Here is a 72089-nt window from a genome sequence, read left to right on the forward strand (position 1 = left end):
TAGGAGTAAGAAACAAACTAGCACCTGTTTTATTTTGGTTTATGTTACTATTTATTTTGGATTTAGTAGCTTGTGTTTTAAAGTTTTTATCACTATTATTTGTCAAATTTATCCAGAAATCATTAAAACTATTTGCTATATCTTTAGCATTAGTAATTTTATTGTTATTTACTGATATTGATTCTACACATGTGTCATTGTTGTAACTTTTTGTCTCATTATTAATAATTTTCCAAGTGGCATAACATATATTTTTACTGTTTGCTATATATTTAGAATTAGTCAATTTTCTTGCCGTAGTGATACAATATTTTAATGTTTTCGCATAATTAGTATACTTACTCTTAATGCTGTCGTCATTTTTTCTAAAAGTTAAATATCTTAATGCTCTTTTTTTCTTACAGCTTATTCGAATCCCTAAGCCAGGATGTTTGTCTACGGCCAGGTCTAATTGCCTTTTATCTTGCCCTGTATTAGAAAGTCTTAGTGTGTATAAACGGACTTGGTTTTAAGGCAAGTTTAGTCACACATCCTATTTTAGGGTTGGTAAACGGAATAAGAGAGGAGACCCGTGCTCCGTAGTGAGCCGGCAACGGGTTGATCATGATGATGATGAAACGGAATAAGTCTACACTCATAATATTATAAGTTCCTCAACACAGTAAGTACTTACGAGTACATAACATAAACCGAAGTTCTCGGCGCCATCGTCGCACCGCATGTCTGATGTTTTTTATGCGTTTTCCTTTTCGTTTATTGCACCTCGGTGTTGCCGTGCCACTGTTGTATCACATTCCTTCACGTTTTATGTGAATCTCTATCGTGAACTGTATTCGAACGCAGCAAAGACACGCAAAGACAATATTCAGTAAGTTCAATGAAAATGGATATCTAGCAGGGGCATTAGCGTAACCGCCGACATTATGTTATGTAGATGACACGCTTGCCTATCAAAAACCTAATGATTGTGTATATCTATTTCCTCTGTGTTATTTACCCCTCAATTTATATTTTCTTCAAGCTACTGACATTCTAGGTTACATTTTATCAACAAGCCACTTTACCATGCAAAATGTTACCAGACGCAGCGCGCACTTTCTTGATTTACAATCATAGAGAAAGTACCTACTTTCTACGCTTTCTAGTATGCTTACTCACAGGTATATATATGTATCTACCTATATTACATTTCATTGGTATATCTGTGATCAATGACGATATTATGTCAGCGCATTAGTCAAAAATAATTAGTAGTCAAGCGCAAATTCGTTCAATACATTTTACAATTGTGACAAAAACTGTGATAGCCTAGTGATTAGAACGTCCGCCTCCTAATCGGAGGTCGGGGGTTTGATCCCGGGCACGCACCACTAACTTTTCAGTTATGTGCGTTTAAAGCAATTAAATATCACTTGCTTTCCCGGTGAAAGAAAACATCCCGAGGAAACCTTGTGGAAACCTGCATGCTTGAGAGTTGTCTGCCAATTGGGCCAGCGTGGCAGACTATGGCCTAAACCCTTCTCATTTTGAGAGGAGACTCGTACTCAGTAGTGGGGCGGAAATGGGTTGATCATGATGATGATGATATTTTACAATGCACAAATACTACTTATTGTGCTTTACGGAATTTATGAAGTCCCGAGGTGCCGTCGCCGTCGCGACGCGTGTCTATTGTTTTTATGCGTTCCCCTTTATGTTTATTGCGCCTTGCTATGTCCGTGTTATATCACATGCGTTCACGTTTTATGTGAAACCCCTTCATGAAAATGATTTGTGTAATATTTACGAAAAACGAAAAACCATTAAAATTCTGAGCAAGATGATCTGTAGTCGTTAGTGAGGATTCATCACTCCTACCGCCAAGCATCAAGAGTTCTTTAGTTTGCGTTCACTTTGCGTTCTGTTCTGATATCGGACCAATCAAACACAAAAACATTTATGTAATAAAACAGTTGAATACATCAAATTAGTACCTAGGCGATAGTTAAATTGGTGGCAGTCTTTTTAAATAACCACTCAAACTCAGCTTTATTTGATTTAATGTAAAACACAGAGGACACAATTCAAGCACGCCATCACTTTGCCAAATTAAATAAAGGATAGTTTGAGTTATTACCTAAAAATACGTTGCACCTTGTTTCCACTCCACTCTGTAGGTGTGCGATGCGTCTAAAACATTGCGCTTAGGGCGGAAATACACTACGAACATGTACAGTTCCATATTATAAAACTGCGCTTGCCGATTTTTTGTCGGCCAGATAAAATTTTCTTGACCGTAGTGTAGGTAGATACAGTAAACGTAGATACTACATTGAACCTAAGACCTTTGGCCGTGTTAACTTATATCAGTCTTGTAAAGCAAAATTCGATTTGTCCTATCTGTACGGGTTCTTAATAAAACGAAAAGAAAATAATATATTGTACGTTATATAATAATCGATTCATAACAAAAATACTAGCACACTAACCTAAATACAATTTTATCAGTTTTCTTAAATACATATAAATGCTTTACATTGTTGCTAGTTTCATCCTATTACAAAAATCAAAGAGTGAAACTGAGTTGGCAAAGATCACAAATCTTTTAATCATTACTACAAGTGTAAATTAAAAATTTTCAACACCCCCGACAAATCATTTTCAAATAAATAATTATGTATATCTAGGCAACGTCCATCTTGACAGCTTGACATTTGTCAATTGACATAATATTATGAACCTAACGGTTATGTAACCTTCTTTTCTACAAGAAAACTAGAAAAGAGCTGATAACTCTTAAACGGCTGAACCAATTTTTTTGGATTATAGCTAATAGCTAGATTATAGCTTATTAAAATCGGTTCATTCGTTTAGGCGCTACGATGCCACAGACAGATACACAGATACACAGATACACAGATACACACGTCAAACTTATAACACCCCTCTTTTTGGGTCGGGGGTTAAAAATAACGATACAGCCAGAAAATAGATATCAGTCTCCAAAAAAAAAACAATTCCGTGTTTTCAAAATCATAAACTCAGTGAAAGATTAACATTCATTTGCCAAGAAGCCTATAATAATTTATTGCTCAAAATATTGTTTCACATAATCACCCCTCAAATAGGTATGGAGTAATTTATATCAAGCAGATGTGAAACAATTTCACACATACAGTAGTTACGCAAAATGTAGGTAATCATAAAAATCAACGTACGAATTTTTGCGGCTGAAGTCTTCAAAGGTATATTTGAAAAACCAAATACTGATCTTAGTTCTAAAATTATTTAACAATCAAAATATTTCGATTCACTAATGCCTCTTAGCTTCAATTTGCTTAGATATAAAATTAAAAATTACATTTTAATTTATTAAGAAAATTCAAAAGGCAATCGTATCAAAATCTTTAATGCATGGAATATCTCACTTGTTAAAAGTGTAAGTATATAGTTTATATTCAAAGGTAATAAAATAATGTATCGATACAAATAAATGTAATATGTGGAATATTATTTAACTAAACAAATTATGAACGAAAAAGTGTCTGTGTCTGAAAAAGTGTGATCTGCAATTTTTATCTTAAGTGTACGTAAGTAGTAAGTACATGATTTATGCAAGTAGATGCAATTTTGCTAAGTACTTAGATAGCGTGAGAAGATTATATAATATTTAATTTAATTCTGTAGTATTTGTGGTTTTTTAAGTTAAGATTTTTGAATACTTTTACGAAATTATGCCTAATGGAAAACAATGCCCTCAGCATTGTTTTGCATGTCTTCTACGATGAAACGCGCTTATCTAGAAAATACATAGTTACTCTTGGCTTAAAGTTACTGAAATAAACTACATAGAATAAGTACAGAGTAAAACAGATGCATCTATTAAGGGGGCTCTCTACGTCACTCGTTTCATACAAACGTAGTTCCAATTTCATTTGAATATTAAGCCAAAGTCCATGAAATTTTGCAGACATATTCTAGAAACTAATATCTATGTCTGTGGTTTTCCAGATTTCTGTTAAAATATTCGGTTTCAAAGTTACGCGGTCTTAAAAATTTACATACAAATCTTTGAACTCCTATAATTTTAAAACTACATATTTTTAGAAAATTCTAAAACACCACAGACAGATATTAGTTTCAAGAATATGTCTGCAAAATTACATGGACTTTGGTTGCTTAATATTTAAATGAAATTGGAACTACGATTGTATGAAACGAGTGACGGAGAGAGCCCTGTTAAAGATGCTATGGCATAAATACTCAAATGATTAAATCACCTTCAAATGAATAAAACCATAAAAAAATTACGATAAGCCTGTGTAAAAAGATAATGTTTTGAAAAGGTTATAAACATCCTAAAACGACATTTAAAAATATAAAATTTTTTCAGCATTTATTTCTACAGACGCCCTTGTATAACTTTTCATGTAGATATTTATATTAACGTGACTAGCAGGTCAGTGGAAACTGGAAATTTGTTATTTAGCATGGACGGGCAAATGTTCTTTGGAGTTAAGTAGATTAATGCAACTACCATAATATCACGTTTTTAGCTTAAAAATTACAACTAGGGGCTGTAACTTAACGGCTTACGACCTTTAAATTCGGTTTCTTTAAATGGCCTCAGTTAATTATTTAATAATTTGTAATTATTATTGCGTGATTTTCATTAAAAGGCACAGCAAGAAATTCTTATTGTAATCACATTTGAACTTAAGCGATAATAATAATGGATAAATCTAAAAAACATTAATATAAATAATGTTTTTAGAGCTAAATGATATTCAATGTTTAAATATTATTAACGCTATCCCTGATAAGTCCCGAGGTAGGCGTTACAACTAGGACAGTAGTGATCGGCGTTTTGGCAAGAATCCATGCAGTAAGGAACGCAAACACAAGGCCAGCATCTGAAAAGAAAAATCATCTAAGTATTCTATAAATACATTGTAATAGCTATAGTTACATAGCAACCTGAATATTGCCAACACATGAACAAGAAAAAGGCACGTCGAATCGACATGCTTTGAATTAAGTACATTATTCACAATACCACCATCATCATACCATCTTATCACATAGTAAGTACCTGCGATTATAGCTAGGGATGTATATTAGACCAACTACCCGCCCGGGGTACTGTTCACTGGGGTACAATTTCTGCAAAAATTGATTGGGATTACAGGACGTTATGCCTACCTCAATCTAAATCCTGAAGTACATAGGTATATACAACAGTGCTGCACATTAATATGTCAGTCTATCACTTTACCTGTAGTATCTATTCGAACTTAGGTAGGTATAGTATCGCAAAACAAGTAGTCCAACTCCAATCTGAGGACATGGCGCATTGACTGCGCAGTAGGTATAAGTACATTGTTTTATACCGTCTTAACTCTTAACTCTGATGCGGTTAGGTGTTAAGACTACACAGATCTCCGCGGAATTGCGTCCTTGGCTGTGCCTTCGTCGCGTCGTGCACAGACCATCATGTTGCTACTTCAGATTGGACTAATTAGGTAGGTACCTTCATGTTTTGCGATTACTATAGGACATTTGAGTCATGTCAGTATGGCACATGACTCATCAGTCATGAGTTCATGACACATCCCTAATTACCTACGTAATTAAAACCTAAAAAACGTAAGCATAGGAAAACTCAGGGACACAATCTTTAGAAGCAATTAGGTCACTTTCCCATTGAACTTTACGCTTATTATTATTTTATTTTAAAAACAAATATACCTACCTACATAAAAAAATACAATGATGAAATGACCATTCCGGTGCATCATAAACCGTCAGGTTTACCTGTGCACCGACCATTATTTAATTAACCAATTAATGAGTATTCCATCGAGTTTAAGTTGTAAGACCTGTTTTTGATGTCTATATTAATATTTATGATTGCAAACAGACGCCCAGTGCGTGTTCGCGTAATAGAAACATGGCGAAAATCGCCAAGGCCGCGCGGCCGTATACCTACCTACCTACCAAACCAGCCGGCAGGTTTGCCTTGACTTGTCATGCATAACTTGTTACACTGTTGAATCTCTTTATGCAAAATTCGCATTTTTTTTTACACACTATAGGCAAGCGCTTGACCACAATCACACCTGATGGAAAGTGATGATGTGGTCTAAGATGGGACGCGTTTACCTAGAAGATGCCTAATCACCCTGGTTTTAAAAATTCTCGGATTGTAATTTTGAATCTCCGTAATTCAAGGTAAGAATCTAAAATTGGTTTGGTCATAGTCTACCATTTGAAAACATTATGGAAAATTCTCAGGCAGATGCCTTCTTTACGCCTCAACCAACTACTCAACAGATATAATCTATGTACAGAGATAGGATACTTTTCATCCCAGAAAAAGCAAATAATTCCTGGGGGATTTAAATTATTCCCGTGGAATTTAAAAACAAGCTTGTAACAACGCGGATGAAGTTGCACAAGCTATAAAATTCATATTTTATTATTTTTGTATGTTTCGATGCATTAAAATGCAATTAAATAGCATTTGATTGCAGTCGTAAATATAAAGGAAACTGAATCGTTATCGATAGGTGCTTACGTCATTCTAAGAAAATATAGCTGCAGGGAAATACCTAGGTATAATTGAGGGCATAGAATAGGTAGGTATAGATAACTTTATGAGCACTTTGATAATGTGGATAATTAATATCTCAATTTTATCCTTGTGGTGGAATAAGTACCTAATAGGTAAAACTAACTAATAAAATCGTAAACAGTGACAAACAAGTTATCAGATGATTTTATCAGGGAAATAACTAAGTGCATTCTAATATGAAAAAGCTAAGGCACGTCAAATTGTGTTCACCAGTTTATAATAATATGACTACGAATTAAAATAAACCAATCTAAATAAAAATTGGAAAAGGTCACTTACTGACTGGCTGACTGACTGACTGATCTATCAACGCACAGCTAAAACTACTGGACGGATCAGACTGTTTGGGACAGTCTTACCTACCATACCTCATGTTTAAGCTATAATACCAGTTACCTATACCTAAGCTTTGCATTATGGGATATAAAATATTATATTAAAGTTCGGTCAAAATAGGCATTCAAGGTTACAATACAAATTGTTCTTCCACTTACACCAACAATCTCTTACACTAACAATCACCATTCCTGAGATATTGTGATTTTAAAACTTGAAGAAAACTTTTACAATTGTAATATCTCGGGAATGGTGATTCTTACAAAAAAAAAATTATAAATAATTTTATGATCTACAATTTATGTCTTATCCAATTTATGATAAAACTTACCGTTTAGCTTGAAAATGCAAAACACCCATTTTTTTGAACTTTGACCTTGAATATATTTTCATTTGTACAATTCATTTAAATTGGTGTTCCCAACATTCATACCAATTTTTAGCTCTATGCGAATTACTGTATCCTTAAATGTCTATTTTGACTGGGCTATAATATAATTTATAGTATACATATATATTTGGAGTACTGTGTTTATATCCCATAGTGAAAAATTAACTTTATACGGTGTAAATGTTTGTATACAGACGTCATTTGGCACCGTTGTTGTACCGACTACATATAACATATTCTGAGCCATTGTTAATAACGAGACAATGCCAACGAAATAATGACAAATGATAATATTCAGAGCTATTACATGATACAAATGTCAATACGAAGTAATATTTACAGGTTTCAGCATTATGCAACCATTGTGTAAAATTCACTTGAATCGGATACGGAACCTTAAAATATATAATTTTTAGGGTTCCGTATGTACAATACCAAAACAGATATATACTTACAGGAATAGGCACAGGACTAGAGCTATTATGTGTGTTTTAGTTGTAGCTTTGTGTTCTACTCTAGTGACCACGTTGGCTCTGCATGACGGGCAGACCAGGCTGGAAGCTTTAGGACCTACTGCTGCGATGTTCATTTTTGCTGAAAAAAGAAAAAAGTTGTATTAACGCACCATTGTTTGCCTGAAAGGAACTGCTATGCAGCAGTGTCTGCCAAATTCCTAACTTATTTTCCCCAACTTGTTCTGCTAGATTCCCATTGCTTTCCGATAGATACCTATTAGATCATTAGTTGCATATCAGGTGTTAACCGTTACGTTAGGTTGAACGTTGAACTCATAATCATCATCATCATCATGATCAACCCATTTCCGCCCCACTACTAAGTACGGGTCTCCTCTCAGAATGAGAAGGGTTTAGGCCATAGTCTGCCACGCTGGCCCAATGCGGATTGGCAGACTTCACACACCTTTGAGAACTCTCAGGCATGCAGGTTTCCTCACGATGTTTTCCTTCACCGTTAAAGCAAGTGATATTTAATTGCTTAAAACGCACATAACTGAAAAGTTAGTGGTGCGTGCCCGGGATCGAACCCCCGACCTCCGATTAGGAGGTGGACGTTCTAACCACTAGGCTATCACAGCTTAACTCATAATAATATAAGCAAAATATGTTGTATAATGTACCTATTTTGGTTCAAAGTTCACTTTTGTCTCATTAAATTATGGAGATAATAACATGAATACTGACTTTTACAAACCACATTTCATTTTGCTAGTCAAAGTTAAACCACTACTTTATAGTTAAACGGAAGGTAACCATAACAAACTTTAACCGTCTGATGTGCAATTGGTTCTTACTAAAATAAATGAATATCGCAGTCAGTTGCTAACTACTTGTTGAACGAATACGGAACGTACCTACAAATAAAGATAAAAACTTTATAATGTAGTACAGCTGTTATATTATAGTCTCTTAACAACCAGTCGCCTTCAGGATGATGTCATGATTTTTTACGGTAATACATGAATAGGATCAAGGTCAGATAGTCATGATAGCTCTGGCCCAGAAAATAAGCATGGCTGAGTATTATTTTGATGTGCTCACTCTATGAACTCACTAGCAGTTTTGTGAGCAGTCCTGGATTCGATTCCCGACTGGATTAAATTAGGAATTGGCGATTTACTAGATGATACCCGCAACTTTATCCACGTGGGTTTATACTTTATAGGTACCTTTTTCCTTAAAAATCCCGTGAGAAGTCTTTTATTTACCGAGACGTCTCCAAGATGCAAACAAGCTACTCGTATCTCTGTACCATATAGAGCTATCTTCTGTACTAAATTTCATCAAAATCGGTTAAACGCATAGGCCGTGAAAAACTAACTGACAAACTTCCGCATCATTATTAGTATAGATATGGGACAGATCTAAGCAAAGATCCCACACTAGTCTGAGGCTTCGGTCATGCGATACCAAGTGATTAAGCGTAGGTACTGGTGCATGCCACGCAAAACCAATTAGGTATATTGTGGGTAAGTGCTAAGTAGGTAGGCATGGGTTCAATAAAATAATATTCACCTTTCAAGTTAGCGGTTCCATCGATATCAACCTCTGGATCTCTTACCACTAGATGAGATCGCAGTTAAGGGACAAATTATCAGATAAAAAAATTAAAAAGAAAACCTAACTATTAAAAATTATCAAAAGTACCTTTTCCAATTAAACTCTTGCGAATACTACCGACTATATTTTACTAGTAGATGACGTTGGATTCGACCTTCATATTTAATTTCGTGTCTACGATAAAACACTCCCGAAATTCTTTTAATAGGTTTACGGGACAGCTACGTGCCTCGTTAAGTGCCCATTACAAAAAAGTTTTTTTTTGTTTCGCTCAGTAGTAACGAACAAAAATACTAATAAGAAATTAGGTACCTCTATTAGATAAATGAATTATTCAGGTTAAAGTACCTACCTACATATTTAGTTATTAGTATTGCTTTAGTGGTCACAGGTAAATTTTCCTATAGTCCTAATTCCTGAAGATGAGGTTACTGTTGCCTACAAATACTGTGGTTAAAATATGCGCCGGCGCAAGTATCAGAGAGATCGCCAGTTGTAGCACATTGACCGAATTCCTATATTTGCTCGACAAGCAAGTTGTGTTGGGAGATCCATGTTTGTCTCGGTACACATTAATTGCTACACTCGAGCAAGACTTTGGTCTTTTACAGATTTTATCATTTTATTTCGCATATCCTTTGCATCACAATAATATTATACTTAATTTTGTACTTATCGAAATTCTATTAGAGACTCGATACCAAAGTGTAATAATTATAAGTCACTACGTACATTATGTACCCGCCTCAAGAAAGTTGACACCTAAAGGCAACGGTTCGGTACAAGCAAACCACTTTCCATCTTTACAAACAAAACTTCATACGAAATTAAATTCTAGGTTTCAGGTTTCATCATAATGTGATTCTTTTCACTTTGACAAACAAAACAAAAAAGATTGAAATTAAAGGAAATAATTACCTGGTTTGAGGCGTAACTAATTAAAAAGTGGGAAAAACACCGAACACAAACTCCAATAACAACACAAGCGACCACACTGAATGAAAGTAACAGACTAGTGATTACTAAATAATAGTGGTGTTGAAGCCTTCACAGTTCAAATAGACATTTGCTCATTCTACAATCTACATATTATAAGTGTTATCGGCCCAAGCCCCATAAAAATAAAGTAATAATAAATTAATCATTTATCTAAACCATTAATGTCTTTTCTAATCAAATAAGTAATAAAATAAAATAAACTTATAAGTACTTACTTTGTTTTTGTGTTTCGTACAGCTCACGGACAAACTTCTTAGCTTGAAGCGTGAATCAAACTGCAACTGGACAATAATTTATGTAGGTTTACATTAAATATGTTTTGAAAATTTTAATCGTAGGAAGCCAAAGACTGCTTTGGCACAGAAATCATTGTAGGAAACATTATTATCAACTTAGACTCCAAACAAACACTTTTTTTTTGAGTTTGTCTGTCTGTCTGTCTGTGCACACTTTACTTTGATTGGATTTGAATGTAACTTGGCACACTTAAGCTAATACTCCGGGTTAACATACTGGATAATCAATTTCATCCCAAAAAAATGGGATTTAGCTTCAGGATACGTGATCAAAATTTTTAACTATTTTACACCATAACTCCGTCAAAATTGAACCGATTTTCATATTTTTTTACTAAGTTTGTGCCTATTTGTATAGTAGAAGTTTATAAGTAGGGAGATTCTAAAATAATAGATTTATACCTATTTGTCTATGGAATAGTTACGCTGCCAACAATTATTTTCGTTAAAATTTAATGGCAGTAGTATCGGAGTAAACTGATGTTTTCGAGGGGACGCGCGGCGAAAGTCTAATTCAATACATTGAGCTAATGCACTGGTGACTGGACTACTCGTATAGCTGGGTTCATAGTAGTGATCATGCGATAGGTACATACAAAATGACACTGACCTATCAGATTGAATTCAATCTGATACCATTTTCAGTGTCATTTGGTATCGATCCAAGCATTATTAAAAATATAATATCACGCTTCACGTTGATTCAATCGAAATCCAAATATGATACAGTAAATGCTGCTACCTGAATCTCAAGTAGGCGTCTACTATCTACCTATATTTTCTTTTTTGTTTTTTCGCTTTTTGGCCAATTTTCATTTCGCCTATATCCGGTGGAGTGAAAGACCCAGAATAAGTCTGACAAAACTACCCGATGTCTGTCAGTGTGGTATTAAAAACCTATAACTTATATGGTAAATTTGAATATTATCATCTAATTCTAAGTAATAAGTACCTATGTGCTTAAGATTTCAAATTATCCTCGATTATAAGATTCAGATGGCCTAACAATTGGGAATTTTGCAACTGTCCATGCAATAGGGAACACAAGCAAATAGGAAGTTATAGACTTTTAATAAATTAAAGTATTCTCAATCATTCTAAATGTATTTTTTCGAACTAATTTTCATTTTTTTTTTTTTCACTAGATAGAGGTATCTGCCAAATTCGTTAACTACGGTGGTGTACAGAAAAACTCAACCGAGTTTATGCTAACACCATATATTTTGTAATAAAAGTTGAAAACATTTTTTGTGAACAATTAAGTAAATAAATTTAAAAAAATTAGCTGAGAAGTGAGTAGGTGATATTGAATTAGGTATGGGATAATATCGATATTTTTTTATCGAGAAGATTATTATCGTTACCACCATTTTAGACTCTGGCACAGGCAATATATATAATGATGGTACTGAATACTGACCATGTTTTTAAAAACCGCACTGCTACATCCGGGAGGATGTTTGTCCTCTGCCCTAGTAATTCACGCAATTATCTCACATGAGTCATCATTCCTGATTCGCTTGAAGGTCTGATAAGTTGTTTCGATATTCTGACATAAATATACTCACACTAAGCACGTAATGCATCATTTTCATTGTATTGTAAATTATTCTATAGCAGGTAGTAATTATTTAGTTCTGCACGAAGGACAAAATATCTTAACAGGCGTTGGACTTACGGGAGGCGTACGCGTTGCTAGGCTAGTGCCATAGGAGAAAATCTGCAACTTATAAACAAGCTTTTAACTCGCAAGATTAGCTAGGTTTTTACGACAGTAGTGTCATTATAGGTCATAGAAGTTATCAAGATGAAAGGCTTTACCATAGTTTTACAAATGACTTGTTTTTTCCGCTAATGGGTTGTAACTCATAACTGAAAATTTTTGGATAGTGCTTTTTTTGGTTTTCAGTACTGTATGATATTTTATGATGTTTAAAAAAAACAGTAAATGTTAAAGTAACAATTTTATTTAAGTTCAAAATGTTTGCAAAATACAATATAGTATCTACCTAAGTATACTTACTACATAGTAAAAATATTTAATGGAATACTATTATGAAATATGGATAAATTACTGAACATTGCCATACAAAATAAACCGTGTATAATAGAGAAAATCGTAAGTAAAGTTCAGATAGGTTTTAAAACCAACTTTTCACATTGCAAAGCTAGTAAAAACGCTAGTTTTCTTACAAATGTACTTAAAAATAAAGAAATATATCACAATAGAATTTAATAGAATCCTCTGACACCGGCGCGACGCAACGCCGTCGTTTCAATAAAATAAAAGGCTTTTTAAAAGCAACAAGCCTCATAAGTGACTGAGATGAAGATGTTACAGATATTGTGTCACGGATTTTAACAACTTCGAAAAAACTGTTTTTTCGAACCAGTTTTATTTTATTTTCTTCCACATAAAACATGTCATGCTAACTTTAGCCGCATGTAGACGCGTTTTACGGCACGACAACGCAGCATCTACAAGCGTCTTCCAATCGTCGCACTGACATTCGCCAGTGTGTTTAGACTCTAATATAAATGCATTATTAAAAGCCTGGTACTCATCTGTAAGCCGTAACGAAACTACTTATTGCAGGCATTCTATTATAGGCACGATGTTCATGACTATAATCGTAACCTATTACGTTTCGCAGTGCGAGCTTCTTTAGATTCGCGGTATAAACAGACTTTTGACGATATTCACTTGATTTTTTGACAATCTTGACCCTTGCATGACTCATATAGTTACAGCTCGTTAGTGAGTACCGGCTTTGGGTAGACATTACAAAATTATGCAGAGTATGAACCGATGTATGCACTGCAGTTAGGGCAGTAGTGTTCGGCGTTCTGGCAGGAGTCCACACAATAAGGAACGCATACGCAGGGCCAGCAACTGGAAAAAAATCATTGAAGAGTTATACATTGCCAAATCAATAAAATAGACCTTTTTAAGAGGGGTGTATTCGTAGCGCGCTCTAAATAAACGTACCTATTTTTGCTCTTATTTGATAGGTAACGATCCAACCAAGCTCAAGGAGTACCTACGTTCTAGGAACTAATATCTATGTCTGTGGTTTTATTCAGTTCCAAAGTTATGCATAAACTATACATTGTCTACAAAATTTACATACAAAATGTTTAAACACGTGTAACTTTGAAAACTGGTTATTTTTACGGAAATTTGGCAAGACACAATTTTTTTATTATTTTCTGGATTTAACTGGTTGGTTTGTAACTGGCTGGTTCTAAAACGTATCTATAAAATTACGTCGATATTCAAAAGAGAACCAAACAATGGAGTAAGTGACTGTCGTTAATTTTTAAATGTTTTAGCCGAAATATTTGCTGACTTCATTCTTTTGTTCACACTACATTACACTCCATAAGTGTAAATTAAAAATTTATAACACCCCCGACAAATGAAGGTTACAGTAACTAGAAAAGAGCTGATAACTTTCAAACGGCTGAACCAATTTTCTTAGATTATAGCTAAGAAAGAACACTCTCGATCAAGCCACCTTTCAAACAACAAAACTAAATTAAAATCCGTTGATTAGTTTAGGAGAGAGTCAGACAGACACACTGATACACAGATACACACGGCAAACTTATAACACCCGTCTTTTTGGGTCGGGGTATAAAAACTGCAGTATACATACCCTATGAGACAAAGCAGCGCAGCAAACAGATGTGTTCTCATAGAGGGGACCCTCTCCACCCTTGTAACTATTTGATGATTGCAAGACCTGCACACATATGAGGTAGGTCCTGGCGCCATACTGTTTGTAACAATGACGGTGGCTCCCACAATTCCTGTGTTTGGATGGATGACGGTTACTTGTGGTTGATTCATGGCTGGAGGATATCCAGGTTGGGCGGGGCCTGGAGCAAAGCCTGGGTATGGTGGCGGGTCCGGCCCTGGGTATGTATGAGGTTGAGCTGTCGCATTGCTGTCCATAGCTCCCATATCTCTCTCTGAAAACATAATTTTAGTACCTATTAGGTGTATTAATTTCGATTTTTTATAAATAGTTTTAGTTGGTTCAGTTTGCTAATCTATTTTATTTAAAAATTGTCTTTATGACGTCATCACTCGTCACTACCCATCACTACGTCACTACCTATACCTATCATCTGCGCAAAAGTGTTTATTTGTTGGTTTGTCCTTCAAGTAACGGAACAACTGATCAACGGGATATTTCGCATGGGTATAGTTGAAGACTGCTGTTAGTGACATGCTACTTTTTGTCCCGGAAAATCAAAGAGTTCCCACGGGATTTTAAGATTTGAATCCACGTGGATGAAGTCGAGGGTATCACCATGGCATCGTCCAATCATTAGTAATACATCAGAAAATAACTATTGCAACAGTTATTTATTACAAGTGCTGACAAATACCTCGGTACTAGCTGCTTAAAATAAAATTCTAATAGTTAAATAGGAACATTAACACAATACGATATGTCGTAGAAACTTTTTTTTAGAGACTTTACAAAATGAGGCGACCGTGACGTTTGGAAATCCCTACAAGACCCCTATGGGACGCCTTCCGAAAGTTGACGTCTTTCGGTTGGCGATGATGATGATGTCGAATCATTCCGATAAACAAAATTTTAATTATAAATAAATAATTTTATTGGTCCAGGCTTTATCTTATTTTTCTTTGTATTGCGTTCTTATCATTTATGATTTATGATTCATGTAAGTAGATAGATGACTGTAATCTACCTACCTATCGCGGAATCGTCGGACGTGAAAAATATATAATAATTACGTACAGTAGGTACCTAGTAAATTGTTTTTGAGAGAACGATAAATAATTGAACTTGTATATTAGTATTTTAGCTAAAGCTATAAAGGACATAATTTGGCTAATAAATAAAGTTTGCCTTTCGGAAAGTTGCCGTTTGGAAGCGTAAATATACGATCAAAATAAATTTTCCCTTTTTGAAGTCTTAGAAAAATTCGTTATCAATATAGCAAAATAAAACCACATACACACATACACACTTGTACACACGCATATATTCATCTGATATTGCAACTTCGTTGGAGCATAAAATATCCTAGAGTCGAGACCGCGTATAAGCAAGCGTAGTGTGGAGCTCTGCATCATGATGGACTGACGTCATTATAAAGAGGCTGGTGGGAAGTGGCTGGATGAAGAAGGCTGAGAACTGAGCGTGGTCGCGTTCTTTAGAGATGGCCAATATCCAACAGTGAATGTCCACAGGATGACGATGATGATGATAATGATAATTAAAGATTTAGTTTTTAAGTGGGCTACGCTAGAAGACACGCTCCGTCGCCCCTTCATTCAGCTTCAGGTTTTGCGCTTCACAAAACCACTCTAGGGGTAGGTAGACAAGACTGCGTGGTCAGATTTCGTTTTTGTTCTGAACTAGGCTAGTTAAGTTCGATCGAATGGCTGAATATCATTTAATATCATTCGGGCGCTAATTAAACGGCGCCGTTTAATAAAGAGGCTAGGCTGTTAATGGAACGGCTAATTAAGCTAGTTGACCGCGACGCGACATACACATATAATGCGTCAATTGCCAACGCATTCTGTCATCCAAAATCCAATGAAAATACTATAAAAATACTTAAATTGAATCAAAATATATTTCTAGCTATGACGTCACAACATAGCATTGAACTATTATGTACTCTATCTCTATGCATGGCAGATTTTTTCCCCTTTGTTCGTTCTGTTGCATTAAACAGTTATTTACACTACCCCAAGGTACACATACCACACCGCGTACCACGTAGTTTACACTACAGTGAAAATAGCCGCCAATAGAAACCGATAGAAACTATTTTCTTTCACGAAAAGAATCACTAGGTATAATTCAAGGTCATATGAAAAATAGCGGCGGGAATTGACGGCCATAGAGAGAAAAAATGTACAATAATATAGGAAGCGTTACTCACTTTTTGTTTCCATTTTTTATTAACCTTCAACACTGTTACAGAAGATTTAAATCACTGTAGTTTACCGTCCCACACAAAAGAATAAAGTTCTGTGCCAATATTTCTCTAGCTCCACTGATTCACTCGATATCAGATTAGGCCCTATCTGAATACCGATAACAGTAATTTCGTTTTATTTGAGCCAAAATTCGATTTTTCTTACTGTTTTAATTTTTTGAACATGTTTTAATGAAATACACGACTGGGCGATGCGAGTTTGAGCATTATAGTGAACCGACGTTCGTTGTCTTTTTAATCGAGGGAATTAGTTTTAGCGATACTGCACAATTATTAAGAGATCGAATGAAATGCCAAAATCACTTTGTTTAACAATAGTTAAATATAAAAAGAGAATCAAATGTTTGCCTTCTCAGTAAAAATTTGCCTCTAGTATCGATCCAGTTAACTTTTATTTCATCGCTCGCGTGAGAACCCCGTAGTAGGGTGCGGTCGCCCGCGCATCGATTATTTCCGCATTCCTAGCTTCAATTTTGACGGCCATTGGAGCTTATTCTGTTGTAGATACACAATAGCTTAACTAAATTATTGATAGGTCTAAACCTAAGACTAACCTTTTTCGCAGAGAGCTTTCGTATGAAAGGGATAGCAATACATCTAGATTTTAGACCGTTTTGAGGGTTCCATCCATTAATTTGGACAAATTATTTCTTTGTGACTTCATAATGAATACGTAAAAACGCATTCCATATTTATTATTTTGATTTTGGGGAAGGAACCCTAAAAATGTGACCACATTGATAAGCCCTATCAGTCCGATAAGGAGATAAAGTTAAACAACATGTTCTTATTAAAGAAATACATTTACATATTTTTGTATTTTGGGCAATGATAGTGATACACAAATACTTAGGGAAAACGTTATTTTTAGGGTTCTGTAGCAAAACAAGGAACTCTCATAGTTTCGTTCGGTCTGTGTCACAGAATAAACTATAAGAGGTGTAATATGAAGTACAGTTACAGAATAAAAACACATATAATGATAGAAATCTCTTTCATAGAGTCCAATTTGAATTTTGAAACAAGGTTTTTTTCAGAAAGACCTCCTGAACATGATATTTCCACTCTCGAGTGGTACCTACTTTGAGAAACAGGGGATTTCACAATATGGTTAATTCTGTTATAATGATTTAAGACAATTTATAAAAGAAAGCTACCGTTTAAGAAATAATAATTTATGCGTGTTCTGGACACGCACTTGAAGTTTTAGTAACAACTTAAATAAATCTTTACTGTATACTTTAACATGTATTACACAGCTGAAATTGGTATGGTGAAAACAAAACGCAGGAGGAAACGCAAATGGAGAGACTCAAAGACCCAAAAGAAATAAAATCAAATTTGAATCAACAAGAAAGACCTTGCGCCTCCGCTTCATTCCATTCTGCAGGTGTGCATTGCACCTTAATGTTAATACACCTTTGTACTATTAAAGGGCAGTTCAGCGCGCGGTATTCGCTGACAGATAAGCTAATCTTGATTGAAAGCCTATTTGGCTAATGCAAGCTCAACCACACCACATACCAATCTATCACTTAGCAAATACAAATGGTTTAGCCTGTGAAAATCCTACATGCATAACTCATAAAAAGTATGGATTAGGTAAGGAATAAATAATGGCTTTGAAATCGAAAATGAAATTGAGAAAAGTATTTGCACATCAACGCACCTTGTTATCAAAGTCTAATTAGATGGGTAAGTAAGTACCTAATTTAAACGATAAGATAGATGAAGAACAAAAAGCACTTATAAAATGTTTTTCATACATTCAAACATAATATTATATACTCTTGTTTAATTAACAGCTGATAAATGGAGATTGTACCGACCTAATTTAAAACGATCTTCATATATTTAACGTACGCAACTACAAGTTAATAGAATTAAATAAACCCACTAATAGAGTATGAAGAGTCATAACCTGATTGTTGTTATTTATCTTATCTTATCATAGGTTCACTTTTGTGCTATGAGTACCTATTAGTAATGACAGTGAGTACCTATTCTATGGTTGTGTTCTGAAAGTGACTCATAACTTGCACAAGACGAAATTTTATAATTAAGTACACTTCTGATCGAAATTCTTTTTTTTAATCCGGACGGACGAATGTAGGCTACTTTTTGAAAGGAAAATCAATGTTCCCATGTAATTTATAACAAAACCTATTTTCACGCGGACGAAATCGCCTAGCTATACCAATTTGACACAGCATACTTACATACATCATCTCATCAGAGTATTGGTTGGATTCAGACTCAATACGCATGGAAGGGCTTACACAAAGGCGTATTTGTCCTATAGCTTTGAGCAAGCAATCACTTAATTGAAGCGACGCGCCGCCCGCCCGCCCATTTCAAAGGTGTATGTTAGCTTATGACTATGAGCGAAGAGACAGTTGTTACAATTTGAGTAGGTAACTTAATTTTACGCACTAAATAGTGTGTAGAATAAAGTATCTAGCAAGAGTATTCTTTCTTTGATTACGTTCTAAATAGTTAAGTACGAATAGATTACAATATTACAAGATTAAAATGTTTTGTGTTAAATTACATGACTGCCCAAAAACATGAGTCTAATATTTTAAGGGTGTATATATGTGAGATTCTTTATCCTACTAAGTTATATAACATACAAATATTTTGTTAATTTAACACATGACAGAAACTCGTGCAATCTAGTTATTTTATCCAAAACCGTCCTCCGAAACTGAACATAGTAAAAGCTCTTTTGTTGTGAAAAAAGACAACTTTTACACTTACCAAACCCAACTGCGCTGAGCATTTTACTGTTTTATTACATGCATAAGCAAACTTCATTTTATGCGTTGGCTGTGGGTTGTTGGAACAGCGAAATTGAAAATAAACTGCAACAAACTATACAGAAAGTTTCCCGCCACGCTGCAAATGACCGTGAATTGCATAACTTCGCCATTTGGAATTACTCTTCTTTTTAACTCTTAGTAAAATTATGTACCTACTGGTAGATAGTTATAGTTACTGATACACTATATTCTTTGTTTATAATATTTTCAACTTGCTTATTGAATGGGTTTATTAATGGAAATAAATAATATTAATTGTTGTTAAGCAAAAATCAATAATAAATCAGCCTATTATTTTATAACTATCATTTATATGATAAATTAATTTATCGAATTGATAATTTTAAATGTTTAACTATTTTTATTAGTGTTTTCTTTAGAACATTAAAAATACTGAGGTAATTAGTTAGTAGGTACCTACCTACTTAAAATTACTCATAAATTAATAATGTTGTTATATAGAAAGAAATGCTATAGTGACATACGCTAGGTAAGAAAGTATGTCAACATAACCAAGTATCAATATAATTAGGTGTCTCCGATTTTCTGTCTGCATGTATATTACCTTTTCAGGGTCCATCCGCTTAAGCGATTTTGATGAAAAGTACAGATGTATGGACCTTGCATCCAGGGAGTCGGGGTCGGGGACGCACATAAGCTAGGTAGATATGCTCTAAACTCAATGAGATCCGATGGGATTTGATTTAAAACCCTAAATTCACGCAGATAAAGTCACGGACATCATTTAGTTCAAGAATAAGGTTTGTTTATAATTCCTGCCTATCTATACCCACAAGACAGAATACCAAATTAAACTGAATATTGCCACGCCATTCTCGCGTTTACAGTAGGTAAGTTTCTACAATTAGCAAGGGAAAATACCACACCTAAATAAACTTCAGATAGGTAGGTAATGTTTTGGCGTGCGATCACCTACCTCTGTATAACATGGATGAACCCTTAAACAAAAATCAACTAAGACTCAGTCGCATATGCAAATGATTTGCGAAGGGTGATTCTACCTGAAGCTCGACCCTGAGGAGTTAATGTTTTCATCCATTAACTCAACCGAGCACTTATGAAATTCGTGCCCGCGATCTGAACAAGATTACACGCTGGCTGACATCTCTTCATCGATAGGGCTGTCACTGTATACCTAGGTAATATGTAAATAAATCTTACTAATATTATAAACGTGAAAGTTTGTATGTATGGATGTTTGTTACTCTTTCATGCAAAAACTACTGGACGGATTAGGCTGTTGGAATGGCGATAGATTATACCCTGGATTAACACATAGGCTACTTTTTATCCCGGGAATTCCACGGGATTTTAATATTTGAAACCTATATCCAAGGGAACGAAGTCGCGGGCATCAGCTAGTAATTTAATAAAATGAGCAATTCTTTTTTTAAGAATATAATTGGTTTCTCGAAAACGGATCTAAATATTTGCATGAAATTTTATATTTGCATAATATTTTACTTTCCAAAATCTATAGATAGGTAGATGTATTCTCATGGAAAGTTATCACATTCTCACTGTACACTTTAAAGAAAGCAAGAAAAGCTTGTTGTTGATAAGTAACCTACTAGTATTTCATACACGACAAGCTCACCGGCGACACTTTTGTTTTACCATAGAAAGAAAATATTTTGCTGCGCTAAAAAGTAGCTTCTATCTCTCCTTACAAACTTTCTACCTACCTGTAAAGTCCCATCAATATCAGTTCAGCCAATTTGAAGATTAATCTGGACAAAGGGATAAAAAAATTCGAAGACTGGACGAGACTTTGCTAGTAGGTAATCTAAAAAAAAATTATGAAAGTTATTAAGAAGTCACATGCAAATAGGTACTACGGCTACGATCAGTATTAGATACTTCAAAAACTATTCACAAACTAGTAGATAACTTATGCAATACTGTTCTAGCATTCAACATCTGCCCAACATGTTACGTGTTTTCTTTACAAATTCAGTCTCTGAAAAATTTAGATTTTCCACATTTCTCAGTTTCTCCAACTACATAACTGATAACCACAAGATTCTAATACAACTAATGCTTATCATGCATTAATTGATTGTATTCGTAGAACCAATATTTAGCTATCTTTTAAAGAAAACGTAGAATTTCGTAACGATTTTCAGCCAACATCTGAAAATCGATGAAACTGATTGCAGGCAACCATAGATCGCAGCTCGTTATCTGGATGACAGTACCCGAGGCATTCGTAGCGTCTTCATGGCGTCCAGTATTATCAGACCTCTGATTACATATCAACCACCCTTAAATCATCCAATTATATCGGGCCAAGGAGGGGTGAGTGGGTCTACAAAAAATGGTAAATCACACAGCAGGTAAAAGCGTATTTGCTAATGGAATACGTATGTGAGGATTAACAATTTGCGGAGGTTTACCAAAATTCTGAAACGTCTCTATTTATTAACAACTTAATTAGGTTGGTATTACAAAACTATAGGTAGGTACCTACCCCCTAACTGTAAAGATTCTTGCCAACGGCTCTTCTTAGTAGATCTGCTTTCCAAAGTGGTAGGTAAATCTTGACACAAGGTGGCCCCTACATAAAAATGATGTGCTTACTTAATAAAATATATTTGAACTTAAATTTATTTTTCACAATTTCCTAATGATTAAGTCGAAGTAATATAATTATGTATTGATCGAGACATTTAATTCTTCATAATAAATACATATATATCTAATTTTCAATAACCTTAGAATTTAATAATTTGTTCTCGATCTTATTCGTAGCTTCTCGAAAGATACATTCTTAATAGTGAATTTTATATTGGTTTCTATTACAGACAGGGAAACATAGGTATATCGCTGGTTTCTATAATATTTTAGCAAAACTTATACCAACATTTCAGACTCTATCCTCTTTTTAAAACCCAGTTAGAAAGCCCCATAGATAACGCCATAAAGTTTTTACAAAACGGGCACAAAATTTCAAACTGTCCGGAACAAATCCGGGCATCGTTTGAAATATTTATGATATGTTGTGCAACCTTCATATCTCTGGCTTTCCACGCACTTCCACAACATTGAGCGGGACACGATAGAAAACTAATGGCGACGCGGAATGTACCAGTATAACTCACGCTTACACAATACATAATATACCCCTACGCAAGTTTAAAATAAGCTTGGTTAAGTGGGAGAGAAATAAGCTTTAAGGTAAAAGTTCCCTGTTTCAAAAAAGTCTCTATACTATACGAATATACTTATGGCAATTTTACTTAAATTTTCACAAATGGCATTATAGTTTGCGTTGATTATACAGTATACTTTACTAGAGGATGCCCGCGAGTTCGTCCGCGTGGATTTAGGTTTTTAAAGATCCATTGGGAACTGTTTGATTTTCGGGGATAAAAAGTTGCCATTGTCAATTACAGGGACGCAAGCTACCTCGGTACCAAACATACAAATCGCTAAATCGGATGGGTTTTTAGGAATCCCGTGGAACTCTTTGATTTTCCGGGATAAAAAGTAGCCTATGTCCGTCCCCGGGATATAAACTAACCCTGTACCAAATTTTGTCAGAATCAGTTAAACTGTTGGGCCGTGAAAAGATAGCAGACAGACAGACACATTTTCGCATTTATAATAATATGGATTTAAAAATTCTCATGAACTCAGGGAATACTTATGTAATTATTATATTTATGTAGTTAGATCAGATACATAAAGAGATACGAAAACAGAAGTGTAATCTATACATACATAGGTACATATATTATGATACATTTGGAACCTTTGTATTTTTGTAGCGGCATATCCCGTTTAAAATATGTCTCTAGGGGTTTTTGAAAGCATTGTATAACCTCGCCGTGTTGACCCGAATGGAATAAATAAAACATTCAGGCTTTTACAGCGTCAGGATTAAATACGCTGCTGTATAGTGCTGGTAAAATGGAAAAATATACCAAACACTACTTTCTACTAGCTGGATCGCTGGATCACTACTGCTGAATACGGGTTTTCTCTCAGAATGAAACGGGTTTGACCACAGTCCACCACGCTGGATAAGTGCGGATTGGTAGACTTTACACACCTTTGAAAACATCATGGAGAACTCGTAGGTATGCAGGTTTGCTCACGATGTTTTCCTTCACCGTTAAAGCAAGTGATATTTAATTGTTACTCCGAAAGTTAGAGCTGCGAGCGCAGGACCTAAGTATATTATCTACTATTTAAAGATTTGACTTTTTGACATTACATAATAATAATAATAGCTAATGTAGGACATTTATTTCATACCTAGCAATTAATAAGTAAGATTTTATGGCCGATTCACACCAATTGAGTGTGCAACACATACAGGTGACGCGTGCGTAGTGACGCGCGTGAACCCATAGACGTAACTGCACGCATTACGTCTACGTGAACGTTCACGCCATACTAGCGATATGCCATGTTTCATACAGTTCCATACATTACAACGCAATGGTACGCGCTACGTCTACGCTTACGCAATGCTTACGCAGCCTGTGTGAACGAGCTCTTAGTTGTATTTTCAGTTAGTATAATACCAAGTAACATTATAATAATTTTCCACCCAACCAATTCTTACACAAACGCTTTCCCAACCAATTCTTACACGAATGCTTTGTACAAATATTTACGTTTAATTACCAAGAATTGTTCAAAGTTCATAGCGCTGATCTTATAAAGTTAATTCAAGTTGATCCCAGGTGTTCAGCTTGGCTGTTTACTTATGGGGAGTGAACTGAGGGTCACTATACTCGAATTTGAAGGGTAGGTAACTGGAAAATGAAATGCATGGAGAATATTTATCTAAAAAATTGATTTCCAATTTCTTTCCCAATGCCAAAGGAATCTGTTATACTTAGGTACCTATTTTAATTTCAATTAGCGATCCGTCCGGCTAAGCACGGGTAAGGTAGTCAAGGTAGCCAAAGTAAATTTTCACCGTTTTTCAGATGTATTTTCAATTAAAAATTAATCGTGGTTATTGTGAATTAATTTCAAAAAATAGACTTGTAGCGTTGGGATCTAGGTTAGGATTTCCTAGATCCATGTATTTAAGATTTACACATTACGTTCAAGTATTTTGGACAATTCAAATACAAAGACATTCCGAACCAGTAGTAGATGCATTTGACGATTCAAAAGTACTTGCAAAAGTTTAATTTAATAAATAAAAAAGTATTTTCTATTTTTAGTAAGATGGAGCCTGATAATACAAAAATACAAATACAAAAATATTTATTTACTCTGACTTTGTTGTATTTTGACCGATGTTTTGACACTCGAATTCTATCAACTTTCTCGAGGTGTAAAATCTTAGACATAGTCATACTAACCCTACCGATTTATATAAAAAGAAGGTCTAAGAAACTACTCCATTCAATTCCATGTCCATGTTGGAAATTACGCTTGTCGAAGATTATCGCTGTCCGTGCCCTCCGGAAGCTGTACAATGTGGTTATTATCTGCCTGCAACGTCACTTCCGTTCTGTGCACCTCGGAAAATTCTGCTTCTGTTCCTGTTCCAAAATCCTCTACAGTTGCTGTTGCTTTTATTTAATACCATAGTTTCTGACATGTTTTGCTTGCAGTTTAGACTTGTCAAAATTAACAAGTTACAGAAGAGTTACTCATTTTTAATATTTTGAAGTAATTGGTTAAACACAAAATAATTGTTCACAAACGATGTATTAAAACGTTTTATTACATTCAAAGGGCGTTGAAAGGCATGCTGCCTGTATCCTATATAAATTCTAACAAAAGATAATTTCTCTCCTCTCCCTCTGGAAAATGAAGTCATAAATCAGAGGCACTCGCGTGACGTTCATCTTATTGGCGTTATTGTTGTTGTGACGTAATAAATGATTACAAGCGGGAATATAGCCTGTATTACGATAGAGATAGGCTTCATTTTCTTTTTTGCTCTTGCAGAGTAATTGTTGGTTCATGCTTTAGTACCTACTAACACTGATAACCAGGTCTTATTTATATTGTTCATTTCATTTGTGTTGAAGATTATTATTTTACAATTTTAAACTGATTTAATAAGAAAAATTATGAGAAAATTGTACTTAATCAAGGTATTTAAGTAAGTAGGTACCTACTTTTAAGTTAAACAATCAAAGACGTAATAAGCTAAGCGGATTCATATGGGAGTGAATTAGATATCTACGAAGCTATTTCTATCACCTAGCTCCATTCTGCCACTGAGTAAGGAACTGTGAACACTACTATAAGAAACTATTACTGTACTCTATCCATGGAGAGATGTGAGTACAGGGCCCACTCTGTTACTTAATCCCATATAAATGACAAAGACAAAAAGAGGGTGTTAACCATTTTGAGTGACCAGTCCATCACAGAAGAACCTACGTTTCCGAATTGAATTTCGATTGTTTTTTGAAAACATAGGTTCCAAGCCAATATATTGATTTTAAAAATAAATTCGTTATCGAGGAAATTCTTAGACATAATTGGTAGCGTCTCCTTCAGAACAGTTAATAGGCAAAATCGAGGAAAAGAGAAACATCGATAGAAGAAGAAAGATAAAGGTAAATATCCACCTAATAATATCAAGATTTCAAGTACGAAGTAACAGATAACCAAACATCTTAATGAATTTACCTATATCATGTCGCACATCTCATCAGTAAATCTTGCACGGCTGAATTATATAATAAGCACCCTCCACGATTTACATATCAAACTAACTCCTTTGGAATTATCCATGTTCATTCGCAGCTTACAAGAGAAGGAACCTGCACGTGATCCAGTTGAATTTAATGAAATGAAAGGAAATGAAATTCATTTATTTCATAAATATAGGGCATCATGTGCCACTTATAAATAAGTCAAGACTCTACCACCGGTTCGGAATGCAATTTCTACTGATAATAATAGATAGGTACCTACTTTAGAAAGTGTGTATAATATGAATTAATTAAATAGGTAAGTTAAAATCTAACTATAACTATAGGTATATACTCTAACTACCATATAAGTAACTATATTCATGCAAAAAATTTCGCCGTTCCCTTGTTCCGTTGCAGCGAAAATGAAGAACAAACCAACAGATATACACTTTCGCATTAATTATATAGGTATTGGTTAGTACCTAATACATATGATTATGTACTGTGTTTTGTTGCAATTAAACTTTATCTAAACTTAGTTACTACTACTTCCACCTCCTACTATATCGCTTTCTTATTACATCTACGTTACTATGTCTTTGTCACTACATATTAGATACAAAGTTTTTAACAGTGGTAGTTACTAATCAGAAATGATTTCGTTTTATATGAGGTACTCTTAAAATATTATGACATCTCTTTGTAGTAATCGGCAACAATGGGATCCTTTATTAGTTGCGAAAGTGGTCTACTAACATTACACTCGATATCCTTTTTAAAAGTAACATTATGAAAAGGAAAATTTTCTAAAGACTCTTAATATGAAGTTACCGGTCCATTATCAGCTATACCTATTATGCTATTGTTTCCTCGTTGAGAATACCTATTATAGCCTCTGTACTGTTGCTCATATTCTACAAAGTCACTTCCTTGTCATAGGTATATATTCTTATATTCTTCAAGTTAACATGGTGTGACATTTTCTTATATCTTCGTTGTTACCATTTTGTAACTTAAGAAAGATGTTTTAACGAATCAGGTGCAACACGCATCTTTTTAATGAAGAAAAGACGAGGTGCAGCTTCTTTTTCCTTTTTCCAAAATGGAGGAGGAGAGAGGAAACACGGAGGAGACCAAAAGAGCGCGCAGTTTTGAGACGGTCGCCGCTGTGCAAAAATATAAAGCTGAGTTTGTATTACCTATATCAAAAGTCCTTCTTAAAGTTAAAGTCTTATATTAATTGTTCTAACAAAAGGATCATGGTTTATCAGAATAATATTATAATACAGCTACAGTACAAGTACACTTCCGACCTGCAGTATAATATTATAATGGGGGATGTTGTCCACCCGTACCTGCCCAAGCGCTAATCAGTGGCATTAAGTTTGCTTCCCTCGTACTTCAGACGTTATCTATAGACATCGTCATAGGCATCGTCTGTGTTGTACAGAATTTATTGTTTGTATAGGGAACAGTACTTATACTTAAAAAGCTCTAATGTGAAGTGTCCTCTAGCAATAAAGGTGTAAAAAAAAATCTTACGTCAAAGTATAAAGTCAATTTTTTTTTTCTTCAAAATATCATTAGAAATCACGTCATGCATTGCCGGATACTTAGTATCGTGGCAACCCCCTTTTTTATACTTATACTTAACCAAATTAGACTTTACACTTTACGTAAGACTTTTCCCACCTATATTACCTGTTATCTCCCAAAGCCACCAAACTTCATAGTCGCTGATCGTTCCTCCCTGTATTGGCGGCAATACGCAGAGAAACTTTCAGCTTTTACGAAATAACGCAAGTTTAACACGCGCTGGCTCTCTCTCTATTAGAGGTCGTTGGGTAAACCAATAGAGTATCTGGCAAAGTACAATTGCTAGCATTTTAGTGCCGTTCTACATGCTACAGTAAATCAGGGAGCCACAGTTAGAGCTCGCTGTGCTACAAGCTTGACGTTTCCATTTTGCGGACGCGGCCGGAATTTAAAAGTGTCTAAGCAAGTAATTGTTCTGCCAGTTACCAGCTAAACCTCGTTTACTCAATTTGCTAGTAGATATAGTTAGAGTCAAATGTCTACCATGTTCTAAAAAAAGCTCTCTTGAACAAAAACTATAACTTCAAATATACCTTCAAATAGACCAAAAATAAAACCTGGTGGTAGGTAAACTACATGTACAGATAATATAAGTATGAATCCATTGCATGTAAATATGGTGCCGAGATATGAACAAGCTTCAATAGCAATGGTATAAAAAACCATCCATCTATGTCGTGATACGTAGAAGTTAAGATTTCAGCCTCCTATTCAGGAGGTCCGGGGTCCAGGCACGCATGTCTGAACTTTTTTGAGTTATGTGAGCTTTGAGAAATTAAATATCACTTGTTTTAAGGGTGAAGGAAATCATCCTAAGAAAACCTGCATGTCTGAGAGTTCTCCATAATATTCTCAAAGGTATGTATAGTCTACCAGTCGGCACTTGGCCAGCGATGTCCTATGACCTAAACCATTGTTATTCTGAGATTAGACCATTGCTACTGCTTGTTGCTTAGTAAGCTGGCGATGGGTTGAGTTTATGATTCTTCAATCAACATGTATGCGTCTAGAGCTCCATAAAAGCAGTAACCGTGTAGCAGTAAAGGTAAGTAAGTAATGTGATATCAATAATAATTTAGTCAAACTACAGTATAGGTAGGTAGGTAAACCCATTGAATGTGGCTCTACCCTTGCTACCCAAAAACAAAATAAGTTGTAAAGGGGTACAGTTGGTTCTATTAACGAAATGAACGAACAAATATTAACGCTCCCGTTTCAAAGCGAGGCCGATAAGCCTTTTAACACCACAAGCGCCAAATATACGAGCGCGAGTATGCATACAGATTACTACGATAGGTGTGCAACAAAATATTAGGTACTAGCTGATACCCGCGATTTCATCCATGTTGATTGAGACATTTTTGAAAATCTCGTGGGAACTCTTTGAGTTTCCGTTATTAAAAGCACCTATCTATGTCCGTCTCCAGGAGACAAAATACCTCTGCACCAAATTTCGTCAAAAGTAACACGGATGAGCCTTTAAAAATCTCGTGAATAATTAAATAGCCTATAATTATGTCCGACTCTGGGATGCACGTTATTTCTGTACAAAATTTTGTCAAAATCGGTTAAATGAGGGCTTTGAAAATCATTTGGATATTCGAAATGATTCGATTTGATGAATTTAATTTTTCGGGAATAAAGTACCTAACTTATGTCATTGTCGGTCTTTGACTTATTCATAGAAAAAAGCGCTTCGATCCATTGCTCTATTGTTCCATTGTTCCGTTATGGCGTGATTCAAGGGCAAACCAACAAACAAAAACATTCGCATTTATAATGTGTTTGTAGGTATTGATTATTTGCTTAACAACCATTGAAAAACACGATTAAAATTTCCCATTACGCTTATGCACTACATATCGACGCATGTGTATCTAATGAAACGTACCCCTTTGATGTACATACGACCAATGTTTGTCCACGCTAGTCTCAAAGCTGTATTTAATTGCTACCTCGTTATTTTCGGATTATTTACAGAAACCGTTTTGATCTGAAGGTTCCCTACGGACCGGCTTCAATTAAAACCATCAAACAATTTTTCCGCATGTGAAACAGTTATTTAATTGAGTCAAAACTTTTTGAAGTACGCAAATTGTTCTGCGCGTTCTGTTTTTTAAATATCTGAGCGTAATTTAAAGAAATTTAATGCTCTAATATGTATTTCATTCTGATAGGAGATCAGTGGTAAAGGGTTGGCGATTGTTAAAGTTAAAATTGATTGATGACGGTCATGATAATAGTGATGATGATTATAATGCTGAATCTGTATTTGTAAAACAAAAACTGATTACCGTAATTAACGAACAGCTCAAACCGCTAAAAAGTTGAGAATCCATACAAAACATGGATTGTTTTAGAACATAAGGGGAATTATTTTCAGAATTTCAATATGATTTGATAAAATTATTAATTGCAATCATGATGGCATGAAGTCACGTGTAAATGAAAAATGTGAAAGATAATGTCGAGTATACAAAACATAAGATAAAAATGGATTCCTAAAACGAAAACGAATCCTTTTGGTCAATTTTTGTATGTGGAACAAATTGACTTAAGATGAACAACATGTTACATTGTAACATCCGAGAACCTGAGAGAAGAACAAAGATAGATAGATTCATTATTGCCACAAAAACCATTACATACATTACGTAATCATTATGAGGAGAAAACTGTATAAATGCAGGTAAAAATCCGGAGTTATTTTTGAAATGCCTACGTTTGCCAAGCCAATAAATTAACTTCATAAATCATGTGAGATACCTCAGACTCGTGCTAGTATTTATATACGAATACATGAATTGGGGTAGTCCTATATGTAAAGCATACATGACGGGCGAATATGTCAACCCCGCCTGATATATGATAGGCTTCGCGGATAGCTGTTAACTTATGGAGTTCCTAGCAGTTTTAGTGGTGTGCAATATATTGACTAAAAAATAAGAATATCGATATCCGTAACTCCATCGCCAGCTTATTTACTTCATATTTTGCTTCCAAATAATATTATGATTTTCCCCGTGAAAAATCTCTCTAGATCTTAATGAAAATGAAAATGAACATAAGAATATTCCCTCGCAATATTCTAAGTAAGATCCTAACATTCCGGACTGTTAAAGTTCTCTCCAAATTATTGCGTGCCTAACTAAAAACATAATTGTAAAAGTTTCTTATCATAATTTTTAAATAGCTTGTTCCGCATCTTCCATTCCCTTTTCAAACATCCCGATAGAATTTCCCAAAATCAAGTCATAATAGGAGTCTACGTAAAGAATTAGATAGGTATTTACTTGAACCAGACTGTTTGAATTGTGCATTGGATCATCAATGAATTAGCATCTCGATTTATCTGCTTGTTATTTATCGATATCTGCTTGTATGGCCTGTGGTCTTGTAAGTTGGAGGTCCCGGGTACCGCTAAGCGATTTAGCGTTTGGCACGATGTCGTATAGAAACCGATACGGGTATGTGATATGGGTTTAATAAAACTGCCATACTCCTACCAAGTTAGCAGTTTAGACTGCAACATCACTTACCACCAGGTGAAAAAGTCTAATGAAATAAAACAAAAACATCAAGTCTGAATAATATTTTAATGTCGATATAAAGCCCCACACTAGATAACCACTTTACATTCAACGCCTCGCGCACGGCGGCAAAGGACTAATCTCTTGATATATCGACGCTCACCTTCCCTTATCTGAAGATCTACGAAAAAGTGCTCCTTTATTACGCTACTTGGATTACTGCACCCTACAAGCCTCAATAGCCTATAAAGCCTTCAGATCACCGCTACAATGAACCTCCCTTCATAGTGGCATGAGTGGAACTCTTGATTGCTCTTGCAATAATATTTCAATGTGGAACTTTTTATTCTTTCATATATACAATATTCTACCGAAGAACTTTTTTCTGTATGTTGCAATTAATATTGTTGTTGACCATGAAACTACGTTTAGGTTGAAATATACTTATTATTAGGTATATTAAAATAGAAGTAATGAAAGTAGAAGTAGTGTGGTTTTACTTCAGAATTCCTATATATTTTACGGACCTGTAGTACAAAACTACATTTTAAATTTTACTTGGTACCTAGTTTTTGTAAAAAATGTAAAAGTGTACCTACATGTGAATCTTTTTAAAAGTGTGTTTATCTTTCGTTATCTTTCCCCGTTTAACCGATTTTGACGAAATTTAGTAGATTTTGGACTATATCCGGACTTGCTTTGTATCCCAGGAAATCAAAGAATTGCAACAGAATTTTTAAAAACGCGTATAATTCCTACTAAATGATCCACGCGGACGAAGTCGCAGGCATCATCATGACCTTTTTAGATTACATTATATTCCACTTTCTACAGTAGGAGGTATACGTGTTAACCAACGTGGGATGTCACGCAGCCTCTATTGGATTTACATAACGAGAACGAGATTAGGGTGAAAAATGACATTTTATAATGTCCAGAATTAACTCGCACAAAACGAGACATAAATTTTTGTGCAACCATTCATTTTGTGGTACCTGCTTGAAAAAATTGTGATACTTAATCAAAAATTTATCATTATTAACATACCAGAAGTGAAATTGAATAAAAATATAAGAACAAACGAACTTACAAGGCTTGATACCCAACAAAATTAAGTTCGTAAAAAATTTCCCAACAGTTGTCACGTGGTTTCCGTTTCAAAATGGCGGCAAACACAAGTGCGATAACATCATACTATTTTTAAATGCTCTACTACATCTTTACCAAATTACAGGGTCTACTATGTAGTCATTTTTTAAACTCACAGTAAAAAGGTTTGAAAATTTGCATGGTCTAGGTGCCTAGTAACGAAGAGATAAAAGTTTACTGACACTGTATGCAAAAATTTATAGTAAAATATGCCTACACACAAGGAGGTAAGTATACACCACAAACAATGTAGGTGATTAGGTACCTATTCAAAATTAATACATAATATTATTGTAGCTATCTTTTTCAGAAGCTAACGCAACAACATACAACCAAAAACACATGCTCTATCATAGTAACACATTTACACAATTTACCTCTTAAACGGAACAACCTGTCTGCGTAGTTTTTCCTTTCTAATGTGTCTGCATCCCTTTATAATTTTGCAACCTTTGTCAGGGGATGAATTTTTATTGCACCTACCTGCAGTTGAAACTCCACGTCATGAGTTTTGTTTTATTTGACAATTTGGCTCCACCTCGCTAACAAATGATACAGGTTTCAATTTTCTATTAGTTAATTAAGAAAAGATATTTCAAGAATACCTAGAATAATATGTATAAACTGGTTCACTCATATTTAGTTTTAAATCTTTCCGAAATCCTATTGGCTCAGGTCTTATCACTAATTATCATGAAATTAGTGGAAACAATCATGCGAAATGGCGAAATGACACTATTGTTTTTCTTGTTATTAATTTTCGAATTCCAAGATAGTCACAAAAATTACTATCAGATAAGATCGTAGTCTAATACAAACAATTTTTATTTAAAGTGGTGATATTACGGCCTAAGATGAGTTGCGTTTACTTAGAAGATGCCTTGATAAAATGACACAATTTATAGAACTTTTATTTTGGTAAGCTCCTATAAATATGGTCTCTCTTTACAAAGTATAGTTTTTAGTACACGAAAAAAGTATACGAAAAATAATCATTATGATTACAATATGGAGTAAATGTACAACTGAAAATCAAAACAATGGGTGGTGTGGAAGGTGCACGAATCTCTAAGCCAATCGATGAGGGCCCGGGATGTTCCTTAAATTCTTAATACCTCACGTAACATTAGAGATTAGGGGGAGGGGAAACTGCACTTAACTTTTATAGAACCTCGAGTGTCGAGGCCACCGATCGATGATAATGGATTCATGGAGTTATCCTAGACGCATTGTTTACTAGCTTCAGTGCACTCTGAGGATAAGACATGACAACGTTGAAGTAGGAGATAGTAAAAACATGAGCTGAAACATCGCTGTATCTTACCGTGTTAACCCTATCCGTACCTACTAATAAAATAAAAGTGAAAGCATATCTGTCTGTTTGTCTAACTTTCTGTGTCTTTTCCATTTTATTGATTGATGAATGAATTGGTAGAGGAATAGGTTATATCCCAGAGACGGATAAAGGGTACTTTTTATAACCAAGGGATTTTTATAAAAACCTAAATAGCTAGTTTTATATTATATATACTTAACTATTAGCACTAATTAATGATATATTAATAGACAAGTTTTTTAATGAAATTTAAAAAAAACACGGTTGTGGCTCTATCAATGATACCAACACTTGCCCTGAACAATTGATGAGCTGAACCAAATTGGCAGTTCAAAACATCAAATTATTCAAACCAGCAAGAAAAAAAGACGGGGCATTTCAAGAACATAGAACTCTTTAATACCATTACTCATACGGTATTTCACCATTAATTATCTTGCATCCCGCACAGTATTTAATCCTGCTCAAGGGTTGCATCGTATGGGTAACTAAGCCGATTACAATATACTACGAACGCCCTAACAAAGAGCCACCGTCGACTTGTTAGCGACCAAGTTTGTCTTGTTAAAACTCACTCGCAGGACTTATGACATTTCAGACTGGCTAAAAAGCCTTTCAACTGTGCTTTGGGGGATTTTATCTGAATCTCTATGAATATGCAAAAGTTCTCCAGCTTCCTAATGGGACACTCGTTTCATATCTTCCTTATTATGCTTGTTTGTAATGGTCAAAGAAATATGCTATATACTTTTGTAACTTACACAAATGCATAAAGAAAAAGAAATACGACTGGATCGTAGAGAAGTTTTTCTTCGTCGCTAACAGGTCGCTTTTACCATTTCGATGATGAAATAAAAATGTAGATGTAACCCATACTAATATCACAAATGTGCAACAGTGTTTGTCTGTCTGCTAGCTTTTCGCGTCCCATCCGTTCAGCCGATTGTGACGACAGAGATGGTTTACATCACGCGGATGGGCATAGGTTACTTTTGGTCTCATAAAATCACAGGGTTTCTCTTCGGGATTTAAAAAAAAAAACCTAATTCCACATCGAAGTAGTCGTGGGCATCATACAGTATAAGTATTTTATAATAATGTGGTTGTCCTTAAAATATAAATGCATAAGAAAGTGTAAATAAATCATTAAAATCCATATCACAGCGCATTTTAGATATTATTTTCTATTTTTTTAAAGACTAATTCATGAAACTTAACAATATTAGACTACGCTAAGTAATAAGTTTGTTCTGTGAAAAGTTTGTTACAGAACTTCTGCATAGAATGACAAAGCAGGCTGACTTAAAGCTGTTTTAGCTATTTGAAGATAGGTACTGCATACATAATATAATACAAAGAAAGAACTTATTACTAAAGGAAAACAAGACCATTAAAGATTTACTCAATTGACACTTTAATTATTATTATTATTCCCGCTCGCCGCACCACTTTCGCCTGAGCTGATAGTAGGTGATAGGAAACCCACACTTTTGGAGTTCATTATTAGGTGGGAAACCAGTGTGTAACCAGATGCTAGCAAAAACGAAGACAGGTGATAAGTACTGATGATTACTGATGAGATACCATAAAAAAAACTACGATACATTTTTTTGAAGATTCTGTATTTTTTAAAAGTTCACAATACATTGCAAATAAAATATCTGGCTAACGCTAGAGGTCAACGACCGTTCCGTAAAATAGGCTACTCGAATTCAATGGCGCGTCGTAGATGGGGTATTGACCCGAGTTTTGCACGCTATACAATGCTGGTTTAAAAATACTAAATCACTAAAACTACAACATGAGGCAAATGGTTATTGGCATTGGATTTTATTAAGGTAGTATAAAGCTAAGTTTTTGCTGGTGTTCTGGTTACACCTGCATAATCTATCTACTTATTTGAAACGTTATAGGTATTGCAACTGAGTTTGTTGTTTGCTAGTTGCAAACCTGCCTGCTTACAGAGCTGCTCATTAATATTAGAGACGAACTCATAAGCGGATCGAAGCAGATTAATTAATGTACTCAGCTCGCTACATAGGTACCTATCTAAGAGCAAAGTTAAGCAACTTATTTTCCAGATAATAGGTAAGAAGGTGCATTTATGTATGTATGATAAATACCTTTTTTAATTATCCTACCTACTGTATGTGTCAGATCAACCCATCGTCGGCCCACTACTAAGAACAAGTATATCTACTCCTAGAATGAGAAAGGGTTGGGCTACAGAATTAGGAAAATGACACTTTTTATTAGGATTTCTGTGGGTTGGCCACAGTCCGCCACGCTGACCAAATGCGGATTGGCAGACCTCCCACACCTTTGAGAACATTATGCAAAACTCTCAACCACGCCGGTTTCCTTACGTAGGCAGCTAGAGTAGGTGTATCTCATGTCTAACTAATGAAAATAATTTGAAATAAGTAACTTTTCTAGTGCTTTGGAATCGTCATTTACTGATTATTTTATATACGGAATGCCTTTAATACTAAAAGCTATCATAAATGCTAAGGTGTGCCTGTCTGTCTATCTGTCAAACAGATAAATCGTTACATTCTCGACCATTCAACTGACTTTGATGTATGTAGTAACCTGGAGATGGGTATAAGATAGCTACTTTGGATCCCGGCAAATCAGTATTCCCACGGGATTTTTAAAATCCAAACGGACGAAGTTGCAGCATTGACTAGTTTACGGTAAAAAGTCGAATCTAGTACAAAACCATACAAAGATAATGAAATTATCTTCCGTATACTATCAATCATCATCGCGTGCCTTCTTCGAAACAAAGTTTGGCGATCATCATCCGAAAAGCTTCTCTATTAAAAGCCGCCTCTTTCAACTTCGGGTAACTAAGCCCTGTCCACCCCCTTATATCGTCCAACCATTTACGTCTTTGGCGACCTTGAGCTCTTTTGCCTGCAATTCTCCCTTCCAAAACTAATCTTGGGAATGAGAATTGTCCTCCTCTCTGTAAATGCCCAAAGAAAGCGAGCTTCCTTCGCATGATGGTGGACATGAGTTCTCTCTCTTTGTGGACCAATTCCAGTACCTTAGTGTTCGGTGTAAAACTGTTCCAGGTTATCTTGAGCATTTTCCTGTAGATCCACATTTCGAAAGCTTGTAGGCGGTTAGTTGCTTCCTTTTTGAGAACCCAAGTTTCACAACCATACAAGAGGGTGGACCAGACATAGCACTTTACAAGGCGGCATCTCAGCTCAAGCTGTATTTTGTTGCTGCAGAGGATTTTGGACATCTTGTGGAACATGGTTTTGGCTTGGCTAATACGGCACTTTATTTCTTGTAGGTGATCCAGATCCGAAGTGAAATACCTACCCAGGTACTTCATTTTCGGGACCACATCCACGCTCTGGCCCCTCAATTCCAGACGGAAGGGACTTTCAGGCCTCTTCGAAATCAACATTGCCTTCGTTTTACTGACATTAATTGATAAGCCCTTAGCTTCTCCCGCTCTTGATACTTCGGTAAGCAGCTGTTGCAGTCCGGTGGCAGAATTAGCAATCAGTACTGTATCGTCAGCATATCGGATGTTGTTTACGCATACTCCGTTTATATTAATTCCTTGTTGGATAGAACTTAGTAAATCTGTTAAGATCTCTTCAGAGTACAGATTGAAGAGTAATGGAGATAGTATACAGCCCTGTCGGACACCTCTGGTTATTGGCCGCCAGTCCGAGAGTTTACCCTCTATTTTCACTGCTGCTTCCTGGTTCCAATAGAGGTTTCCTATTAGTCGGAGATCTTTATCTTCCAAACCCTTCTTTCTGAGGACATCCATAAGAATTTGATGTTTGACCCGATCAAATGCCTTTTCATAATCTATGAAGCAGAGGTACACATTCTGTTGCATTTCGATGGCTCTCTCTGCTAAGACATTTAACGTGAATATGGCCTCCCGCGTTCCTACTCCCAATCTAAAGCCAAACTGTTGTTGACATATACTGTCTTGGCATTTCCCTATTATTCTATTATAAATTATTTTAAGGAAAACCTTTGTAGTATGGCTCATCAGACTAATTGTTCGATAGTCAGAGCATTTGGTCGCTCTAGGTTTTTTGGGGATAGTAACAAAAGTGGAACGAAGAAGATCTTTTGGGATATTTCCGGAGTCGTAAATCTTATTAAACAGTTGTAGCATACTATCAATATCTTTATGATATTATTATCTCTAACTCAAATACGCACGTTTTACAATCATAGCATGTAGAGCAAACGGAACATTCAAGTTGGTAGCCGTATAAACCCACTGAAATTTAAAAAGTAGTAAAGTGAGAAACCTGGCAATATCTCGAAACAAACACAAGTCGGTTATCTCTAAAGTCGCGCGGAGGAAGTTTGACAAAGCATTTATTGTTAGAAAAGAAGTCGCAGCGAATACTCCCCGAGCCGGCTTCTAACGATAACGAGTTCTAAAGTAGGTGGATCCTGACTGAAAAATACACTTATCGTTGGAATTGTTTTTAACCCCCAACCCAAAAAGAGGGGTGTTATAAGTTTGACGTGTGTGTCTGTGTATCTGTCTGTGATATAATATACTTATTTTAGATTCAGCATCTTTTTGAAGTGAAAACTTCTAAAGGCGCGGTGACAGATTTTGAGGTGAATAAAAACTTCAAGTTCGCGTCAGCGACATGCTAATGTTATCAGCTTTTAACCAAATTAATACAGTACACGCGTAGTAGTGTATTTAAATAATTACCAGTTCTCAGAAAGTTAGAAAGTGCTAAGAAACATACCTATAAGTAGCTAATTTAAACAATAGATAGCCTACTTATTTCATATTTGTAATACTTACCCATCTTTTTTTCTTGTATTGTACTTACTCGGTAAAGTCTTCGTCATCATTATCATCATCATTATCAACCGATACCTAAACGTCCACAGCTGGACAAAGGTCTCTTGTAGGGACTTCCACACGCTACGATCTTGCGCCACTTGAATCCAGCGCTGTCCAACGCTGTGCTTTCCTTCACGAGGTCACCATTCTAGCACCTTAGAACCCCAACGTTTATCGGTTTTCCTAACTATGTGTCCTGCCCATTGCCCTTCAGCTTCGCAACCCTTTGAACTATGTCGGTAATCGGCAACATCACTGATGGAGAATTTCTTCACGTATTCTAGTAGGTAATACGTCCAACGTATCTGTAACTGTATCTGCTGATTAATAGGCAAGGAGCCCGCACTGAATTTTGTTAGATAACGCACCGATGACTAAGTGCATCGCGTTATGTTAAACAGGGACCATTTCTTTGGAAACTAGTCGAGGGATAGCAAGTTAGATATATCCCGCTTCATATTTTAAAAGGGAACACTGTTTTATATTCTAGCTGCGAAGAGCGTACCCCATGTGGGTAGTTTAAGAATGCTTTGGTTTAAGAGCTTTGAATCTCAAAACTAACGGTTAATTCTAAAAAACTAAACTAAACAAGTTTTTAAAATAAATACTTAATCAAAGATGTGTGGTATATGTGTACTTTCTATAGGATACACTTGTACATGACGTGATAGGTCTACAAGATTATTCTGATCCATCTACATCCTATGCCCATCTAGACCATCTTCAAACCCTAACTTAATTATAACTGCACTTAATATCCTAATTCAAGTATCCAAGATCGTCCATGTTTCAGGGGCAATCTGAACAAACCCGATTATAGATAACTTGCCCTGGCTTCTCTCGGATGGTCTAAAGTCACCTGAAGCATATCTATAGATATGACTAATAGCTACTTATACGTACCCAGATGAAGGTACAGAAAACCACGACTTCAGGAATTAGATGTTTGAAAAATTCTGTTGAAACCCTTTCGTTTTACTTCTAAGACTTTACTTCTAGCATACCTAACCGTGGCCGATTCCAAGGTACAGGATTTTTCTGAGAACTTATCGACTAAGCCATGTAACCCGTCAGACAAACACAATAATTATCGCATTTGTAATAAAAGTTAGTAGCTATAATATTATTATGTATAGGTATAGATGGAAGAAGCTTGTCCTAAAGACATATAAATAAAATCTAGAGATTCTATAGCAGAAACTTTAACTAAAACACGACCACTACTTAGTGAAATTAGCGTTTATTAAAACAGACTGAAGTGGTGGGCTGGGTAGGGAGATGTGGTGGGCTGGGCTTTTTTACACTTACAAAGTAGGTATGTATTCTACACCTGATACCTATTACTCATTTAGAAATTCCTAGTATGTCAATTATTATAAAATACATACAATATAGTTTGTACTCAGCTTTGTCTTATAATACCTAAGTGTTCTTCTCTCCAACCCAGTCAATACAATTATCAAGTTTACGCAGCGGTCGCCTAAGCCAAACTTAAACTTGCTCTGGTTAGCTGCATTTGGAGAGTTGATAATTTCTAGAGCAACAATCGAATCGTTAAAACGACTCATCTTGACTGGTGTGAGTCGCGCTTTTTGTTATTTAGTTAACTTGTGCTTGACCTGCTTTTACTTATGCTTACTATCTTGATTATATGACTCAATACTTATGATAATGTTACAAGAATAAACGAGAGAGAGTTTCCTAAATATTTTTATTGCCAAACGTCATGCCTTCCGCTACGAACGTCACCTTTCCGAGCATTTCCTCCAAGAACAAAGGCCGGGCTTATTTAGTTACGTGTCCGAGAGAAATACCATAAGAGAGAAAGAGAGGGATAAGAGATTAAGCGATAGACAGAGAGCAGTTTATTGAATTTTAAGCCACAACGCTGTGCAAACTGAATTGCTTTTTGCGTGACAAGAATCACTATTTAAACGTTTTTGCGGAGTGAGCCTTCTGTATTTGTGAGGTACTATTGAGTATTCCGTGGTTAAATGATAGGTAAGCTTAGGTACTGCTTTGTAATCTTTATGGGGTGCGCTTTTTTGACGTCTAATATTTACTGCTCGATGGTCAAACTCATTGGCAGTGAATATCCTAATTGACATATCGGGCAGTGGACCGAGCCCTAGCAGCGGATACTCGACGACAGACCATCGAATAGCGTACTAGGGGTAAAATATCAACGCGCATATACGAACTGTGTGTGGATTTAAAGGGATTATCAGCACGCAGACTAGAATTTGGTATTTTGTATCAGAAATCAGAATAAAACGGTTTTTTAATAAATAAGACTAGTCAAGTGCAAGTAAGATTGGTGCAAAAACCGTTATGTAACATCGTACAAGATACTTTTAGAAACAAAAATTGTACAGGGACCATTTTGAAAATCGCCATCTTGGTTCTGTTATATTTTCCCCCGTTGCACATTGACTTTATGTGCACAGTGCACGCGAAGCAGTAAACAGATATAATTTCTACAATTTCAAAATATGTAGTAGAAAAGACAAGAAGTGACAAGCTCCTTATGAAAAGCTTTAGTGTGTTCGCAGAAAATAATTAACTTCTTACACATCAATTAATGTTAGTCGCAATATTTAATTACTAATAAAATGATATTTAGGTACTTTGTTTTCATATTTGATTTTTGATGTGATAAAAATATTGCTTCATGATAATATTTTGACAGCCGATTTGTACACGATATTTTCGTACTCTATTTTTATTGCCGGTTTCACATTATCGGTGTTTAACATGTTACTAAATTTAAACATCCTCAATTATTTGTACCGATGAATACAACAATAATTTATCAAATATTTAAACTTTAATTTGGATCGAAATGTTTTAACTAATTATAATTTTTTCGAGAGATTGACAAGTTTTTACAGTTACTTTTACAAAGTAACTAGAATTTCAAATAGTTAAGTAATTATAGTAATTTTTTTGGAACAATGAATCACATCAATTTTTACAGTAATGTCCTTGCTACTTGTCCTGTCCTGTCACATTTTATTATAATACTATAGGATGCCCGCAGCTTCGCCCGCGTGGATTTTACTTATAATATTTAATCCCACAGAAACTCTTTGATTTTCCGGGATAAAAAGTAATATGTCATCCCAAGTCTGTACCAAATTTGATTAAAGTCGGTTCAGTGGTTGGGTCGTGAAAACGTAGCAGACAGACAGACAGACACGCTTTCGCATTTATAATTTTGGTATGGATATAGAAAATATGTCGATTCAGATACTTCATTACAAGGTGCCAATCACATCGTCTCGTGCGAAATCATAACTCAGCAAGACGCGTACCCTCCTTCTAAATCTTTGGGGAAGCTCCATCCATTGCGTTTAATTATAGCCCGACCCCAAGCGCTCACCTGAAGATCGTTAATCTTTCTTAAAGATATATTCGCTGGATCGCAACAGCCTTCATTCTACGCCCTCGGCGCTAATCGCCTTGTGTCGCACTTCGGTTTTATTTAGGCTTTCAATAGACGATACTGATACCGGACCGTTGTAAAATGTATGTTTCCAATCCATGATGTTCTTAATCAACTATGTAGTTCAAAAGAACAATCTTAGTCTAAATTTTTTCTGAATAAGGAGGTACAAGAACAGCTTAAGGATTTGGTGGTTCCCACAGTCGCAAATAGAGAGTGCTCCTCACTCATGCCAAGACATCTAAAAACTGAACTCGATACACGAACCCAAGCCTGATTACTCATGATGCACGCACTAGATGGCAGCACGGGTAGCTTAATCGGAAATTAAAAGTAGAACACGCAAATCTGAATCGCATTGACGGAGCGTTTATCAATCTGCACTATATATAGAGAGGGTTTACTTAAGTAAAACCTCTCTAGCTCTAGGTAGTAAGCATTTTTTTTTGTTCTATACCGTGAACAACATAAAAACAATGCGACACTTTTCTGCTAAATTTTGTATGAGACTATCTTGTTAGAAACGTGGCATAGGTATTTTGTTTAAGATCCAAAAGCTCCAAGTAGGCCTTAATCTGCTATCTCAGTCTGCTACGGTTTTCAAATTCAATGGTTTATTTGAACTTCATAGCTTCTGCAATCTAGGTACTTTTGTGTTGTCAGTTATTAATCTGATGTCTGTCTAATAAATACAGGAACTATGCAGCAACTTATCCGTTGATAGAATGCGGTTTGAGTGAGTATACATTTCCGATCCGGTTACAATATGGCTGCGGTTGAAAACCGGATCGTGTATTTGCAGCTTTAGCCTTTGCTACCTTCGCTAACTCTCCTTTGCTTAGTTACTGCATTGAAAAGTCTTTGAACTCTGGATTCACCCCCGCTTTTCAAAGACGGCTTGACTTTACGTGTCACGATCTTGATTTCGACATTTATGTTTATTGATTAGCGGGATCATGGTATCAATAAGCTCCATTAACCAATTTTCCCTCGGGGTCTGTTGATTAAGTTCGGTGTTTAATCTCAAAGGTTTTGTTTTTGGTTAAATGATTACGATCAAAAGCAAAATAATCTGTCTAATTATTTCGCAAAATTATTTATGTTGGTTAATTTGGCTTTCAGTAATTTTTTGACAGGATCTAGAGCCTTGTTCTAGCTGACCACCCTTTACTCGCGTGGTATTTCTAAAAACCCTTTTTAGTAGGGGTTTACTTTATAGAGGGAACCTACCTACGTGCTATCAAGTTTCTAGAGTATCAGTCAGTCAGTTTCTTCGTTTATATAATACTAGAATAGATGAAGCTGTTAACTTCGTCCGCGAGTATTTAGATTTTTGAAAATCCCGTGTGAGCTCTTTGATTTTCCGAGATAAACAGTAGCTTTGTCATTCTCTGCGAAGCAAGGTATCAACTGTGGTATCATGTAGACTACGGGCCCATGTACAAAAATGGATGGGTCATATGAACCACCAGATGACGTATATAGGACGATATAAGAGCATAAAATAATACGATTCAGCACTATGCCGTCACTTGTAAGCTGTCCAACTGAGTGCTGGTGAGAATTCAAAAGTGCAGGTAGAGTGAGTACATTTTGGTCATATATTTTTGTACGGCATTTTTACCATCAATAGATCCATGAAAAATAGTAAGAAAGCGCGCAGTGCCGTAAAAAAGTAGTGCGCCACAAAGTCGGTAAATTTTTTGATTTTCTGACAATTTCCGGGGTAAATTTGGTCATTTCATTCTGTACGGCATTAGTTTCATACTGTTTCAATACAGCCTCTAATCCATTATTCCGCAACGCCGTACAAATATCATGCGACAAGGGGAAAAAATCGAGGGTTGCAACTCCCTCTCTTTCCGTGCTCCGGGGGGTGATTTGAAACAACATAAAATTAATTTATTTTGAAAGTATTTTATGCATAGATAATATTTTTTTACATGCCGTACATTTTCGTTGGTCCAAAGGTTTGTAGGGGAAAAAAACTCAAGGAAAAATCCATAGAACGAAATGTAAAGTGAAATTTATGACGATATTTTTTTATACGGCATTTAGATAGTTTATTTGTACTTAATGCAATCCATACTAATATTATAAATGCGAAAGTGTGTCAGTCTGTCTGTCTGTCTGCTACCTTTTCACGGCCCAACAGTTTAACCGATTCTGACGAAATTTGGTACAGGGTTAGCTTATATCCCGGGGACGGACATAGGCTACTTTTTATCCAGAAAATCAAAGAGTTCCCACGGGATTCCCAAAAACCCATCCGCTTAACCGATTTGTATGAAATTTGGTGCCGAAGTAGCTTGCGTCTCTGTAATTGACTTATGCAACTTTTTATCTCGGAAAATCAAAGAATTCCCACGGGATTCCTAAAAACCCATCCGCATAACCGATTTGTATGAAAGGTACCGAGGTAGCTTGCGATCCTGTAAGTGACATAGGCATTTTATCCCGGAAAATCAAACAGTTCCCACGGGATCTTTAAAATCTAAATCCACGCGGACGAAGTCGCGGGCATCCTCTAGTAATTTATAAAAAGTATTTGTTACAGATCCACTACTCATGGAACAAACTTTCAATGTTCTGCAAGAATATGTATGCGTTTTATACAATGTAAAAGCAAGAAAAACTGTCAACGAAGCAAGGTGTATCATATTCGATAGGATTTATACACCGAAAAGCTGTAATGAAGCTTTCAAAAAGAAAGCTATGAAATTGGAAGCAACGTCGTTTCCCCCTTGTTTCAGGGAGTTAAAACAACATATGAAGAGAAGTACCTACATAGCACAGATTTGGTGTAATGCCTACAAACAAATACCGTCGACCTTGTTACCAATAAGATATGGATGGATGTTCAATGACGGTCGGTACGATTTCGACTGGTTCCACGGCGAGGAATGCCCCCAAAAAGTCAGTGACATAACGGAACCGGATGAGGAATCAGGCGAAGAAATTGATGACGTCATAGGTGAATAAATATATCTTTACATCTTCAATCTGTACGTAAGACTTTAATTTTGACAAAAACTTATTCATGTTTCAGAAAATGATAGAGAAGATAATTCGGACGTCGATGAAGACGTTGACTCCGATAACAACTCAGCGGCTGATTCCGATACTGATTAATTTAAATAAAAACCTTATTTTGTATTATCATCTTTAAATATATCGAATTTATCTAAAAAATAAGTGTTTCATTTTCATCAGCCTAAAAGATATGGACTGCATTAAAATGTACGGCATCATTTTTTCCTAATTCATTTATCTTAATACTATTTAAAACAAGGGGAGAATGAAGAAAATTGCTATATTTTATTAATCTATGAATATTTAAACTTTTGCAATAATTTGAAAAATTTCAGTTTTTGTATTTCTCAATAATTTTTTTTAGAACAGTTTCTTTTGAACGGCAATACTATATAACAATAGTATTTTACACTATCATGTTAAAAAAATGATGAAAAATGATGTCATGAAATTAAGATAATTATTGATACACATTCAAATGAACACTAATTTTTTGACGGCAATATTTTTAATAGTACTTTTGAGTGCTAGATAATGTTTTGGAACCAAAGCCGTTCTTTTTCAAATCACCCCCTGGAGCACGGAAAGAGAGGCGGTTGCAACCCTCGATTTTTTCCCCTTGTCGCATGATTTTTGTACGGCGTTGCGGAATAATGGATTAGAGGCTGTATTGAAACAGTATGAAACTAATGCCGTACAGAATGAAATGACCAAATTTACTCCGGAAATTATCAGAAAATCAAAAAATTTACCGACTTTGTGGCGCACCATTTTTTTACGGCACTGCGCGCTTTCTTACTATTTTTCATGGATCTATCGATGGTAAAAATGCCGTACAAAAATATATGACCAAAATGTACTCACTCTACCTGCACTTTTGAATTCTCACCAGCACTCAGTTGGACAGCTTACAAGTGACGGCATAGTGCTGAATCGTATTATTTTATGCTCTTATATCGTCCTATATACGTCATCTGGTGGTTCATATGACCCATCCATTTTTGTACATGGGCCCGTAGTCTAATGTACCACGTTAAAATTGGTAAAATGAATGGGCCGTGAAAATGTAACACAGAAACTGACAGATAGGTACCACAAATTCGCATTTATGATTATGTATTAGTACTTATTAGGTATTGGTATAGATTTACATATAAAAGTAAGTTATAAGTGTAAGCTAAATTTTACTTTAACTCTAAATTTGACCTTATGTTACTTAAATAGGCATAGGTAAGCTTTTCCCCTATTGCCTTCTAACTTCTAACGCCTTATTTACATTAAACCTTCATAATATCATTCCTAGGGGATTTGTTCCAACCACATAAATAGTCCCACGATAAGAATCGCAGTTAAAACAATCATAACTGTGTAATTTCAATTGCAAAATCTCGACAGTAAATCAGTACTTACTAAGTAATTGCTTATAAAACTCATTTGCATTGCAACATGAGTATATACGGACATAAATTACATTTCTGCCAACTTATATCACGAAAGAAAATCGTTAGTAAATATATTGCTATGTAAATAAAATTACGAGCTTTGGTATTGGTACCCACTACCTTATAAATTTAAAATACAAGATTCGTGGAAATGTGTCGCAATGTTTTTTTTTATTTTTAATACACCCTACTACCTACCTATATGTATAAAATCCATACTAATCCATACTTACTAATATTATAAATGCGAAAGTGTGTCTGTCTGCCTGTCTGTCTGTCTGTCTGTCTGCTACCTTTTCACGACCCAACAGTTTAACCGATTCTGACGAAATTTGATACAGGGTTAGCTTATATCCCGGGGACGGACATAGGCTACTTTTTAGCCCGGAAAATCAAAGAGTTCCCGCGGGATTACCAAAGATGAAATTTGGTACCGAAGTAGCTTGCGTCCCTGTAATCGAAATAGGCAACTTTTTATCCCGGAAAATCAAACAGTTCCGACGGGATCTATAAATATCTAAATCCACGCGGACGAAGTCGCGGGCATCCTCTAGTAAGAAATATAAAACAAAAAAACGTTTCTACATATATCCGTTATAGACTTTGAAACCATTCAACCGATATGCCCTAAACCGGTTTCATTAGATTAGGAATAGGATTAGGAGATTTAGATTAGGTTTCGGCTTTTTTAGCGTAGTAGCATGGTACGCTGGGTATCCGCTGGAAACCTATAAAATAAGAAACAACTATATACGTTTTTACTCATATTTATTAGGGTAGAAATATAAGCTGCAACCTATGGTGTATTCCATATCCACATAGTATACCTAACATACCTAGTATACTAATATTATATGGAGAATCGTTTACAACCTTTTCACGGCTCAACTGCTGAAGATTGGCATAGATTGCTTAAAAATCAGGATTGCTTACAAAAATAAATATTAGTTTCCAATTTCAGCACTCACAAGAGACCAAGATTAGGCTCAAGCTCTCTCAGTGCCCGTCAAGGTTTTTCGTACCTACTAAATCAATGGTTTTTTGAAACATTCCTCTATCGATGGGTGATTTCAGTTAACACAAGTTCTACAAGAGCAAGACACACAGTCTGGCCACAGCGAGAACTGTTCAAATACACCGAACGCCCGTTCGCTTTCCAATTAAGCTCGGAAACTGTTTGAGTTCTGTACAGGTATCATACCTGGCCCTTTGATGTCATTCCATAAAGTTATTGCCTTATGTAAAGGTTTACATTGATCATCAACTAAGAGTGTTATTTTGATTTGAAATAAAATGCTAAAAATAGATTCTGATGGTGATATGCAATCACTTAATCTAGACTAATATTATGAAGAGGAAAAGTTGGTAAGTTTGTTTGTAGGCAGTAATATCTGGAACTACTGAACAGATTTTGAAAATTCTTTCAAAAATTCACCAATAGAAAGCTACATTCTTCGTGAGTGAAACGGGCTATATTTTATTTTCAAGCACCCGTGTGAAGCCGGGGTGGGTCGCTAGTATTACATAAAACTAAAAAATCTGCGAGAACTTAAATAAAATACGTTTAGCAAACAAGAATTATAAAATAAATTATTTTGTTTAAGTTTTCACCAATCTTAACAGCAACATTCATCCCTTCCATCCACGTTGGAAAAAATTTGGACATATCCAGCGAACTTTAAAGAAAATAAAAGTTACAGTTTCAATTTAAATGATTTTGCTCTACATTACTACAATTGTTGAGAGCGTGGTAAATGATTATTTAGTATAGTTCCAGGTCCGCTGTTCGACAGTATCAGTTGGTACTTAATTTTCCATTCGTGTAAAAAAGGTTGTAAAGATTGTAAGTGTTTAGTAGCCATGCAGGCTAGGCTAGCCATGTAACCGAACTGAAAAGATGAGTCAACAAAAAATACCTCTTCCGCGTAGAATTTTGCCGAAATAAAGTTTAAACCATCATTTCAAGAAGCAGACGGTTTTATGTCTTGATAAAATTTAGTACATTTTTATGAACTCTGCTTGGATTGTTTAGTACCACTATAATACGAGCGAGATCAGACATGTGAACCTGTTTACTTTGCGCAGAGAAACTGTATCTTCAGTTTATGGAGAGATGATTTGTTTGTTTGTTTGTACTCGTATAATGTATAGGTAACTACCTGTTTTGATAATAATTGGTAAATTTCATCATAAATAGTTTCTATACTTTAGTAGTACAACATAATATATTATTGTACATTAAATACTTGAAAAGAGCAACCGCCGAGTTTCTGGCTGGTTCTTCTCGGTAGAAACGGCATTCCGAACCAGTGGTAGATTATTTTGACGATTCAAAAGCACTTGTAAAAGTTTGATTGAATAAAAACATTTTGAATTTTGAATTTTTTTGAATCTATGCTATATTTAATTGGAAAATGTATACTCGATAAAAAATACTATATACTGTGAAGAATTTTACTTCAATGTTTTTTTCCTTCAATACTCATCAAGAAAACCCTAAGACTATAGAAAGGCTTATGAGTTATATGACAAATTGTTATTATGTTAGGTACTAAGATTTTATGGTTTGGATTGTAAATTAGTAAACTATGCAACTCTGCATAAGTACATGTTACACAACCGTTTCATAAACTACCTACTATTGAACTCTTCCGAACAATTCCTAAAAGTATTAAAATATAGGTGTATATTTCATGACCTGAAAATATTTCAAGGAATATTACAGATCTATTTAAAAGCGTACCTAACTACGTTCAAAGTTTAGGTAAATTAGCCCAAAATATTTGGACCATTCCAAAAAAAAAGTAAATAAGAACATTTTTCTCCGTGCTTCAGTGAACTTAAAGCGACTTTAAACATCGCTTTCTAACGCTTGATAACTTCGAATTTTCAAAGCCATTGCAGCTCGCTGCTGCAAACAAAATAAATTTTTGTAAAAGATAACCTAGCCCAGAGCGAAAAGTGCTGCAATAAATTAGTTCCGAGATCGTGACGACATGGATTAACTTAATCTGCATCCAAAAGTAAAGTTGGAAAGTTTTCTGCTATGTATTTGAGGTACGTGTCACCTAGTTGCGAACGTGCAAACTTTTGAATTTTCCGTCATAAAATGTAGCCTAGTATGTATGTTAATTCAGGGCATAAGTTATATCCATTCCATATTTCAGCCAAATCGATTGTCATTGTCATTGTCACTAATTCACTACCCATTTTGTAAAGGTGAAAGTGTGTTTGTTTGTTAATCAACGTGATTTTTGCATGGGTAAAAGACTTTAAATAAAAATTCAAAGACCTAGAGATTGGCTTAGAATAGAATAGAATAGAGTGGAGTGGAGTGGAGTAGAATGGAATGGAGTGGACTGGAATGGAATGGAATGGAATGGAATGGAATGGAATGGAATGAAATGGAATGGAATGAAAGGGAATAGAATAGAATAGAACAAAATAGAATAGGCTTAGGCTAGTTTTTATCGCGAACAATCAAAGATTCCCACAAAATTAAAAAAACTTAATCCATGCGGACAAAGTCGCGGACACTAGTTAATAATATTAGTAAGATGTGTCTTACCTACATTCTCTCATAGGAACAATGAAATCTTAATATAGTAAGTGGAAACTTCAGGAATGTTCGCACTATGAAAGAGCAAACAAAGGGCTTTAACTTTATTCACTTAATACAGAACGTCACGAACCGGCGCAGTCATAAAACAATAATATAATAATGTATGTATTGTTCCTGGCTACGCTATATCAGGGCATTGTGCGTCGAGAGCCAGGCTGTCTGCCTGAAATCTGCTTTGTGAATCCCCTTTCATGAGGACGACGGCTTAAAACCTCATTTAGAGAGAACTCGACGCCTCTACCGCTTAACGTTATGGCCCAAGAAAATCGTCCCTTAATTTAAATAACTTTGTCAAGTCCTTTACTCCATTGTCTTTCGTTTCAGACACTTCTAATGCACAAATATATTATCTCAAATCTTTGTTAGATGCATTACATCGGTGACTATTAAGAGCTGGGACTTCGTCTGTGGTGGCGTTTGCTGGCGCGCGTGTTGTGACTTTTTGGAGTGTTTTTTGTGTTAAAACTGACTGGAAAGCGCTCTAAGGGGGTGCCGTGCGTATGTCGGCGAGCGCCGGCACAGACGGGGTCCATACTTGTATAGTTTAGCTAACTTGTTACAAATAACTACAAACTTGACATTGGCTAATCATTGTAAAAGCCAGACGAGAGAGAAAAAAAAAGAGCTGTGCTATAATAAGACTTTAAAATAAAAACTTCTTTTGGCGCGTTGCGCGGTTTTCGAACGCTATAAATATAGCACCGATGCAATCGTAAATTACCGATCGCTAATCAAATAATCATACAAAAGTATCGTGTAGTTAAAATGTAAGTACAAATGTCTTTGGTTTCGGCTTAACATACTTACTATATAGTAGGTACATTTAGTAATTTTTAAAATTACAACCAATCAACATTCTAACGATTTGCTAAAATTAAAGTTTGAACCGACCACAAAGCTAAAACCGGCCTTACTATAAAGCCAGCATGCAATTAGCCCGCTGTTTGTGGTCAGCATTACTAGGGGGAACAGAGGTGGGAGGGGGTAATTAGCAGCATAAATGTCTCTTTGCCAATGGGAACTTTTCTGCTCCAAAGTTGGATAATATGTATTCGTGATTTAAAACCAAAATAGATTGGAAGCATAACAGTTTTTTAAGCTCTTAAATGTTTGAAGCAAATATTGTAATTATAGGCGGCTTAGCAGGGTTTCCTAAAGTTACAGTATTTTTAAACACATAATATTATAAAAGTATGTACTTACCTAATTTAGATATAATCTGGTAATACTATTACCCTTTTTATCGCAATTTCTTCGCTACCGCTTACCTTGTATTCATTTAATATACCTTGTAACAACCAAACACTTTCGCATTTAAAATATCGGTTAGTGATGGTTAGTGATTCTGTATTTCCCATCAGAGATGAGTCGAAATCCAACTGAGACAGCCACGTGTTTTAACAATTCAAAAAGAAAGATCGTGCAAACATCGTTTGTGGATGGGGCCTAATTTAATTCGCCGTGTACTCAGACAGGCCAAAAAATACACTCATTTGAATTTCGAATGCAATGCGAACGTGACCTAAGCATATCCCCATTTGGATGCACTCTGTGGCTCTCTCGATTAAGTTAAGCCTTTACGAAAAATACATTAACTGAATTCTGAACCCGAATTGCTCTGAAACTGAAATAAACTTTTCACTATTTCGTTTTATTACTATTGCAATTCGACGAAACATGAGCTTTATTTGAATGCATAAAGTGGAAAAGTGCGCGAAGAAGTGTTCTAGTATAATGATTAATGCTTACCTACTATGCTAATGCTAATCTAGTATAATGATAATACTTACCTACTTAAATATCTATGTAAGCCGAGAGTTCTAAGCAATATTCTCAAAGATGTGTTAATCTACCAATTCGTAGGTACTTGGCGAGCGTGGTGAACCGGTGCTTAAACCCTTCTTATTCTGAGAGGAGACCCGTGATCAGTAGGTAGTAAGCCGGTGATGGATCTGATCTTTGTTAGGAAATGTGTGTATACCTACGAATAAACCATAAAGGTGTTCACCTTCAAAGCTACAGGCACTTTCTAAACAAACAAACACCTGGACCTTATTAATGCTTTCCATCGGACATGAGCGTCAAACTGATATCGTACCTTATCTTGAACCCAATGGGCGTCGCGCAAGAGAGGCGTTCCCGGAGCTTCATAATATGTGTTGACGATAGCCAGCGAGAGGGTTTTGGTGTGCAAAATTCCCACATTACATTACTTTAAGAAGATCTCCCCACCGTGAACAAAAAAATCATCGTTAAGTGGAAGATACTCGTACACAAAAAATAAACTTACACCAATATTCTTGGTGTGTATTTTAGAGCGTTTGAAGAAAATTCAAGTAAAACCGCGTCATAAACAACCACTTAGCCTTCCGCTCTGCATGATAACGACAATGTATGGAGCAAGAACCCCCTCTTTAACGAAAGATGTTCCGGGACAGTTTACGATCACAGTGTAATATGCGGTATTTCTTTATTGTTTATTATCAAAGGGAACCCTACTTAAGGGTACGAATACGATATAATAATATGTAAATATACTTTTTATATTATTCATTAGGTATAGAATTAGGCATGAACTAGGTATAGAACGAAATTACGGTACCGAGACCATAGTACGGAATGGAATTTTCATTGGAAAAGGCTTTTGCGCATCCCCCCCTTCCCTCCGCTTCTTCTGATAGAGGGGGAATGGGAAGGGAGAGGGGAGAGGTGGGGTATAATATGTAGACCAAAATACCCATTAAACCCAGCGAACCCGTCTACGCCATGATAGGAACAGGAACGCACCATCACCCGCCATGACCACCCGCCATGACCATCCCGCCACAGCACCCGCCTAACAACCTGGTGCATGAAACACCCATGTCCTGTAAGCATCTGCACCAGCCAATAAGTTAAGAACCTAGCTGAATTAACAAAACACTTGATCGAGATCCTACTGTGTTGGTGATAGTTCTAGATCTAGTCACCTTACTAAAATAACAATATTTAAAATTAACCTGCAATAATTTTAGTCTGCTTAAAGTGATAATGGGCCTGAATAAATGATAACATGACGGCGCACAGGCCGACCACATGTCCATTGCATTTGCTGATTTGCTCCACGAATAGCCTTTGATTCCCGCGTTCGTCGCAATCGGCCTTTTCATTCCCAAATTGAGGATATAACATCACGTAATCACTTCGCCAATAGCAAATTGTTTCAATAAAAATAATTAAGAGGGCTCTCTCCGTCACTCGTTTCATACAATCGTAGTTCCAATTTCATTTAAATATTAAGCAACCAAAGTCCATGAAATGCAGACATATTCTAGAAACTAATATCTATGTCTGTGGTTTTCCAGATTTCTGTTAAAATATTCGGTTTCAAAGTTACGCGGTCTTAAAAATTTTCATACAAATCTTTGAGCCCCTAATAAATTAATTAATTAATTTTAAAACTATATATTTTTAGAAAAATTTAAAACACCACAGACACAGTTATTAGTTTCTAGAATATGTCTGCAAAATTTCATGAACTTTGGTTGCTTAATATTCAAATGAAATTGGAACTACGATTGTATGAAACGAGTGACGGAGAGAGCCCTGTTAAGAACTGAAATTGAAATAATCAATGAGACACAAAGCGCGTTTCCCATTAGGTATACTTACTAACACATTAAAATAGTTGGATAAACTTGTTCAATACTATCTAGTTTTTTAACTGAATCCCAAAGTCGTCATTAACTGCTAAGGTGTGGAACTCTCATTGACGTTTTTGACTCCTACCAAGGATAACTTCGAGGAAAAATGAATACTCTACTTCTAGGTACTTCTAGGCAGGCACCTTCTTACCTAGACTTCATCACTGCTTTCTATCGGACTTGATTGTCGTCATTAGCCAGCCTATTTTGCATAAAAACAGTTAAAAGGTCAACAATTAAAACTCAGATTTTTACTTCGCAAAAATCCATTTATTTCCAATTCCAATTGCTTTAACAAAAAAGAAAAGCTCTTGCTATGTTGCACAGATCTTAAAAATCGGAAATATATGAACATTGAAAATTATTTTTCACCATTTTTCCTAAAAAGAAATAATAGCCTCATCATCAATATTCTTGTGACAAAGCCCACCCATCAGTCACGCCGTAAAAATTTATTGAATCGATAAAAATCTAGCTTCTTTGTTTTATATCGACACTGACAAATTAACGGACGACCGAAACAAGCAATTTTCAAAGTCGTAATACCGTAATACCCCATGATTTATACGCCGATGATGTTTTATTAAGCCCATAAAACATCCAGCTTGCTTCGCGAAGAAAGCCTCCTTTTGTGCTTCGGAGAGATATTTTTTTGATATGACAAAATTTATGCTCGCAAAACACCTTTATTATATTTGAAGTGAAAACTTCATTATAAGGTACGTTGAACAATTTTGGAATGTATAAAACTCACTCTATCACATCACTGACATTTTTTCTTCTTCTTTCTTCTTTGGATTACAATGGACCGTCTCCGATCCATTGTAATCGCGACCAATTTTACAGTTCCGTGTCAATACTTATGCTGGCCGCCAAGGCCAAGGCCGCCTAGGTGGATGCTATGTTTATACATTTAGAATGGGGCAGTAGCAGATTATGTGCATCGAAGTCTTATCACACTCCTGACATAGTCTGCAGAAATAATAATCACCGACACATTAATTTTAATAGTGCTCGGAATGTCAATAGATTTAAATCCTAAGCAAATGTTAATTTACTTTATGGAATACGAATTTTTAATGCCACATATATTTGAAAATCCATAAAAACACTGTTATCTTCTGTCAACAGTCCTAGTCCTTACTGACTGCCAACGTTTTTTATGTGGGAGAACTATCTAGACAAAATAGATAAAATTAAGTATGAGCACACATTAATTTATAGACCATTTACCTACTAATACAGATGCCCTCCTAGATTACTTAAGTATGTAGTAGGTATCTACCTACTTGGAAAAAATGGGATCTAAAGGAGAGCGTTAAAAAAGATCTCTACAATAAAGTGATAAAGTAGTGACATAAATAACTTTCTTTTGAAAATTAAGAAAGAAACAAGGTTCAGTATAGTGCCAAAATACATTTTTGCTGCCTCCTTGCAAGGAAGTGGCTGGCGCGATCGCCGCCTCAGCGTCGCCGGCGGCATTATGCTCCTCACAGTAAATTTGGACGCATAAAATGCCACATGAACTTTGGACCAAAGATATTATAAAACTCCAGATACCCAATAGTATTTTAAAAAGTGAAAAAAAAATTCGTACTGTGTGCCACATTTGTGTAGCGACACAGACTACATAGATATTGGCAGCTTGATTTGCGCAAATTTTTGCGACGATGAATATAATATGAATTAAATCACCAACCTATTTTAAAAAAACTATTTCTTACGCGAATACCAAATAGAAAGATAACTTAAAATATTCTTTATTATACTTACACTAGTCTGAAAAATACCTTAACAAGTATAAAACTAACACAAAATAGATGTACAATTATTATTAGCTTACAATTATAACGCTTTCCAAATATTTTACTAGGGACTCTTCTTCGGCGTTTAGTCCGTGCCGATATCGGTATGGCAGTCTATATTATTCCTGACACATCGGCTCGGTCGCGCTCCTTTTTCTATAGTTGCAATTTTCCTACGTCTACGATATAAAATCGCTACGCCACTTCACTTCGTGACGAATGTATTGAACATGGAGTAGGTAGGTACGTCAGTAGGCACCTTCACTTTTTTGCTGTAACCTTTACTTACTAACGTACGTCATTTTTGGACCTTTGGAGAAGCTTTTCCAAACTTAATTTATGCCTGTCGAATACTGCACGTTGTGCTATACAGATTTATATTGCATTTTGGCAAATTACAATATTAATAGCAAATTAAGATTACTGCTGTTCCTGTTGGGTGTATCCAAAGATTAATTTAAAAAACTCCAGATATGCAAAATTCGTACATAGTATTTTAAAAAGTGAAGACAAATTATTATTAGCATGCTTGAGTGTGTGCGTGTGTGTATGTGTGCGCGTACCATCACAAATTATATAAATATTGACGTGGGGTTTACACACCTTTTAACAGCTTCGAGAGTGCTTCAAAAAATGGCGGCCTATTACCATGGTTGTGGGTATCATGGACTTCTGCAATCTAACCAACTAAAACTTTACCCGCAGCGCCATTTTAACCGTCTTGTTATGCCATCGGGCTTGTAATTGCCAAATTTATGGCTGCCTACACTAACGCAATTGTGGCCGGGGTCCGTGGCATGTATCACTCTAAATTAGATTGCGATGCAAACGCAAAACGGTTGTCAGTGAAAGTGGCCTTATTTATTGGAAAAACAGCTCTCGGGGTTTATTATGACCATTCTTGTGGCGAACCTTAGTAAGTAACAATTAAACGGTCAAACTATGTAATTGCTCAGACGTGCTTGTTTTATACTGATACTTTAGTAATACGAGTAGGGAATATTTATTATTATGTTACTTTTTGTTAAATTAAGTTAGCCCTTTTATAGCAAGTTTGTTCATTTCTAACAAAATTGAACGAGAACCAAAAAAATACTACTAGTTCTTGCGTGAAAGAGTAACAAACCTCCATCCTTAAACACTTACAAACTTTCGCGTTTATAATATTAGTAGGATAAATTATGATTATTTGATTTTTAAGCTTGCTTTATTCACATAGCTAATTTTAAAGTATGAATCGCCTGAATGACAAATACACTCCCAATCGTGGTTGAGGGGATATTTTGCGTGGACACTTTTGATATCCAAAAGCTCGTCTTGTAATTATCCGTCAAAGCTCTTAGGCAACAAGTTGGACACGGTGTGTTTCTTTCAGGCTTAATTGGTAGAAAAAGCTATCATTAACCTGTTTTGCAACTTGGAAGTTGAACAAAGACTGAGCTCAAAGCGCAGTCAACAAATCCTTTGTAAATTTCATCTAAACTGTTTTAAAGTTGAAGATCTAACTGCTTTGTCGTTTGCTAAAGACGGGCGCTTGAGGCATCTGCTTTAATTTGTTTTCAGAATTATCAACATCACAACTGGAAAAATTACGGGGTAAATAAGCTTGTTTGTTATATTTTTACTATATTATTATGTAGGTACGTTTACCACGTCAACTTTTTTAAATCGATTAGTACAAGTGTAAATTAAAAATTTATAACACCCCCGACAAGCGAAGGTTACAGTAACTAGAAAAAAGCTGATAACTTTCAAACGGCTGAACCGATTTTCTTGGATGATAGCTAAGAACACTCTCGATCAAGTCACCTTTCAAACAAAAAAAAAACTAAATTAAAATCGGTTCATTTGTTTAGGCGCTACGATGCCACAGACAGATACACAGATACACACGTCAAACTTTTAACACCCCTCTTTTTGGGTCGGGGGTTAATAAAATGACTTATTTTAAATTAACACATATTAGATCTCAAATCAGGTAAGGTATCATTGCAAAGCGATTTACGCGATTAACTTACGATAAAGAAAAACATTTATATTTCTAGTGGCACTAGGTGCCTTTCTATATATCTAATAGAAACAATATGTTCGGTCGTTTTCATCAATTATTATTATTAGCTTATAGCGACATTATTCTCATAATTTTACAAAGAAACGCAATCATGGAAATACCTTTCCATGATTGCGTTTCTTTGTAAAATTATGAGAATAATATCGCTATAATAATAAATTAGTACCCTAAAACTTGGTGTTATAAAAAGGTAAAAAGTGCAGTCCGCATTTTCATGAGGATATTGAACAAAACAAGCTTTGTTTGTAGTACTTGCCTAAAACATAATTGACGTAACTGAAGACGCGCTGTAATACACCCAATAACTAATATACTTAGGTACATACAACGAGACTGAATAAAATAATATCTACCAATCATACCACAATGCCAACATCCAGGCAGAAAATTGCGATCATACTTATATTCTTTAGTTGTTCAAAATCCAGACCAATATTAATAGTTGACCAGCTACAAATTTTATTAGTTACGATTTCATCTGATCTCAGAGGTGAACACTCTCTTAGATACACAATCGAGTTGACTTGATCAAAATACAAGATTCAATACGTTCTTTGAAACAAATAAATCTTGCGCAACGTTATCTCGGGGCAAGTTGATATGATTTGAATAATATGAAGTTACGTGAAAGTTTGAACTCCTCGGAGAATACTTGAACTCGCTCTGGGCTAAGAAGACGATGTAATCTTAGTTGCACTGACTTCTATATTATGATAGTATAAAGTACAAATTACTTGAGGTTTTCATAGACCAAGCTCACAAGAACTGAAGTAGACTATTATACGAACTTTAAAACTCACCGGTACAAAGCCACAATAGCCTAAAACTTCGGCCTGTTCAGGGGGCACAAGGTTCAATACCAGGCACGCACCTCTAACTTTTACGAGTTAGGTATACGAGTATGTGTATTTTTAACCCCCGACCCAAAAAGAGGGGTGTTATATGTTTGGCGTGTGTATCTGTGTATATGTGCATCTGTGTGTCTGTGTATCTGTGTATCTGTTTGTAGCATCGTAGCTCCTAAACTAATGAACCGATTTTATTATAATTTAGTTTTTTCTGCAGCGTGATGATCGTAATCACCTTTGATTGGCCGACATTTAATGCTAATAAGTTGTACTCGCTCACTACTGATTTAAATCAAAGAGTACCTACCTACTGGATTCTTTAAAAATCTAAATACATGCGGACGAAGTGTCGGGCGTCATTTAGCGGACGAAGCGTCGGGCATGATTTAGTTGAATTATATTGACAGCTGAAATTTTTATTAATATTCATCTAACTTCACGGCACTCAATCATCGATTCCCACCCGACCCATCCATAATCCTTTAAATAATTTCAGGTCATTTCCAAAAATCAATTACCTTTTTCTATGTCAGCTATCACTTTGTCACGGGAGAGTAATGACGGATGGCAATCGGTGGGATTTTATTTTATTCCCAAAACTCGTTCGCTCGAATATTGGCGTCATTGGGAATTGATTGCTTGTGAAAACCGGTGACTACTTGAATAAATTTTTGCAATTTAGATTTTTATCTTTTTACCTTGACACAGTCATCATATCTGGCCGGCCCACTACTTACTAAAAACGAGTAGGTATCCTCTAAGAGTGAAAAGTGTTTAGGGTTTAATGAAACACGCGGCAGGCAAGCTTATTTTTGTATGCATTCTTTATTCGACGGGAGCTTTAGTGATAACAACTACCTAACGGCAGAGATAAAACTTTTACCTGTTAAGTAAAAACTTTAACCTGTTAAGTATTTAACCAGGCTGACATGCATAAATGTAAAAGCCTATAAATAAAGGATTAAAAAAAAAAGTATTTAGCCGGCAATAATCGACGAAACGCAGAAAAACATTTAGCTTAATTGATCGATCATTCTCAAATAGTATCGGGAAAGACGTTAAATTAAACAAAAGTAGAATACCAATTCCGTTTTGATTTGTATTGCCAAAAGCACGCGATATTGTAGGATCTGGGGCATGTATTGTACTGTTTTCGAAAGAACAAAATATGAAACAAAAGAAAAGGTAGTGATTGGAAAAATAAATACATAGGTGGGCATATAGATAAACGTAAGAATTCATTTTAGAAGAAGAAATTGTTGTTCATTATAAGAAATTACATCTAAATTATAATAGAAATGAAAACGAGTAGTAGCATTGTGGAATTATTCTAATTTGTTACCTCTAATGTCAATACACGTAGCTGTAACGTACAAAAATATAACCTCGAAAGAATCTAAAATATTACAACTTTAGCAGAAATCTGGAATAAAAAAAATTGAAAATTCATCTGGCAAGATAGAAATTCCTAGCACAAAGTACATAGGAAAGTATTTATAGTTCTAAAATAAAGTATTATCTATAATAAAGTATTAGTATAGTATTATGTAATCCTTGTTGTTAGGAGAAGTTTGTGAATAATGTTATTCGCAAAGTTCCTTTGTCAACAATTTGTGTTGTATGAGTGTCGTGCATGCAAATTTGCAAAATATCTTACAATCGAAGCCATTCTTCATGCAACAGCGATCGGCGTTTCGCGAAAAACCTCGCCGTCTCAGCGCACGCTAACGTCTCGGCGACACGGCATTGGTGACCGACCTATATTCTTGAAAGATTGCCTTTGCCTCTCTTATTATTACAAAGCGAAAAAATAATTGTACAGAAATCCAACCTATTAAATCCTTGTCTCTTCTTAAACCTCTATAGTTTAAATTGAATATCACTATATATTGCTTATATAATATATTGCTTTAACGGTGAAGAAAACAGCGTGAGGAATCTTGCATGCCTGAGGTCGTGATCTATAGAGCGCACTTTGACTTTGCTCAGACTCAAGAACGAGATAGCGTTATACCATTGCCATAAATCTGTCTCGTTTTAACTGAAACTTAAGTCTGAGCAAAGTCAAAGTATGCTCTATAAATCTCTGCATAAGAGTTCTCCGTAATGCTCTCAAAGGTTTGTAAAGTTTGACAATCCGCACTTGGTCAGCGTGGTGGAATATGGGCTAAACCTGTCTCATTCTGAGAGGAAATTCTTGCTCAGTAATGACTGGCGATGAGTTGAGATGATGACAATGATGATGTATTACTCTAAATCGTAACCGGTGGTGGGACCACCATTTAAATCGCACTCAGAAAATCTTCACGCTATGTGGGTAAAGAATATTAGCAATGCTAAAAATAGAATACCTATGTACCTACCCTTTCTTAAAATATGGGTTAGAAAAACTGGAAGTTTTCGGTCTATATATATTGCCCTCTTATTGTCATACTAATAAGTAGGTATATTATTGCTATACGTAATTTCCTCAAAAAAGGGCGCCCCATAGTGCCATCTGCACAGTGCACAATCATGTAAGTACTTATCATCGTGAAAAAAATACAACGCTATATTTTCACGATCTTCCTGAATGGCACACATTATTCAAAGTAAATATCGCCAAGATATGTGATATCTTAGAAAATAACATAAACCATGAACATACTGGAGGCTTGGTCACACACCGAGCGACGGAACGTGTCTTAATGTGAACGCACACTTATCCGAGCCGAACGCGTCGACTCGTTCGGCTTAGATAAGTGTGCGTTCACCTTAAAGGTTCCCACGCACTTGAACTGCACTGCAGCGGAACTGCGCGTCGCGTCAGCGCCCCGCACGATATTCTCTCCAGCCGAATGCGGCTAAATTTATGCGGCTCCTAGAAATTGGAATAGGAAATGTTTAAAAGCACACTGCGCAACTTAGGAGTCGTCCTGCTACCGGTGAGCACGGTCCTACGTTCCTACAAGGTGTTCCTATAGTGCGCGACTGGTCGAGATGGCAATCGGGATCGGGATGCCTCGCACTACCGCACAGCCCCCACGCTTACCATTTGCGGGATAGTGCGGATGACGCACGGCTGTGCGGGGCGTCCCCGTGCCTCATTTCCCGATTGCCATCTAGACCTGTCGCGTACTATATAGGTACATATTAGACATCACGTGCTTTGAGAAGGGAAACATCATGATTCATGAGGAAACCTAGATGCCTGAGAGTCTTCAATAATGTTCTCAAAGGTGTGTGAACTTTGCCGATCCGCACTTGCCAGCTTGGTGGACTGTTTCCAAAACCCATCTTCATTCTATTACGAGAGACGTCTTCAGATGGGTTGATGATGATGATGATGATGATCAAGTACCTATATACCAAATCGTACAAGCGTTCATTATGCTACCTGCCGTAAAGCGTCGCAGTTGTTTGTTTTATCAAGCCCCTAAAACCTTAAAAGTACCTACTTTAATAATTAAAATTGATCTTTATTTGATTTAAAAAAATATTTGAATAGTTTTCGCAAAAAATAAAAAGTGAAAAGATCAAACGTATTTTGATTTTAGGTCATTCTAACAATAACACTCATTTGGGCTTCGCCGCCGTGGGGTAAAAACACAGAACACCCCTTAGTAAAAGCTATAAGTAAGTTAAAGTAATTTAAATAGGCTGACAGAGTTTAAAAAATCTAGTAAAGCTTTCGTGACCTATTTATTAGGATATAATAAATCCAAAGGTAGGTATTTCAATATGTGGGTCATAGTACCCTCATCAGGGCCAACATCAACAGGTAATAAAACACATTAGTCCCTAGCGTGCAGAACCGTGATACATTATAATCGAACGCTCACAAAATATCAGGGAAAAGCAACACGGCATTCACCATCGGGAACATACAGACAATTTATGGCAATCCTTTTTACCGCAATATTTTTAAAAATATTCCGTATTGTAGCCCGAAAGAGATAGAAAATATTTATGGTAGGTATCTTGCTGAAATTGTGATTGAGGATAAGGGAGAGATTATGGTTAAATTATTTTGCGTAAATTATACATGAAAAAGGTACCAATAAATGCTTTGTTTAAGTATTAAAAATTCATAATTATAGTTATAGGGCCATCTGACATTATGTATGAGGCTTCACCAAAAAAATCTTTTCTACTTATCCTACTTGTTTCGTAGCAAAACATCTCTAATAATAAAACTTATTTTTTAAAAAAACATGCATAAAATATTTATTAAAACATGTAAGTATCTAATATCCAACTGCATTTGGAGTTTGGACTACTTATTATACTCTACAATGCAAACTAAACGGTATTATGCAAATTAAATGGACTTTGGAACTTATTACTCGTCTGCTAATACCAACAGATAAACATTTTGTTTGTAAAGTTTTCAGACATTCTAGACATCTAGACGTGAAGTTTCCTAGTATGTTTAGCTAATATATTAGTATGGACGCTTGTTGTAAACTTTCCACAGCTTTTTATCGGGCGGTAAAAGCCCGCACAGCGAATAAAAATCGCGCGATATTTTTTTCACTATTCTGTAACACTTGCAATCACATGGAGCACCTGTATTTGTGATATGATACAATAATATTCGCGTGGGAAAAAAATCCGTGATACAAAGTTCACGCAAAGTTTTAAGTTTACGCAATTAATATTATCACCACTATATCATCTTACAAGTCCAAAAACAGATTATCAAAAAATATATATAATATGGTACCTACTTTGAATAAATGATATGTATGACTTTGACTTTGTCTTTCATGCTATTTAATGAATATGCGGCATCTAGCTTTAAAAAGGCTTGGCAGCAACGCTAAAAGGCCTAACATAGTTTTCACTGGATTTCCGTAACAAAAACTGAACAATAACAACCGTGTAGTACGCATTGAAATACTATGTAGTACGTGGTTGTTTATCACGCTACAACTGCAGTTCAAAAAATTTTAGGTAAGTTTTCATATTTTACAGCCCCAGCACAAATGGGTCAGTACTTAGGAGTGGAGTAGGCACCCTATTGTGACTATATCACAACAATAGGCAAATGGGAGCAGTTGTCAGCGCTAGCTTTGTCCAATACCTACCTACTCAATAGATCTAAGGTTTCCTATATTCAGCCGGCTGAAAAGAAAACATAACCGTACAATGGGAGCACAATATTGTCACTCGTTGCCTTATATCGAGCAGTCTTCTTGTATTTTATTTAAGTTATAAGTAGGTATATAAACTACGTTATAGTTCGTCCGCTTGGATTTGTTTTAAAAATCACGTAAATTGAACACTTGAAAAGAGCAACCGCCGAGTTTCTTGCTAATTCTTCTCGGTAGGAACGGCATTCCGAACCATTAGTAAATTATTTTGACGATTCAAGGCACTTGTAAAGTTTACTTGAATTTAAAAAATGTATATTCTAAATAACAAAAGCTCATTATCTAAGTAAAGCAAACAAATATAAAACAAATTTTATTAACCTTAGAAAGCAGTTTAATCAAACAGAACATTTTATGGAAAACCCCGTGGTATCAAACACAATTTTCAAATTAATAAACGTTGAGCGTTATTAAGTTCTTACGTTGATTAAAAAAGAAAACAAAATATTTATTTTGTAACACATTTTTCCCGTGTTATTAGTATATTTTTTAGAGATGTTTTTGTATTTAGATACTTAAATAAATTACATCTGCCTAAACTCCGGTTTCATTCCTGAATTTCTGAAAATCCTTATTTCGTTGGGGTCAACTCCCGTAACTAAAATATATGGGCCTCTATTTTTTGAAGCATGGTTGAAGGTGTCAAAAGGTGCCTAAACACTTCGTCTATAACTTCAACGATCACAAACTCGTTGCTTATAACAGTTATAGTTATAAAAATTATTATAGTGATAATTTTTTCAATCAAAAATTTTCCTTCCCCAACGTACCTATGAATAGAGGCAAAACATAATACTTAAAGAAATGTTTGCTGTATTATTTAACGTTTAAAAGTATAGGGACAGGCATAATCGCCTTTCAGTTAAGTCTTATTGTCGAGTTGAAAGCCTTCAGCCTTTTCAGGCTGGCTTTCGCGGGAATTATTAATTTATTGCTGCCGCTATACAATTTTCGCACCGCATTTCATCTGCTTACTCGTTTTGAATCATTTATATAGCTTGTTATTCGTATTCGTGCAATTGGGGTGGAAAATGGTAAAGGACGTATTTTATTAAAATTAGCTTATGCCCGTGACTTTGACCGCGTGGACTACACAAATTTTAAACCCCTATTTTACCCCCTTAAGGGTTGAATTTTCAAAAATCCTATTTAGTGTCATAATATCTATCGGCATGCCAATTTTCTACTTGAATTATGCTTTGATAGATCAGTTAGGTATCTTTTATTATTACTTAGACCCCCCACTAAGAAAAGGTTTCCGATATTAAGCAAATATATAAATAAATTCATTCGTTTGCCATTCTTGGTGAATACTCGGATATCACAGATATTTAAATACTGAGTGGTTTTTTATTTTACATTTTATTATTTCAGAGAGAGAACACAGCATAATAACCAAGAGCAGAGAACTATCAGGGTGATGTAAAGAATGCTCTACTTAGTCTAATTAAACAGTCTCCGCAAATAATTAATTATGTCCCTCCTACACGTCGGAGATAGAAGCCTTTATGTTTGCATTACCGGCTTCTAACATTCCAGACTAGACTTGATGTGAAGTTTACTTAAGGTGTAAGTTTCGACGTAATAGTTAAGTTTGGTTTAGAATATCTCCAGATTAAAATTGAGTGGCTGAATGCCAACTTGACAGAGACTTTAATTAGGGGAAGAGAAAATACTTTGGTAAAAAGATGGATAAAAATTCTTTTTTCGACAAGGTATAGGTACCTCATTAATTCATTCTCACTCACTAATCATTTTCCACCTAACTTTTCAACTAAAACCTCTCTATAACAAAACGGTTTTTAACCAAAGGTACTTTTAGAAGTTTTTTTTTGCTAGAAAACCTTCTAGTGTTTTTTTTCATATTTCAGAGTCCTTGAATATTCTTGTATATTTTGAAAATTGATAGTAAATTGGTTACCTACACCCAGTAAATTATAATTTTTAACCCCGACCCAAAAAGAGGGGTGTTATAAGTTTGAAGTGTGTATCTGTTTGTCTGTGTATCTGTGTATCTGTGTATCTGTGTATCTGTCTGTGGCATCGTAGCTCCTAAACTAATGAAGCGATTTTAATTTAGTTTTTTTTTGTTTGAAAGGTGGCTTGATCGAGAGTGTAGCGTATGTAGAGTAGTTAGCTATGATCCAAGAAAATCGGTTTAGCCGTTTGAAAGTTATCAGCTATTTTCTAGTTACTGGAACCTTCACTTGTCGGGGGTGTTATAAATTTTTAATTTACACTTGTATATTATTTGATTATGCAACTGCCATCATGGCACTGCACTTCACTGCCCGACGCACAAGTAGGCGAATTTTTGTCCTGAACGTTCAGGAAACAAAGGCGAATTCCAGTTCTAGATTGCGATTTCCTTTAACAAATAGGTAGATATTAAGCTTTACAATCGACACATATTAGATTTTTAGCTTCTCGTTGAGATAAGCACGTATATATAATTTGTTCTCATTTTTCTTAGAAAATGGAAGATAAAAATAAAAATAGCGCTCCAAACAGTTTCGCTGGAAGCCATGAAGGTAAGTAATATGTTACAATATCAGCTGTTGAAGCAAAAACACGTTACCTAACACAAATTTACGCTCCACCGCGATGCAAGGTAAGCTGGCTCTCATGAAATATGAAGAAAGCGGAGAGGCGCCGCGCTCGTGAGGGACGGACAAATTTTATTGCCTTATAAATAACGCTTGCCGTAAATCAGTACAAGCAGTTGTTTCTACCTATTTGTCGCTTCAAAATAAATTATTTTTTAAAAGATTTTTGTTTTCGAATATAGTGCCACAAAATCAAGTAGTCCAACCAGAGCAAGGAGCGTATGACTGCGCATTGAACAACCCAAAAAACGGGTTGATATCTGAGACGGGCTTATTTATAATAGTTTTATGGAGCAATACACGCAATTTATAATTTAAAACCACGCGATTCCCGTCGAGAGAAAAAAGAAATAGGGATCCTTACGTACCTTTCAACACACTTACAATAACAATTTTTCTATGACAAAATATATAATTCTTAGTTAACAGAAAATTGGTGATGTTAGAGTCAAACAGGTCCAACGCTAATTTATTAAATAAAGCACGTCTGATTAGGTGATATAGTAGTATTTTTTCTCAATATCTAGCAAGGCACCAGTGTGCTGGTTACTGGTTCACAAATAGTCCCACATTCAAATTTGATTGGGTCACGTCACTCCGTAACAATATTTTCTAACTCAAGTCTGATGCGGCGCAAAGCTTCAGCTTTAGTTACCGCACTGGCAAAGCCATATTGGAACCGCTGGAATCTGCTAAAGATCGTGAAAATTAATTTAACGCGGATTTAACTGCAAGCCCCGCATTTATCGATGTAATATTTAACGATACTTTCCCGTAAGCTGGCTTATACTTGAAACAGGTAGCTACTACAAAACGTGCTAAAATCCTGTAAATTAGTATAATTTCTGTAAATCTGTAAAAAAATTGGCTGTGTAAAGAAATTATAGTTCGCGACAGGTCGACATAGCAGTCGGGATATGAGGCGGGAGGACGCCCCGCACGTCACGCGCACTATCGCACGTCACCCGCACCGACTGCGTGGAGGCTGTGCGGATGGGCGAGCCGTCCCCAACCCGATTGCCATATCGAGCTGTCGCGAACTATATATATCTATTGTGTTCAATCCGTCATATCCATATAACTTAATAGATGACAGTAGCATGTGCCAATCAGAATATACAAGCACTATAAAAATCTAAAAATGTTATACCTACGTCAAAACCTGTCACTAAAAACACTTGGCAATATTATTACTTTCAAGTTAAGTCACATACAAAAACCTTGTCGAAGAAAATCACTTATCGCTTCTTTACCCTCACGCTTATCGGAGAGGGTGCTTCAAATTTTCCACTAGTAATTTCTCTTGCCATATTGTTGTACTCTGCCCAATATCATCTCACACCCGTTGCTCAGTGTCGTAACACTAGGGGCTAAATTAAACTTTTTGCACGAAGATAAAACGTACATGGCTTGCTTTAATCTTGTACTTTATCTATCTACTTAACAAAACTCTTAAACTGACTGACTAACAGATAAAGCATGACTTGAAGCGGTGGGTCTAGATTCTAGAAGCATGAACTTTTGCACAGGAGTTTCTTATAGGTAGGTACATACCTATTATAAGACAAAGTAAGTTGAGTAGGTACTAAGAAAGGATTTTTGACAATTCGTCCCCTGAGGATTCCAAACGTTATTTACGCGATTTTTTTTCTTGGCACATGTGGTTTACGTGGTGGATGCTGAAGGTGATAGGTAGGTACATGTGATTTTTTTAAATTTCGCTTCGATTCGCTGCCAATATGAATCGGCCCTAAGATAGTTAAATAAAGTATGATGGACAACCAAATTGGGTACACCGTACACGGCTAATAGCTAGAAGAATAAACCGCCGCCGACCCGCTATTTGGGTGCTGAAAATCCTTATCTCAGTTAAAAAAGTCAGTATATAGAAAATCTTCCTAAGTACAAAAAATCAAGTCTCTAGACCCAGCTATGTCAATCTATGTGAGAACTGTACAAATACTATGTCAGTCATTAAAAAATAGTCCTACTTTTCAGTCTGAAACTGACTGAACTGAGTCGTAGGAACTGAAACTTTTTTCGTAAAGCCGTTGCAAAGGCGAGATAAATGTCCGGTTAGTGCGTGCCCAACATTGATTTATACTGAACATCCATCGAGTAATAAATTACCGAGCAGCGTTGTAAATTACCTGATATCAAATCTGAATCAATACTCTTCTAATGAATTTTCAATAGGACTTAAAAACTGACATCAATGAACAGACATAGATAATTTTTTCATAAACGTATTATACAATTATAAAATATGAACTTTAGTACTATACCCTATCCGCGGAAAGAAGATAGTATAGCGCTCTTTCTCTGTTACGTAATCCCATACAAATGATAGAGACACAAATATGTTTTCAAAAAACATTCGAATTTCAATTAGAAAACATATTTCCGTTCGTGATTAGTTGGTGTCTCAAAATGGTTAACGCTCACTGAGATTTTTTCAAATCAATGGATTTTTGCCTCCATCTTGTTTGTAATTAGGTACGTAACAGAAAGAGCGCTATACTTACTAATTTATTTCCACGGATAGGGACAAGTAATGACAATTCACTCTGGTGATGAGACGGAGCTGAGCTAGCCGTATCAGGTTTTACTCATACAATTTTTTGATCAATCTTAGTACAGGAATTAGATAAATCTGACTTTAAAACAGCGAATCAGCGGGGCTTGTTTTAATTGTGAAATGATTTGCGCACTTTCGTATCCTCTTTCAAAAACAAAACTACACCATTTAATAAAAATATAATTTCAGCTAAGTAGAGAAGTATTGTGTCAACGTATACCGCGTTTAATAGCCTCATCGGGTGACAGAAGGGCTGGCTCATTTTTTGCGCAACGGATCAGCCTGGCTGTCCAACGCGGAAATGCAGCCAGTATTCTTGGCACCATTCCACGCGGACATGATTTGTACAGTAATTAGATAAGGCTAGCTTTAAGTTTTATTGTAATATTTTCAATAAAAAAAAAAATGTCAACGACTATATTATAATATTCATGGAAAGGCATAATTTCATTTTATAAGACAGCCGGGCTGATCTCGCTGGAGATTAGACTCTTGACTCGGAAAATGTAGGTACAGTATAATAAAAGTAAATCGCGACCAAAATTTAAAAATATGGCTCATAAAGAATATTTTTCCTTTATTGCTTGGAAAAGATGATAAATAATTGACTATGTTATAATATACCTACAGTTATTTTTCTCTAAAATACATACTTACGTATACCATACAATACAAACTACGAAATTACAATAATTACCTAAGTAGTTTATCATTGTTTAATGTAAAAGTCAACGGCTATTAAAGTAAGTACCTTCTGAGACTGTTCCATTCGGTAAATTTTAAATTAGGTTTTGTTGTGAATGAACGGTTTCATATAGATTAAATTATAAAGCAAGAATGAAACAGAATTGAAAATGACGTGACGTTTATAAGGTAACTCAATAAACTTGTTTTGGAGAGTTCGCCAATTTCTTAACCGATTTTCTGTTTTTCCTAAAAATAGAAGGCTGGCCAAGTAGGTATAAAGGTTTTTCAAATTGATGAATGAAACAAAGAAAAGATTCTGCTTTTTAAACCCAATTACTTACTAAAGTGATTTACTTAAATGCCCGTGACTGAGTGGATTTAAGTTTTTAAAGTTCCGTGGGATCTCTTTGATTTTCCGGAATAAAAAGTAGCCTACGGCCACTCTCCAGGTTTTTAATCATAGATGCATCTATACGAAAAATCACGTCGATCCGTTGCTCCATGTTGAAGGATGAAGTGCGTGATTGAAGGACAAACCAACAAACGAGCACACTTTCGCATTTAAATAGGTAGTGACGTAAATGATGAGTAAATTTTCAAAACTTCATGGAATCTATAGCTTATTTTAAAACGCTATAAAAGGTTGATTTTTGCTCCCAGCACGGCCAATATTATTATCATTCCTTACTAGGTAGGTACGCGGTGAGTAAATCTATCCTTCTATACATTTTACGATTATAAACATAATTTTTTAACCATTTGAACTACTGAACCCTCAAGAACACAATCAGGTAGGTTTTAATACAATGGCCTCTCATTAACTGCTTCTCTTTTCTCTCATTAACATAACTAAGAAATTAAATGAAATGAAACTCGAACAAACGAAGTAAAAAGTAGCCACAATATGCATAATAATTGTTATTGTGTTTGTGACATTGTGTTTAATATCAATTCCAGTGAACTGAAATTTTCAGGCGCATTGCCGCGGGTACTGTTTTAATTTTCCGCTTGTCAACAATAGCTACATTTTATTTATTATTTAAATTACACACATAATTTCAAGGTAATTTGCTAATTACAATAAGTAAACTGTTGACTGTACCGAAAAGAATGTAATCACAGTATAATCGCTTTGATCGGCATCAACGGAAAATTAATAAAATCAATCTCACCGCGTCAATCTATAAAATATAAAATAAAGAAAATATCGAATATAGATATAAATATTTAAGTATAAAATAAAGAAGAAAACTGCATAATAAGAAATCTCTTTGATCGAGTCAGGCTTCGACGGAAAATTAATAAAAATAAAACTCATCTGCGTCAATTTACGTAAAAATAAATAAAACCGTTGTAATTTTTTAATGAGTGATTATAAAAACTAACGCTACGTTGACTGTACCGAAAAGAATGTAATCACAGTAATGGGAAATCGCTTTGATCGGCTCAAGCGTCGACGGTACCAGCCCTCCGCGCCGCCGCCGCCGCCTCTGAAGCGCTTTAATTTTCCGCTAGCCCACAGATTTATATATTTTCAGTTTTCCCGTCAATTTTCACCATTTTTAATTTAAACGCTACGTTGACCCCGAAAAGGCAGTCGTTTCAATTTTCATTTCACCTTTCCGTTTCGGGGACTGTTATTTAACGTTATCGTAGTGGAATATTTTTCCTACTTATTACATTTTACCATTGAGTACTTATGTACTCAATGCATTTTACGGTTTACATCACAATGTCATTTTGTGACCAATATTAATTGAACGAATTTTTTAAAGCCCTGGACCATATCTTCCGAACAGTAACTGAACTTGGTACATCCGAGAAATAAAGTCAAGGAAGTTCATTTGAATAAGAAATAATGGATTTTTTTATTAGATGATGCGTGCCTGCGTAGATTTAGGCTTTTGAAAAATCTCTTTGTATTTCCGGAATTAGAGCAACCTATGCAGTACCTGGAATGCAAACTATCTCTATACCAAACGTCAAAATCGGTTCAACCGGTAGGTCGTGAAAAGCTAGCAGACAGACAAACAGCCTTTCGCATTTTATAGTATTAGTAGGGAGGTATGGATTTTCTGTTAGTAATAATAACCGAGACTGGCATAGAGGATGCAAAAAGATGGACTTAGCGATAAAGAATACTAACCAGAGAGGAAGAGAGATTTCTGTAAAAACTATAAGGCATCTGCGGCCACATTCATACAGGTCTAAAAAGATCACTTATTTTCTAGATAATTACCAATAAGTACGAGAAAAAACTGACTTGGTATTGACTGAGAATGTTCATGTATAGAAAATAAAAGCCGTAACTGTGCTTAATGGTATATTTAAGATGGAGTCTAAGATAAACGGGAAGTCAATGATAGTAGGTAATTGAGACTGTTTCCTGCACCCCAAGCCTCTAAATTGTGAAGGTTCGATTCGCTTGTCTGCCCTTTGCCCTATCGTACGTTGTTTATGCTACTATGTTTCTGGAGAAATAAATAAAGCCT

The 72089-nt window shown here is 35.5% G+C and overlaps 3 protein-coding genes across 4 annotated transcripts; 1 reads left to right on the plus strand and 2 right to left on the minus strand.

Annotated features, from left to right (window-relative positions):
* Nucleotides 1–4665: 4665 nt before the first annotated feature.
* Nucleotides 4666–13669, minus strand: LOC123866450 (lipopolysaccharide-induced tumor necrosis factor-alpha factor homolog). 2 transcript variants are annotated; one of them, XM_045908034.1, is made up of 3 exons: nucleotides 13658–13669; nucleotides 7796–7934; nucleotides 4666–4892 (listed from the first exon to the last, which is right to left on the minus strand). In XM_045908034.1, the coding sequence occupies exons 2-3, from the start codon at nucleotides 7927–7929 to the stop codon at nucleotides 4790–4792; spliced, it is 237 nt and encodes a 78-aa protein (XP_045763990.1). In that variant the 5' UTR covers nucleotides 7930–7934; nucleotides 13658–13669; the 3' UTR covers nucleotides 4666–4789. The 2 variants fall into 2 exon arrangements, with proteins under 2 accessions (XP_045763990.1, XP_045763989.1); XM_045908033.1 differs by lacking the exon at nucleotides 13658–13669 and adding an exon at nucleotides 10345–10458 and having other exon boundaries at nucleotides 7796–7947.
* On the minus strand, nucleotides 12667–17066 carry LOC123866446 (lipopolysaccharide-induced tumor necrosis factor-alpha factor homolog). The gene is made up of 3 exons (XM_045908030.1): nucleotides 16651–17066; nucleotides 14373–14688; nucleotides 12667–13606 (listed from the first exon to the last, which is right to left on the minus strand). The coding sequence occupies exons 1-3, from the start codon at nucleotides 16661–16663 to the stop codon at nucleotides 13504–13506; spliced, it is 432 nt and encodes a 143-aa protein (XP_045763986.1). The 5' UTR covers nucleotides 16664–17066; the 3' UTR covers nucleotides 12667–13503.
* A 26450-nt stretch (nucleotides 17067–43516) lies between these two features.
* LOC123866444 lies at nucleotides 43517–45274 on the plus strand. Its single transcript, XM_045908025.1, has 3 exons — nucleotides 43517–43664; nucleotides 44645–45061; nucleotides 45137–45274. Exons 2-3 carry the CDS (start codon nucleotides 44656–44658, stop codon nucleotides 45217–45219), a joined length of 489 nt encoding a protein of 162 aa, XP_045763981.1. The 5' UTR covers nucleotides 43517–43664; nucleotides 44645–44655; the 3' UTR covers nucleotides 45220–45274.
* Nucleotides 45275–72089: the final 26815 nt, after the last annotated feature.

This window comes from Maniola jurtina, chromosome 6, assembly GCF_905333055.1.
Source record: "Maniola jurtina chromosome 6, ilManJurt1.1, whole genome shotgun sequence".
In the NCBI taxonomy this organism is placed as follows: domain Eukaryota; kingdom Metazoa; phylum Arthropoda; class Insecta; order Lepidoptera; family Nymphalidae; genus Maniola; species Maniola jurtina.

What these genes read in the sequence shown, in the direction of transcription:
- LOC123866450 (XM_045908034.1), bottom strand. Translation starts at nt 7,929, where the DNA reads ATGAACATCGCAGCAGTAGGTCCTAAAGCTTCCAGCCTGGTCTGCCCG. An exon ending in CTAGTCCTGTGCCTATTCCT is followed by an intron (nt 4,893 to 7,795) that starts GTAAGTATATAT and finishes TTTTCTTTTCAG; the next exon opens with ATGCTGGCCTTGTGTTTGCG.
- LOC123866446 (XM_045908030.1), bottom strand. An exon ending in GCGCTGCTTTGTCTCATAGG is followed by an intron (nt 13,607 to 14,372) that starts GTATGTATACTG and finishes ATTTTTTTCCAG; the next exon opens with TTGCTGGCCCTGCGTATGCG.
- LOC123866444 (XM_045908025.1), top strand. Translation starts at nt 44,656, where the DNA reads ATGGAACAAACTTTCAATGTTCTGCAAGAATATGTATGCGTTTTATAC. An exon ending in AGAAATTGATGACGTCATAG is followed by an intron (nt 45,062 to 45,136) that starts GTGAATAAATAT and finishes TTCATGTTTCAG; the next exon opens with AAAATGATAGAGAAGATAAT.